This window comes from Oncorhynchus gorbuscha, linkage group LG01 (genome assembly GCF_021184085.1).
Source record: "Oncorhynchus gorbuscha isolate QuinsamMale2020 ecotype Even-year linkage group LG01, OgorEven_v1.0, whole genome shotgun sequence".
Classification (NCBI taxonomy): Eukaryota; Metazoa; Chordata; class Actinopteri; order Salmoniformes; family Salmonidae; genus Oncorhynchus; species Oncorhynchus gorbuscha.
The window spans coordinates 120052815-120124903 of NC_060173.1; the positions used below are offsets into that span (position 1 = coordinate 120052815).

A 72089-nucleotide genomic window follows, 5' to 3' on the forward strand; every position below is an offset into this window, starting at 1 on the left:
AGGAGATATTACATAGGGGATATTACATAGGATATATTATATAGGGGATATTACATAGGATATATTATATAGGAGATATTACATAGGGGATATTACATAGGATATATTATATAGGGGATATTACATAGGGGATATTACATAGGGGATATTACATAGGGGATATTACATAGGGGATATTACATAGGATATATTAAATAGGGGATATTACATAGGGGATATTACATAGGAGATATTACATAGGAGATATTACATAGGGGATATTACATAGGAGATATTATATAGGGGATATTACATAGGGGATATTACATAGGGGATATTACATAGGGGATATTACATAGGGGATATTACATAGGAGATATTACATAGGAGATATTACATAGGAGATATTACATAGGAGATATTACATAGGGGATATTACATAGGGATTATTACATAGGGGATATTACATAGGGATTATTACATAGGGGATATTACACATGATATATTACATAGGGATTGTTACATAGGGATTGTTACATAGGGGATATTACATAGGGGATATTACATAGGGGATATTACATAGGGGATATTACATAGGGATTGTTACATAGGGGATATTACATAGGGGATATTACATAGGGGATATTACATAGGGGATATTACATAGGGATTGATATTACATAGGGGATATTACATAGGGGGATATTACATAGGGGATATTACATAGGGGATATTACATAGGGATTATTACATAGGGGATATTACATAGGGATTATTACATAGGGGATATTACATAGGGGATATTACATAGGGGATATTACATAGGGGATATTACATAGGAGATATTACATAGGAGATATTACATAGGGGATATTACATAGGATATATTATATAGGGGATATTACATAGGATATATTATATAGGAGATATTACATAGGGGATATTACATAGGAGATATTATATAGGGGATATTACATAGGGGATATTACATAGGGGATATTACATAGGATATATTAAATAGGGGATATTACATAGGGGATATTACATAGGGGATATTACATAGGGGATATTACATAGGAGATATTACATAGGAGATATTACATAGGGGATATTACATAGGAGATATTACATAGGAGATATTACATAGGGGATATTACATAGGGATTATTACATAGGGGATATTACATAGGGATTATTACATAGGGGATATTACATAGGGGATATTACATAGGGATTATTACATAGGGATTATTACATAGGGGATATTACATAGGAGATATTACATAGGATATATTACATAGGAGATATTACATAGGAGATATTACATAGGGGATATTACATAGGAGATATTACATAGGGGATATTACATTTACATTTATATTTAGGTCATTTAGCAGACGCTCTTATCCAGAGCGATACATAGGGGATATTACATAGGAGATATTACATAGGGGATATTACATAGGAGATATTACATAGGAGATATTACATAGGGGATATTACATAGGATATATTATATAGGGGATATTACATAGGATATATTATATAGGAGATATTACATAGGGGATATTACATAGGGGATATTACATAGGGGATATTACATAGGATATATTACATAGGGGATATTATATAGGGGATATTACATAGGGGATATTACATAGGGGATATTACATAGGGATTATTACATAGGGGATATTACATAGGGATTATTACATAGGGGATATTACATAGGAGATATTACATAGGGGATATTACATAGGATATATTACATAGGGATTATTATATAGGGATTATTACATAGGGGATATTACATAGGGGATATTACATAAGGGATATTACATAGGGGATATTACATAAGGGATATTACATAGGGGATATTACATAGGGATTATTACATAGGAGATATTACATAGGGGATATTACATAGGAGATATTACATAGGGGATATTACATAGGAGATGTAATTCACACTGCTATGCTTTATTTTGGCCAGGTCGCAGTTGCAAATGAGAACTTGTTCTCAACTAGCCTACCTGGTTAAATAAAGGTGAAATAAAAAAAATAAAAAATAAAAATAAATAAAAAATAATGACACATATATTTAGACCTGTTGTGACCAATGATGTTGTGATATGTAACAGTTAAGCTTCCGTCCCTCTCCTCGCACCAACCCGGGCGCGAGCCAGGGACCCTCTGCACATATCAAAAACTGCCTCCCCACGAAGTGTCATTACCCATCGCTCCACAAAAGCCGCGGCCCTTGCAGAGCAAGGGGAACATCTACTTTAAGGTCTCAGAGCGAGTGACGTCACCGATTGAAACGCTATTAGCGCGCACCACCGCTAACTAGCTAGCCATTTCACATCGGTGACACATATTAACCCTAGATTACTGTTGCTAAGTGTTGGCCAGTGAGAGGCTTTAAGCCACTCCACAGTAGGAATGAATGGAATTCTACAGTCACGTCCTGACCTTAGTTCCTTTTCTATGTCTCTGTTTTAGTTTGGTCAGGGCGTGAGTTGTGGTGGGCATTCTATATTTTGTGTTCTGTTTTTTTTATTTCTATGTGTATGGCCTGGTATGGTTCCCAATCAGAGGCAGCTGTCTGTCATTGTCTCTGATTGAGAGCCATACTTAGGCAGCCTGTTTTCCCACTATGGGTTGTTGTGGGTAGTTATTTTCTGTATAGTGTTTTTGTTGCCCTGCCCATGAGTACAGCACAGACTTCAGCATCTCTATACTCCTAGCCCTGCCCATGAGTACAGTACAGACTTCAGTATCTCTCTGCTCCTAGCCCTGCCCATGAGTACAGTACAGACTTCAGTATCTCTCTGCTCCTAGCCCTGCCCATGAGTACAGTACAGACTTCAGCATCTCTATACTCCTAGCCCTGCCCATGAGTACAGTACAGACTTCAGCATCTCTATACTCCTAGCCCTGCCCATGAGTACAGTACAGACTTCAGCATCTCTATACTCCTAGCCCTGCCCATGAGTACAGTACAGACTTCAGCATCTCTATACTCCTAGCCCTGCCCATGAGTACATCACAGACTTCAGCATCTCTATGCTCCTAGCCCTGCCCATGAGTACATCACAGACTTCAGCATCTCTATGCTCCTAGCCCACAGACTTCAGCATCTCTATACTCCTAGCCCTGCCCATGAGTACAGCACAGACTTCAGCATCTCTCTGCTCCTAGCCCTGCCCATGAGTACAGCACAGACTTCAGCATCTCTATGCTCCTAGCCCTGCCCATGAGTACAGTACAGACTTCAGCATCTCTCTGCTCCTAGCCCTGCCCATGAGTACAGTACAGACTTCAGCATCTCTATGCTCCTAGCCCACAGACTTCAGCATCTCTATGCTCCTAGCCCTGCCCATGAGTACAGTACAGACTTCAGCATCTCTCTGCTCCTAGCCATGCCCATGAGTACATCACAGACTTCAGCACAGCCCAGTTCATGATCTCATCTCAGCTATTTTAATCTCATCCTCTGCCTCCTAGACTGTTGTCCACAGCCCAGACCCGTCAGAATACCCAGATGGAAGATATCTGACCCCAGATTGACACCCATATAAGCTGTGTGTGTTTGCAGATACAGTAGGATTCTTTGGTGCTAGGTTGTCCTCTGGTTCTTCTTAGGTGGAATTCGAGGTAAATCCACTTTTGGGTCTTTGACGATTATTTGGAGTGAGTACATTTGAACGTTTTTATGGATTTTCATGATCAAGTTTTGTGAATTGTGTCGAAGGCTCTTAATGTTTGTTACCGTTGCTGCTGTCACATTCAGAAAGTCCAATGTGGCTGTGTTTACGGAAAGTACTGTATGTTGATTTAAACTTAACATTGAGGCATGTATGCACGCATGGCTATGAGTCAGGTAGGGTAAAAGCATCTAGCATAAATAACATGTTGTGGACGATCACTTTGATGTAGAGCACATTCAATTAATTGAGTAACTACAGTCATACATTGGCATGCACTTAGAAGATGTAGGCTCACTTATTGGTCATACAACTTAAAGTTGATTTCCCAGGCATGCTGAATTAATTGATTAATCAACAATAATGTGACACTAGAGTGACTGAGTAACTAACCTAGTTCTCAGGGTAATGTACATCTCAGTTAGGGTGCTGTCTTTAAAACAGATGCTACTGCAGATTCTACAGTATTGAATGTTTGTTCTTAGGCTACACAACACGTCTCTAACTATGTCATAACAAGTGTACAGTTGTAAAGATGCCATGTTTAATGTACAGAATAGTTTGCTTTGACAGTGGTTATCTGTTTGGAGAAATGTCCTTTCCTCATAGCTGTGTCCCAAATGACACCCTACTTCCTATATAATGCACTACTTTTGATGAGATGGTATACTACTAGTGTACAGTGTACACTGAGTCTAAAACATGTACAGTATACAAATGCATCATTGGTCTAAACTGGAGGGATCTATTTATACATTCCAAATGGCACCCTGTTCCATAGAGCCCTGGTCTAAAGTAGTGCACTGTATAGGGAATGGGTTTGGGACAAAGCCATAGTGCTCTCCTGTTTAGACTCCGGGTGTTAGTTCTCTGGAGAGAACAGAGGGCTGATGTAAATAACATCCCGTCATCTCGGTAACACTTTATTTGGATAGTCCCAAATAGATGTTTTTTTCGATTTTTTTTATATATATATATATATATATATATATATATATATATATATATATATATATATACTGTATATATATTACCTTTACTTAACTAGGAAAGTTAGTTAAGAACAAATTCTTATTTACAATGACGGCCTACCCCAACCAAACCTGGGATGATACTGGGCCAATTGTGTGCCGCCCTATGGGACTCCCAATCCCGGCCGGTTGTGATACAGCCTGGATTCGAACCAGGGTGTCTATAGGGGAGTCCATAGATTCCAACATTTCAACTAATTATCCACTAACCCCAATCTTAACCTGTATCTTAACCCTAACCTTCCACCTAACCTTATTCCTAATCTTAACCCTTATCTAAACCCTACCCTAGCCCTAACCTTAACCCTTATCTAAACCCTACCCTAGCCCTAATCTTAACCCTTATCTAAACCCTACCCTAGCCCTAATCTTAACCCTTATCTAAACCCTACCCTAGCCCTAATCTTAACCCTTATCTAAACCCTACCCTAGCCCTAATCTTAACCCTTATCTAAACCCTACCCTAGCCCTAATCTTAACCCTTATCTAAACCCTACCCTAGCCCTAATCTTAACCCTTATCTAAACCCTACCCTAGCCCTAATCTTAACCCTTATCTAAACCCTACCCTAGCCCTAATCTTAACCCTTATCTAAACCCTACCCTAGCCCTAATCTTAACCCTTATCTAAACCCTACCCTAGCCCTAATCTTAACCCTTATCTAAACCCTACCCTAGCCCTAATCTTAACCCTTATCTAAACCCTACCCTAGCCCTAATCTTAACCCTTATCTAAACCCTACCCTAGCCCTAATCTTAACCCTTATCTAAACCCTACCCTAGCCCTAATCTTAACCCTTATCTAAACCCTACCCTAGCCCTAATCTTAACCCTTATCTAAACCCTACCCTAGCCCTAATCTTAACCCTTATCTAAACCCTACCCTAGCCCTAATCTTAACCCTTATCTAAACCCTACCCTAGCCCTAATCTTAACCCTTATCTAAACCCTACCCTAGCCCTAATCTTAACCCTTATCTAAACCCTACCCTAGCCCTAATCTTAACCCTTATCTAAACCCTACCCTAGCCCTAATCTTAACCCTTATCTAAACCCTACCCTAGCCCTAATCTTAACCCTTATCTAAACCCTACCCTAGCCCTAATCTTAACCCTTATCTAAACCCTACCCTAGCCCTAATCTTAACCCTTATCTAAACCCTACCCTAGCCTTAATCTTAACCCTTATCTAAACCCTACCCTAGCCCTAATCTTAACCCTTATCTAAACCCTACCCTAGCCCTAATCTTAACCCTTATCTAAACCCTACCCTAGCCCTAATCTTAACCCTTATCTAAACCCTACCCTAGCCCTAATCTTAACCCTTATCTAAACCCTACCCTAGCCCTAATCTTAACCCTTATCTAAACCCTACCCTAGCCCTAATCTTAACCCTTATCTAAACCCTACCCTAGCCCTAATCTTAACCCTTATCTAAACCCTACCCTAGCCCTAACTTTAATCCTTATTTTAACCCTACCCTATCCTAACCTTAAACCTTAACCCTACCCTAAACTCATTCATGAGTGTTATTGACAAATGTCAATAATAAAAACATGGTCCTTCAAGCAAAAACCTGATTATGAATTTATAAGAAAGTTGTAAGTACAGAGTTTGTGACAGGAACTATGTGATCTTATTACAGTATTATAGACACTATGACCTGGGATTTACTATGATCTATGTAGAAGAACCCCTTACAGTATTATAGACACTATGACCTGGGATTTACTATGATCTATGTAGAAGAACCCCTTACAGTATTATAGACACTATGACCTGGGATTTACTATGATCTACTATGTAGAAGAACCCCTTACAGTATTATAGACACTATGACCTGGGATTTACTATGGTCTATGTAGAAGAACCCCTTACAGTATTATAGACACTATGACCTGGGATTTACTATGATCTACTATGTAGAAGAACCCCTTACAGTATTATAGACACTATGACCTGGGATTTACTATGATCTACTATGTAGAAGAACCCCTTACAGTATTATAGACACTATGTCCTATGTTATACACTATGTTATATACACTGTGAAATAACACATATGGAATCATGTAGTAACCACAAAAGTGTTAACAGCTCTGTGTGCAACATCTGTGTCTTAATATCTGTGTCTTAACATTACTGTCAGATGAGAAACATCTGTGTCTTAACATTACAGTCAGATGAAAAACATCTGTGTCTTAACATTACAGTCAGATGAAAAACATCTGTGTCTTAACATTACAGTCAGATGAAAAACATCTGGGTCTTAACAGAAACATCTGGGTCTTAACAGAAACATCTGTGTCTTAACATTACTGTCAGATGAAAAACATCTGTCTTAACAGTACTGTCAGATGAGAAACATCTGTGTCTTAACAGAAACATCTGTGTCTTAACAGAAACATCTGTGTCTTAACATTACAGTCAGATGAGAAACATCTGTGTCTTAACATTACTGTCAGATGAGAAACATCTGTGTCTTAACAGAAACATCTGTGTCTTAACAGAAACATCTGTGTCTTAACAGAAACATCTGTGTCTTAACATTACAGTCAGATGAGAAACATCTGTGTCTTAACATTACTGTCAGATGAGAAACATCTGTATCTTAACAGAAACATCTGTGTCTTAACAGAAACATCTGTGTCTTAACAGAAACATCTGTGTCTTAACAGAAACATCTGCGTCTTAACATTACTGTCACATTAAAAACATCTGTGTCTTAACATTACTGTCAGATGAGAAACATCTGTGTCTTAACAGAAACATCTGTGTCTTAACACTACTGTCAGATGAGAAACATCTGTGTCTTAACATTACAGTCAGATGAAAAACATCTGTGTCTTAACATTACTGTCAGATGAGAAACATCTGTGTCTTAACATTACAGTCAGATGAAAAACATCTGTGTCTTAACATTACTGTCAGATGAGAAACATCTGTGTCTTAACAGAAACATCTGCGTCTTAACATTACAGTCAGATGAAAAACATCTGTGTCTTAACATTACAGTCAGATGAAAAACATCTGGGTCTTAACAGAAACATCTGGGTCTTAACATTACTGTCAGATGAAAAACATCTGTCTTAACATTACTGTCAGATGAGAAACATCTGTGTCTTAACAGAAACATCTGTGTCTTAACAGAAACATCTGTGTCTTAACATTACAGTCAGATGAGAAACATCTGTGTCTTAACAGAAACATCTGTGTCTTAACAGAAACATCTGTGTCTTAACAGAAACATCTGTGTCTTAACAGAAACATCTGTGTCTTAACATTACAGTCAGATGAGAAACATCTGTGTCTTAACAGAAACATCTGTGTCTTAACAGAAACATCTGTGTCTTAACACTACTGTCAGATGAGAAACATCTGTGTCTTAACATTACAGTCAGATGAAAAACATTGTGTCTTAACATTACTGTCAGATGAGAAACATCTGTGTCTTAACATTACAGTCAGATGAAAAACATCTGTGTCTTAACATTACTGTCAGATGAGAAACATCTGTGTCTTAACAGAAACATCTGTGTCTTAACATTACAGTCAGATGAAAAACATCTGTGTCTTAACATTACTGTCAGATGAGAAACATCTGTGTCTTAACATTACTGTCAGATGGGAAACATCTGTGTCTTAACAGAAACATCTGTGTCTTAACATTACAGTCAGATGAGAAACATCTGTGTCTTAACATAAACATCTGTGTCTTAACATTACTGTCAGATGAAAAACATCTGTGTCTTAACATTACAGTCAGATGAAAAACATCCGTGTCTTAACATCACTGTCACATGAAAAACATCTGTGTCTTAACTAACTTCCCTCTCTATTATCTCCTTCTCCAGGCCTGGAGGAACACGGCTATGAAATCAGTGGCTGTGTTAATGTGCTGCCTTGCAGCGACCCTTTCACAACAGCCTGGAAGACTAGACCCACATAATGATCCAAAAATTCACGAAGGACCAGGACCCCACACTCACACTCACACAGAAATCATCACCATCATACGCAATTGGACCCACGAAGATGTCCATCCTCCACCCCCTCCTCCATCCCCCTGTAATGGTATGTCTTTTAGAGCCCTGTCTGTGACCATCCCCATGTGATGGTAAGTATTTTAGAGCCCTGTCTGTGACCATCCCCCTGTGATGGTAAGTCTTTTAGAGCCCTGTCTGTGACCATCCCCCTGTGATGGTAAGTCTTTTAGAGCCCTGTCTGTGGCAATCCCCCTGTGATGGTAAGCCTTGAAAAGCCTTGTCTATGACCATCCCCCTGTGATGGTAAGTCTTTTAGAGCCCTGTCTGTGGCAATCCCCCTGTGATGGTAAGCCTTGAAAAGCCTTGTCTATGACCATCCCCCTGTGATGGTAAGTATTTTAGAGCCCTGTCTGTGACAATCCCCCTGTGATGGTAAGCCTTTAAAAGCCTTGTCTATGACCTATCCTATCTTAAATGTATAACATGGCTACATTGACACAAATAATAAAAACACATTGAATTTAAAAAAAAACAATTAGAGTAAAAATTACAACATGGCTATGTACAGGAAGAACCAAGTAATAACATGGCTATATACAGGAAGTACCAGGTAATAGCATGGCTATATACAGGAAGTACCTGGTAATAACATGGCTATATACAGGAAGTACCTGGTAATAGCATGGCTATACACAGGAAGTACCAAGTAATAACATGGCTATACACAGGAAGTACCAAGTAATAACATGGCTATATACAGGAAGTACCAGGTAATAGCATGGTTATATACAGGAAGTACCAGGTAATAACATGGCTATACACAGGAAGTACCAGGTAATAACATGGTTATATACAGGAAGTACCAGGTAATAGCATGGCTATATACAGGAAGTACCAGGTAATAGCATGGCTATATACAGGAAGTACGAAGTAATAACATGGCTATATACAGGAAGTACCAGGTAATAGCATGGTTATATACAGGAAGTACCAGGTAATAACATGGCTATACACAGGAAGTACCAGGTAATAACATGGTTATATACAGGAAGTACCAGGTAATAACATGGCTATATACAGGAAGTACCAGGTAATAGAATGGCTATATACAGGAAGTACCAGGTAATAACATGGCTATATACAGGAAGTAGATGTCCTCTGTCTTCCTGTAGAAGTGACTGAGTGCACTATGTATTGAATAGGGTGCCATTTGGGAAACAGATAATATGATGTCCTCTGTCTTCCTGCAGAAGTGACTGAGTGTCCCATTGACTTGTACTTCGTGATGGACTCCTCTGAGAGCATCGCCCTGCAGCAGCCCCCTCCAGGAAGTCTGGTGAAGAAGGTGGCAGATTGGACGAGGGAGTTTGCCCTGAGGCTCCGGGAGGAGGTGTACAACAGACAGGTGAAAATCAGCTGGTTTCTGGGGGGACTCCACTTCTCCCAGACACAGGAGCTCATCAGTGAGATCACCAGCAGAGAAAACTTTGTCAGGAAAATGGATGGTATTGACTGGTTAAAGTCTTACCTGGGTAAAGGTAAGATCGCCAAGACTCATTTGCATGCTTCTTCTTCATGGATCTAGCCTTCTGTTGTTTTCTTCCATTGAATATGTGACTCCGGGATGTTATTGATCTGTACTGTAATGTGTTGAGAGCCTGTCAGTCATCATGTCATTGATCTGTACTGTCAGTCATCATGTCATTTATCTGTACAGTCAGTCATCATGTCATTGATATGTACTGTCAGTCATCATGTCATTGATCTGTACTGTAATGTGTTGAGAGCCTGTCAGTCATCATGTCATTGATCTGTACTGTCAGTCATCATGTCATTTATCTGTACAGTCAGTCATCATGTCATTGATATGTACTGTCAGTCATCATGTCATTGATCTGTACTGTAATGTGTTGAGAGCCTGTCAGTCATCATGTCATTGATCTGTACTGTCAGTCATCATGTCATTGATCTGTACTGTCAGTCATCATGTCATTTATCTGTACAGTCAGTCATCATGTCATTGATATGTACTGTCAGTCATCATGTCATTGATCTGTACTGTCAGTCATCATGTCATTGATCTGTACTGTAATGTGTTGAGAGCCTGTCAGTCATGCCATTTAGCAGACGCTTTTATCCAAAGCGACTTACAGTCATGTGTGCATACATTCTACTTATGGGTGGTCCCGGGGATCGAACCCACTACCCTGGCGTTACAAGCGCCATGCTCTACCAACTGAGCTACAGAAGGACCACGTCATCATGTCATTGATCTGTACTGTCAGTCATCATGTCATTTATCTGTACAGTCAGTCATCATGTCATTTATCTGTACAGTCAGTCATCATGTCATTGATCTGTACTGTCAGTCATCATGTCATTGATCTGTACTGTAATGTGTTGAGAGCCTGTACAGTCAGTCATCATGTCATTGATATGTACTGTCAGTCATCATGTCATTGATCTGTACTGTCAGTCATCATGTCATTGATCTGTACTGTAATGTGTTGAGAGCCTGTCAGTCATCATGTCATTGATCTGTACTGTCAGTCATCGTGTCATTGATCTGTACTGTCAATCATCATGTCATTGATCTGTACTGTAATGTGTTGAGAGCCTGTCAGTCATCATGTCATTGATCTGTACTGTCAGTCATCATGTCATTGATCTGTACTGTAATGTGTTGAGAGCCTGTCAGTCATCATGTCATTGATCTGTACTGTCAGTCATCATGTCATTGATCTGTACTGTAATATGTTGAGAGCCTGTCAGTCATCATGTCATTGATCTGTACTGTCAGTCATCATGTCATTGATCTGTACTGTCAGTCATCATGTCATTGATCTGTACTGTCAGTCATCATGTCATTGATCTGTACTGTAATGTGTTGAGAGCCTGTCAGTCATCATGTCATTGATCTGTACTGTCAGTCATCGATCTGTACTGTCAGTCATCATGTCATTGATCTGTACTGTCAGTCATCATGTCATTGATCTGTACTGTCAGTCATCATGTCATTGATCTGTACTGTAATGTGTTGAGAGCCTGTCAGTCATCATGTCATTGATCTGTACTGTCAGTCATCATGTCATTGATCTGTGCTGTCAGTCATCATGTCATTGATCTGTACTGTCAGTCATCATGTCATTGATCTGTACTGTCAGTCATCATGTCATTGATCTGTACTGTCAGTCATCATGTCATTGATCTGTACTGTAATGTGTTGAGAGCCTGTCAGTCATCATGTCATTGATCTGTACTGTCAGTCATCATGTCATTGATCTGTACTGTAATATGTTGAGAGCCTGTCAGTCATCATGTCATTGATCTGTACTGTCAGTCATCATGTCATTGATCTGTACTGTCAGTCATCATGTCATTGATCTGTACTGTCAGTCATCATGTCATTGATCTGTACTGTAATGTGTTGAGAGCCTGTCAGTCATCATGTCATTGATCTGTACTGTCAGTCATCGATCTGTACTGTCAGTCATCATGTCATTGATCTGTACTGTCAGTCATCATGTCATTGATCTGTACTGTCAGTCATCATGTCATTGATCTGTACTGTAATGTGTTGAGAGCCTGTCAGTCATCATGTCATTGATCTGTACTGTCAGTCATCATGTCATTGATCTGTGCTGTCAGTCATCATGTCATTGATCTGTACTGTCAGTCATCATGTCATTGATCTGTACTGTCAGTCATCATGTCATTGATCTGTACTGTCAGTCATCATGTCATTGATCTGTACTGTCAGTAATCATGTCATTGATCTGTACTGTCAGTCATCATGTCATTGATCTGTACTGTCAGTCATCATGTCATTGATCTGTACTGTCAGTCATCATGTCATTGATCTGTACTGTCAGTCATCATGTCATTGATATGTACTGTCAGTCATCATGTCATTGATCTGTACTGTCAGTCATCATGTCATTGATCTGTATAGTACTGTGTACCCTGGGCATATGACAGATAAACATTGATTTGATTTGAGGTACCTACACTGACTGTGCCCTGGACAAGATGACCGAGGAGATGCAGCGCCACGACCTCCGGGGACACAACTCTGTCCGCTTCGCTGTGGTGGTCACTGACGGTCATGTGACTGGCTCCCCCTGTGGGGGGATCAAGGTGTCTGCAGAACGGGCTCGAGACCAGGTAAGAGGGACAGACACAGGAGAGGGTTTTGTTTTTAGCCTTTTAATCAGTGATGTTACTGTCATTCATCTCCTGAGATTGTTTATTTGATTTGACCAGCGCATCAGCCTGTTCTCAGTAGCTGCCTCCAAAGTGGTGGAGGAAGCAGGGATGGAGCTGATCGCTAGCTCGCCTGCGGGGGTCTACCGTTCCAACTACATGGCTGTCAATGTCACAGGTGTTTAACCTAACAAGTCATTTCATTGGTTACTTAATATATGCCATTTAGCAGACGCTTTTATCCAAAGCGACTTACAGTCATGTGTGCATACATTCTACGTATGGGTGGTCCCGGGGATCGAACCCACTACCCTGGCGTTACAAGCGCCATGCTCTACCAACTGAGCTACACAGGACAGTACATGTGATTCTAACTCTGTGTATTTATAGTCCAGAGGCATGGTGGAGCCCAGGGTTTTTAGCATGTGACTGCTTTGTGGATAATGGAATTGTTTGAGCTATGGAGATGTTGAGAAAATGGACGTCTACCTCTTGGGCTGCATCACTTCCTGTACACATTTACATGGTCTTGGTTTGTTTTGTTTGTTGGTCTGATTTAAACTAGCATAGTTGTTAGAGTTCAAAAGTCAGATCAATTATATTTATAGAAACTAAAACATTGAACAAAAAATGGGAACTGGAATGTGTTTGAAACTAAATCAATGTCGAAAAATGTCCTTTTGTTTTCTGCCTCTGTGCTGCTCAACCCAGACCTTAACACCTGTCACAGTCCACCATGTCACACCCCCACTGGGAGAATAGTCACATCATCCATCAACCAAATTATCAACACTATGGTGATTATATGTAGTGTTTTATCCAGCTTTGAATATTCATGTCTGAAGCATTTTCTATTACCATTTATCTAGGGCTGTCAAACGTTTTGCAATTAATTCTAAAATTCAGAATTTGCTCAAAATGAGTTATAATTGTAAGATTTTTCATTCAAAAAACATACAAAATATTGACAACTTGATTTTTGTCTATAAGTAGGAAAATTGGGATATCCCATTTTATTTCATCTAAGTCGTACGTACGTACGTAGCATTGTAGATTTGAGTTGTATAGATGTATTGTCAATGCTTTCAGACAGTGCGATTCATCTGAGCTGAAAAGACAAAGTTAACGAGTTAACTGAATAACCCTGACAGCCCTAGATGTTCCATGTATATTCTATTTTTGGTACCATTGTTCCTCCCCCAAAAATGTTTTATTGAAGTCTTTTTGTTTGTCCTTCTCTACAGAAATATCAAGCATATTTGCAGGTAACTAAGAGTTATTCTCAGGGATGCAGTCAGAATCTGTAACGTGACGTTTCTAGGCCTTTCTATCAAACTGATCTTCATTTTCCTGCTGTGAGATGTTGTTTGGTTCACAAAGTTTTTAATCCATCATTACTCCAGTGCTCCAAACTCCAGTGTCTGGAGCTTCCAGGCCCCCCTGGTCTGAAGGGAAACCCAGGACTAAAAGTGAGCTTCTTTGTTAATAATAAGTCAAACATCTGAGATATTTACAAGAATGAAATGTGTTTATTCATGTTTGTTTTATGAACAGTTTGTTGTTAATGTTTATTTTAAAGTATCTGTATATTTTAGGGAACGAAAGGAGGAGTTGGACTTGCTGGCGCTAAAGGGACCAAGGGCAAACAGGTGGACTGGGCGTTCTGACCACGGAAACACAGACAAGAGAACCTAGACATTTATAAATATATATATTTAGACATTTATAAATATATATATTTCCATGTTTGGTTGTTGTTGAATGACATATTTTCTTCCACAGAATGTAGATGATAGTGTTGTTATTATTTGTGCCACAGGGGGACTCTGGTATTGAAGGTGCAATCGGTGCCGCAGGTCACAAGGTTGGTGTCCTCTCTAACCAATACTGATATTCACCTCACAGTGAATATTCACCTGACTATTTTAACAACCCGTCTTCTATTTGCTTCTGTTTAGGGTGCGATTGGTCTGAAAGGTGAAAAGGTAAGAAGAACTAAACATTATTCTAGTAAATATCACGTGTAAATCTTACATGAGATATGCTTTTTTTGAATCGTTTTAAACGAGACATTATTTGATGAATGGATTTCATCTTTCCCCAGGGTGAATTTGGATCAGATGGAACCAAGGTAAACTACATGATTGACTCTGACAGTATACAGTACGTTCTGTGTGTGTACAGCTACACCGTTTAGTTATGGCTCGCTGGATATGCTTACTTTCATCTTTAACACACTCTGAATGACCTCTCAATCACCAGGGAGCGTCAGGAGGACATGGCAGGAATGGAACGGATGGGCAGAAGGTAAGAGACCATCACTAGGTGCTGCAACGCTTTCCCTTGAACAGTAACAGGGGACAAGGGGAGCCCTGAGACTGAAACAGGAGCCCTGAGACTGAAACAGGAGCCAAGGGGAGCCCTGAGATTAACAGGAGCCAAGGGGAGCCCCGAGACTGTAACAGGAGCCAAGGGGAGCCCTGAGACTGAAACAGGAGCCAAGGGGAGCCCTGAGACTGTAACAGGAGCCAAGGGGAGCCCTGGGACTGAAACAGGAGCCAAGGGAAGCCCTGAGACTGAAACAAGACCCAAGGGGAGCCCTGAGACTGAAACAGGAGCCAAGGGGAGCCCTGAGACTGTAACAGGAGCCAAGGGGAGCCCTGAGACTGTAACAGGAGCCAAGGGGAGCCCTGAGACTGTAACAGGAGCCAAGGGGAGCCCTGAGACTGTAACAGGAGACAAGGGGTGCCCTGAGACTGAAACAAGCCAGGGGAGCCTGAGACTAAAACAGGGAGGGGAGCCCTGAGACTGAAACAGGAGCCAAGGGGGGCCCTGAGACTAAAACAGGGGCAAAGGGGGGCCCTGAGACTGTAACAGGGGCCCTGAGACTGTAACAGGAGCCAAGGGGAGCCCTGAGACTGTAACAGGAGCCAAGGGGAGCCCTGAGACTGTAACAGGAGCCAAGGGGAGCCCTGAGACTGAAACAGGAGCCAAGGGGAGCCCTGAGACTAACAGGAGCCAAGGGGAGCCCTGAGACTGTAACAGGAGCCAAGGGGAGCCCTGAGACTGTAACAGGAGCCAAGGGGAGCCCTGAGACTGTAACAGGAGCCAAGGGGAGCCCTGAGACTGTAACAGGAGCCAAGGGGAGCCCTGAGACTGTAACAGGAGCCAAGGGGAGCCCTGAGACTGTAACAGGAGCCAAGGGGAGCCCTGAGACTGTAACAGGGGCCCCGAGACTGTAATAGGAGCCAAGAGGAGCCCTGAGACTGTAACAGGAGCCAAGGGGAGCCCTGAGACTGAAACAGGAGAGGGGAACAGGAGCCAAGAGGGGAGCCCTGAGACTAACAGGAGCCAGGGAGCCCTGAGGAGCCCTGAGACTGTAACAGGAGCCAAGGGAGCCCTGAGACTGGAGCCAAGGGGAGCCCTGAGACTGAAACAGGAGCCAAGGGGAGCCCTGAGACTGTAACAGGAGCCAAGGGGAGCCCTGAGACTGAAACAGGAGCCAAGGGGAGCCCTGAGCATGTAACAGGAGCCAAGGGGAGCCCTGGGACTGAAACAGGAGCCAAGGGGAGCCCTGAGACTGAAACAGGAGCCAAGGGGAGCCCTGAGACTGTAACAGGAGCCAAGGGGAGCCCTGAGACTGTAGCCCTGAGACTGTAACAGGAGCCAAGGGGAGCCCTGAGACTGAAACAGGAGCCAGGAGCCAGGAGGGAGCCCTGAGACTGTAACAGGAGCCAAGGGGAGCCCTGAGACTGTAACAGGAGCCAAGGGGAGCCCTGAGACTGTAACGGGAGCCAAGGGGAGCCCTGAGACTGTAACAGGAGCCAAGGGGAGCCCTGAGACTGTAACAGGAGCCAAGGGGAGCCCTGAGACTGTAACAGGAGCTGAGACTGTAACAGGAGGGGAGCCCTGAGACTGTAACACGAGCCAAGGGGGCCCTGAGACTAAAACAGGAGCCAAGGGGGCCCTGAGACTGTAACAGGAGCCAAGGGGAGCCCTGAGACTAACAGGAGCCAAACTGAGACTGAAACAGGAGCCAAGGGGAGCCCTGAGACTGAAACAGGAGCCAAGGGGAACAGGAGCCAAGGGGAGCCCTGAGACTGAAACAGGAGCCAAGGGGAGCCCTGAGACTGAAACAGGAGCCAAGGGGAGCCCTGTAACAGGAGCCAAGAGCCCTGTAACAGGAGCCAAGGGGAGCCCTGAGACTGTAACAGGAGCCAAGGGGAGCCCTGAGACTGTGAGACTGTAACAGGAGCCAAGGGGAGCCCTGAGACTGTAACAGGGGGGGCCCTGAGACTGTAACTGTAACAGGAGCCAAGGGGAGCCCTGAGACTGTAAGCCAAGGGGAGGAGCCGGAAGGGGAGCCCTGAGACTGTAACGGGAGCCAAGGGGAGCCCTGAGACTGTAACAGGAGCCAAGGGGAGCCCTGAGACTGTAACAGGAGCCAAGGGGGGCCCTGAGACTGTAACAGGAGCCAAGGAGAGCCCTGAGACTGAAACACGAGCCAAGGGGGGCCATGAGACTAAAACAGGGGCCAAGGGGGGCCCTGAGACTGTAACAGGAGCCAAGGGGGGCCCGGAGACTGAAACAGGAGCCAAGGGGAGCCCTGAGACTGAAACAGGAGCCAAGGGGAGCCCTGAGACTGAAACAGGAGCCAAGGGGAGCCCTGAGACTGTAACAGAAGCCAAGGGGAGCCCTGAGACTGTAACAGGAGCCAAGGGGAGCCCTGAGACTGTAACAGGAGCCAAGGGGAGCCCTGAGACTGTAACAGGAGCCAAGGGGAGCCCTGAGACTGTAACAGGAGAGGGGAGCTGAGAGGGGAGCACTGAGACTGTAACAGGAGCCAAGGGGAGCCCTGAGACTGTAACAGAGAGCCATGAGACTAAAAAGGGGCCAAGGGGGGCCCTGAGACTGTAACAGGAGCCAAGGGGAGCCCTGAGACTGAAACAGGAGCCAAGGGGAGCCCTGAGACTGAAACAGGAGCCAAGGGGAGCCCTGAGACTGAAACAGGAGCCAAGGGGAGCCCTGAGACTGTAACAGAAGCCAAGGGGAGCCCTGAGACTGTAACAGGAGCCTGAGACTGTAACAGGAGCCAAGGGGAGCCCTGAGACTGTAACAGGAGCCAAGGGGAGCCCTGAGACTGTAACAGGAGCCTGTAACAGAAGGGAGCCCTGAGACTGTAACAGGAGCCAAGGGGAGCCCTGAGACTGTAACAGGAGCCAAGGGGAGCCCTGAGACTGTAACAGGAGCCAAGGGGAGCCCTGAGACTGTAACAGGGGCCCGGAGACTGTAATAGGAGCCAAGGGGAGCCCTGAGACTGTAACAGGAGAAAAGGGGAGCCCTGAGACTGTAACAGGAGAAAAGGGGAGCCCTGAGACTGTAATAGGAGCCGAGGGGAACCCTGAGACTGTAACAGGAGCCAAGGGGGGCCCTGAGACTGAAACAGGGGCCAAGGGGGGCCCTGAGACTGTAACAGGAGCCAAGGGGAGCCCTGAGACTGTAACAGGAGCCGAGGGGAGCCCTGAGACTGAAACACGAGCCAAGGGGGGCCCTGAGACTGAAACAGGGGCAAAGGGGGGCCCTGAGACTGTAACAGGAGCCAAGAAGAGCCCTGAGAAAGTAACAGGAGCCAAGGGGAGCCCTGAGACTGAAACAGGAGCCAAGGGGAGCCCTGAGACTGTAACGGGAGCCAAGGGGAGCCCTGAGACTGTAACAGGAGCCAAGGGGGGCCCTGAGCTTTCAACTCAATGAAGATGACCACAGACCTGGCACACTGACCACAGACCTGGCACACTGACCACTGACCTGGCACACTGGTACAGGTCCATTGGGTCTATACAGGAGCGTTGAATCATGTTGAACCTAATAGTTTTCTTTTTTTTGTTCATTCTCAGGGTAAAATTGGTCGAATCGGAACTTATGGTTGTAAAGGAGATCCAGGAGAAAGGGTCAGTAAAACACACACACACACACACGCACACACGCACACACGCACACACGCACACACGCACACACGCACACACGCACACACACACAATAATGAATGCAGTAAAACGTTGTGATAAAAATGAATTGTCTCTGATGTTTTTTGAAAGGGCCCAGATGGTTATCCAGGAAGTGCTGGTGATATGGGACTGGCCGGTGTCAACGGAGAGAAGGTACCTGAGAGAACCTTCAGTTTGTCAAGGCTACTACAATACCTTCTGTACTACACAAACTACAGTGTTTTATAGACCACTGGGTTTACTAAACCTACTTTATCTAGTGTTTTATAGACCACTGGGTTTACTAAACCTAGTTTATCTACAGTGTTTTATAGACCACTGGGTTTACTAAAACTAGTTTATCTACAGTGTTTTATAGACCACTGGGTTTACTAAACCTAGTTTATCTACAGTGTTTTATAGACCAGTGGGTTTACTAAACCTAGTTTATCTACAGTGTTTTATAGACCACTGGGTTTACTAAACCTAGTTTATCTACAGTGTTTTATAGACCACTGGGTTTACTAAACCTAGTTTATCTACAGTGTTTTATAGACCACTGGGTTTACTAAACCTAGTTTATCTACAGTGTTTTATAGACCACTGGGTTTACTAAACTTAGTTTATCTACAGTGTTTTATAGACCAGTGGGTTTACTAAACCTAGTTTATCTACAGTGTTTTACAGACCAGTGGGTTTACTAAACCTAGTTTATGTACAGTGTTTTACAGACCAGTGTGTTTAATGTGTGATGCTGATATTCCTAGGGAGACCCTGGTCATAACGGAAAGCCAGGTTCCACTGGCCCTCTTGGAGAAGCTGGACCACCGGTACAGTAACGACATCATAACACACTCTTACCTGGACCGAACAGAAACTACATGCAGATTTCATGTGCACTAGCTAACGACATCATAACAAACTCTTACCTGGACCGAACAGAAACTACATGCAGATTTCATGTGCACTAGCTAACGACATCATAACAAACTCTTACCTGGACCGAACAGAAACTACATGCAGATTTCATGTGCACTAGCTAACGACATCATAACAAACTCTTACCTGGACCGAACAGAAACTACATGCAGATTTCATGTGCACTAGCTAATGACATCATAAACTCTTACCTGGACCGAACAGAAACTACATGCAGATTTCATGTGCACTAGCTAACGACATCACAGCTCAAGAAGGATTCTCTCTCTGAAGACGTCGTGAAGGGCCACTTGTTATCACATTGATAAATCATCTAATCTTTCTTCTTCCTTTCAGAGTTATCCAGGAAGTCCTGGGATTCCAGGCTCACCAGGAAGGAAGGGAATACCAGTGAGTGACCTGGCTATCATTGTCATTAACCGTTCTGTAGTGCTGTAGTTCAGTAGTGCTGTAGTTCAGTAGTTCAGTAGTGCTGTAGTTCAGTAGTTCAGTAGTTCAGTAGTGCTGTAGTTCAGTAGTGCTGTAGTGCTGTAGTTCAGTAGTGCTGTAGTTCAGTAGTGCTGTAGTTCAGTAGTTCAGTAGTGCTGTAGTTCAGTAGTTCAGTAGTTCAGTAGTGCTGTAGTTCAGTAGTGCTGTAGTTCTGTAGTTCAGTAGTGCTGTAGTTCAGTAGTGCTGTAGTTCAGTAGTTCAGTAGTTCAGTAGTGCTGTAGTTCAGTAGTGCTGTAGTTCAGTAGTGCTGTAGTGCTGTAGTTCAGTGGTGCTGTAGTTCAGTAGTGCTGTAGTTCAGTAGTGCTGTAGTTCAGTAGTGCTGTAGTTCAGTAGTGCTGTAGTTCAGTAGTTCAGTAGTTCAGTAGTGCTGTAGTTCAGTAGTTCAGTAGTTCTGTAGTGCTGTAGTTCAGTGGTGCTGTAGTTCAGTAGTGCTGTAGTTCAGTAGTGCTGTAGTTCAGTAGTGCTGTAGTTCAGTAGTGCTGTAGTTCAGTAGTTCAGTAGTGCTGTAGTTCAGTACTTCAGTAGTGCTGTAGTTCAGTAGTTCAGTAGTGCTGTAGTTCAGTACTTCAGTAGTGCTGTAGTTCTGTAGTGCTGTAGTTCAGTAGTGCTGTAGTTCAGTAGTGCTGTAGTTCAGTAGTGCTGTAGTTCAGTAGTTCAGTAGTGCTGTAGTTCAGTAGTTCCGTAGTGCTGTAGTTCAGTAGTGCTGTAGTTCAGTAGTGCTGTAGTTCAGGAGTTCAGTAGTTCAGTAGTGCTGTAGTTCAGTAGTTCAGTAGTGCTGCAGTTCAGTAGTGCTGTAGTTCAGTAGTTCCGTAGTGCTGTAGTTCAGTAGTGCTGTAGTTCAGTAGTGCTGTAGTTCAGGAGTTCAGTAGTGCTGTAGTTCAGTAGTTCCGTAGTGCTGTAGTTCAGTAGTTCAGTAGTTCAGTAGTGCTGTAGTTCAGTAGTGCTGTAGTTCAGGAGTTCAGTAGTGCTGTAGTTCAGTAGTTCAGTAGTGCTGTAGTTCAGTAGTGCTGTAGTTCAGTAGTGCTGTAGTTCAGTAGTTCCTTAGTGCTGTAGTTCAGTAGTTCCGTAGTGCTGTAGTTCAGTAGTTCAGTAGTTCAGTAGTGCTGTATTTCTTCATTCTAAACTAACTGATTCCTAATTCTTTCAGGGACTCAACGGTGAACCGGGACCAAAAAGCCAACCTGTACGCAAACTTGGCTAAGTGATACATTCTGAAATGATAGGTTAAATATTAAATGCAAAGGGATGACCTTTGTTAAACAATAATTATTGTTTATATGTCTGTCGTTAGGGGCGACCAGGAGACCCTGGACTTAAGGGACTTAACGGACCAGGCGGACCTAAAGGAGGCAAGGTCCGTCACCGTTCACACCTCTAAGCTTCTGCTATGCCTACAGAGGGTGGTTGTGTGATACAGTAGATACTACATAGGAATGTTATGCTACAGTCTTAGAAAGGCAAGGTCCGTCACCTCTAAGCTTCTGCTATGCCTACAGAGGGTGGTTGTGTGATACAGTAGATACTACATAGGAATGTTATGCTACAGTCTTAGAAAGGCAAGGTCCGTCACCTCTAAGCTTCTGCTATGCCTACAGAGGGTGGTTGTGTGATACAGTAGATACTACATAGGAATGTTATGCTACAGTCTTAGAAATGTTTCTTCCACCTACATCCTATAGCTTTTCATTGGCTGTTCCGGTGGGAGAACTCTTTGAAGAAGTAGAACCCTTTCCGCAGAGGCTTCTAAATGTCCAACATGGAACCCAACGGGGTTCTTAAAAAGGCTTCTAAATGTTCTACATGGAACCCAAAGGGGTTCTTAAAAAGGCTTCTAAATGTCCTACATGGAACCCAACGGGGTTCTTAAAAAGGCTTCTAAATGTCCTTACATGGAACCCAACGGGGTTCTTAAAAAGGCTTCTAAATGTCCTACATGGAACACAAAGGGGTTCTTAAAAAGGTTTCTAAATGTCCTACATGGAACCCAAATGGGTTCTTAAAAAGGCTTCTAAATGTCCTACATGGAACCCAAAGGGGTTCTTAAAAAGGCTTCTAAATGTCCTACATGGAACCCAAAGGGGTTCTTAAAAAGGCTTCTAAATGTCCTACATGGAACCCAAAGGGTTTCTTAAAAAGGCTTCTCCCATGGGAACCTTCATTTCCAAGAGTGTACATGCTGTAATACCAATAGATGAAATACCGTCTGCTTCAGTTCCTGCTGCATTCAGACACATTCCAGGCAAACTGCCCATAAGAAGAACAATGGCTGACTGAAAATATGATGTCTGTTTGTGTAAATATTTGACCATGAATATTGAGGTCAAACAAAGGCTAACATGTATTCTGTCATTCCCAGGGTGAACCTGGTCTACAGGGGAAGCCAGGTCTTCATGGGGATCTCGGCCCCAAAGGATCCAAGGTCAGAGAATTTTGAGAGAATTTTGAGAATTTTGCATTGCATTCTGGGTACATGATTCAGCAGTAACTCTCAGAGAAACAGACAACATGGGGAGTTTCTCCACTAAGATACAGTACACTCTTTCTTTCATAGAACATTGCGTGCGTGTGCGCGTGCACGTGCGTGTGCGTGTGTGTGTGTGTGTGTCCTCCCTCTGTTTGTTTAGGGAGGTCCAGGGCTGCCCGGTCCAAGAGGACATCAAGGAGATAATGGGCCAGATGGACAGATCGTATGTTGCTACTATTACTAATGCTTCTACTAGAAATACTATTCTACGACTCCTACTCTACTATTGTTAATATATTGTCACTGCTAATCTACTAATCTATTTATCTGCTAATCTAATAAACTACGAATCTGCTAATCTAATAAACTACGAATCTGCTAATCTAATAAACTACTAATCTACTAATCTGCTAATCTAATAAACTACTAATCTGCTAATCTAATAATCTACTGATCTACTAATCTACTAATCTACTAATCTGCGAATCTGCAAATCTGCTAATCTAATAAACTACTAATATGCTAATCTAATAAACTACTAATCTACTAATCTGCTAATCTACTAATCTGCTAATCTACTAATCTAATAAACTACTAATCTACTAATCTAATAAAGTAATCATGTGCTAATCTACTAATCTAATAAACTACTAATCTGCTAATCTAATAAACAACTAATCTGCTAATCTAATAAACTACTAATCTGCTAATCTACTAATCTGATAATCTAATAAACTACTAATCTGCTAATCTAATAAACTACTAATCTGCTACTGCTACTGCTTATGCTACTCTACTGCTATTACAATTGTTATTGTATTGTCACTACTAATCTACTAATCTGCTACTGCTTATACTATACAGCTACTACTAATGTTGTTGTATTGTCCATACTAAACTACTAATCTGCTACTGCTACTACTATTGCTACTCTACTATTGTATTGTCACTACTAAACTACTAATCTGCTACTGCTACTTCTATTGCTACTGCTATGAAACTACTACTCTACTACTACTGTTACTACTACTTGTACTACTACTACTACTCTACTACTACTACTGTAGCTACTGCTACAATACTACTTCTACGACGACTACTACAACTACTGTTACTACTACTACTCCACTACTACTACTACCACTAATCTACTGCTACTTGACTACTACTGCTACTAATACTGATACTGCTCTACCACAACTCCACTGCTACAACTACTTTACTAATACTCTACAACTACCACTACTATGATGCCTACTAAAATACTACTAATAACTACTACTACTACTACTACTACTAGTACTACTACTAATGTTGCTACTACTACCGTTACTACTACTAATGTTACTACTCCTACTACTAGTGAACTACTACTACTACTACTATACTACTAATGTACTCTAAGATGTCCTCCTGTTCTGATCGTATTGTTTACTACAAGTTTATTTCTACTACTTCTACTATTACTAGTCTACTACTACTACTACTACTACTACTACTACTGGTCTACTTCTACTTCTACTACTACTGGTCTACTACTAATACTACTACTCTACCACTATTACTACTACTATACTACTAAACTACTACTATTCCTACTACTACAACCTACTAATGTACTCTAGTATTACACTACTAATACAACTCTACTACTACTACTCGACTACTGTTAGTACTACTACTACTGCTGTTACTAATCTACTGGTGACTAATGCTACTCCTACCACTTTACTACTACTAATAATAATAATATACTACTAAATATACTCTACTACTACTACAACAACTACTATTACTTCTGAGACAACAACTCTACTACTGTTACTACCACTACCACTACAACTACTTCTCCACTAGTACTACTGCTATTTCTACTAATAATAATACTAATACTCTACTACTGCTACTGTACACTACTCTACTGCTACTGCTACTATACTACTATTACAACTACTATTACTATGACTACTACACTACAACTAGTATACTACCACCACTACTACTACTACCACTATGATACTACTACACTACTAATGAACTACTACTACTCTAGTACTACACTACTAATATTGGTACTATTGCTACTACTCTACTGCTCCTACGACTACTAACACTACTATTCTACTGCTAATACTGCTGCTACTGCTCTACTACAACTACACCTCTACAGCTGCTATTACTAACACTACCCAACTACTGTTACTACTGCTACTACTACTACTACTACTACTGTTACTACTACGACAACTACAACGCTACAGTTGCTATTACTACCACTACCCAACGACTATTACTTGTGCTACTACTCTACTAGTGCCACTACTACTACTACTAAAGTTACTAATGTTACTACTATACTACTACTACTACTGTTACTACTGTTACTACTGATACTACTATACTACTACTAAAGTTACTACTGTTACTACTATACTACTACTACTACTAATACTACTGTTACTGCTACTACTACTACTAATGTTGCTACTACTACTGTTACTACTACTAATGTTACTACTCCTACTACTAGTCAACTACTAGTCTACTACTACTACTACTACTATACTACTAATGTACTCTCAGATGTCCCCCTGTTCTGATCGTATTGTTTACTACAAGTTTATTTCGACAACTTCTACTATTACTAGTCTACTTCTACTACTACCATTCTACTACTACTGCTAGTCTACTACTACTACTACTACTACTACTGGTCTACTACTAATACTACTACTGCTACTACTGGTGTACTTTTACTACTACTACTACTACTACTACTACTGGTCTACTTCTACTTCTACTACTACTAGTCTACTACTACTACTACTACTACTACTACTACTACTACTGGTCTACTTCTCCTACTACTACTACTGGTCTGCTTCTACTTCTACTACTACTAGTCTACTACTACTACTATACCACTATTACTATGACTACTACAATACTACTAGTATACTACCACTACTACTACTACTACTACTACTACTAGTCTACTTCTACTAGTAGTACTACTACTACTGGTCTACTATTACTAGTAGTCTACTTCTACTACTACTACTACTTCTACTACTGCTACTACTACTACTACTACTACTACGTGGTCCTTCTGTAGCTCAGTTGGTAGAGCATGGCGCTTGTAACGCCAGGGTAGTGGGTTCGATCCCCGGGACCACCCATACGTAGAATGTATGCACACATGACTGTAAGTCGCTTTGGATAAAAGCGTCTGCTAAATGGCATATATTATTATTATATTATTATTATTATTATTATTATTACTACTACTATGTCTACTACTACTACTATTACCACCACTTCTACTACTACTAGTACTACTACTTCTAGTACTACTACGACTGGTCTACTACTACTACTGCTACTAGTCTACTTCTACTACTACCACTTCTACTACTACTACTTCTAGTACTACTACTACTACTACTACTATTAATGGTCTAGTTCTCCTACTTCTTCTACTACTAGTCTACTTCTACTACTTCTACTAGTAGTACAACTACTACTTCTACTACTACTGGTCTACTACTACTACTACTACTACTACTAGTCTACTACTACTACTATCACTTCTACTACTACTACTACTTCTACTACTACTAGTCTACTTCTACTACTACTACTACTACTACTACTTGACTACTTCTACTACTACTATTACTACTTCTACTACTACTACTAGTCTACTACTACTTCTGGTCTACTATTACTACTACTACTACTACTACTACTACTACTACCACTACCACTACTTCTACTACTACCACTACCACTACTTCTACTACTACTACTACTACTATCCTACTTCTACTACTACTATCCTACTTCTGCTACTACTATCCTACTTCTGCTACTACTGGTCTACTTCTACCACTCTACTCTATTCTATGATATCCTCCTGTTTTGTACCTTTTGTTTAGTCAGTGTACATGTTGCCGTGTCTACATTTTGAGCATACTGCGACAGTCTTCTCGTCTAAGTAAAGGTTAAATAAATACATCTACATTTCGGGAATTGTTTATTTATTGACGGTAGTCTATACCTATGTATTTCAGGGACTATGACTGCCATGTGGGTATATAATATTTTTCTTTATTCAAATTCTTTATGCATATAGTATTCCGTAAGGCATCTCTGTGTTACAGGGAACTGCTGGAGAGCCTGGTGATCCTGGACAGACTGGACCCCATGGAGATCGTGGACCAAAGGTAGGGTTGAGTTATATAGATCCTGGACCAAAGGTGGGGTTGAGTTATATAGATCATGGACCAAAGGTGGGATTGGGTTATATTATAGATCATGGACCAAAGGTAGGGTTGAGTTATATTATAGATCCTGGACCAAAGGTGGGGTTGAGTTATATTATAGATCCTGGACCAAAGGTGGGGTTGAGTTATATTATAGATCCTGGACCAAAGGTGGGGTTGAGTTATATTATAGATCCTGGACCAAAGGTGGGGTTGAGTTATATTATAGATCCTGGACCAAAGGTGGGGTTGAGTTATATTATAGATCCTGGACCAAAGGTGGGGTTGAGTTATATTATAGATCCTAGACCAAAGGTGGGGTTGAGTTATATTATAGATCCTGGACCAAAGGTGGGGTTGAGTTATATTATAGATCCTGGACCAAAGGTAGGGTTGAGTTATATAGATCCTGGACCAAAGGTGGGGTTGAGTTATATAGATCCTGGACCAAAGGTGGGGTTGAGTTATATAGATCATGGACCAAAGGTAGTGTTGGCTTATATTATAGATCATGGACTAAAGGTGGGGTTGAGTTATATTATAGATCCTGGGTTGAGTTATTTCTTATATAAATCTTGAAAGAGTGAAAGACTATTGGTCAGTAAAGTGGACACACTTCCCACAGTGTAATGTAGTTCATGGACACTTCCCACAGTGTACTGTAGTTCATGGACACTTCCCACAGTGTACTGTAGTTAGTGGACACTTCCCACAGTGTACTGTAGTTAGTGGACACTTCCCACAGTGTACTGTAGTTAGTGGACACTTCCCACAGTGTACTGTAGTTAGTGGACACTTCCCACAGTGTACTGTAGTTCATGGACACTTCCCAGTGTACAGTGTACTGTAGTTAGTGGACACTTCCCACAGTGTACTGTAGTTAGTGGACACTTCCCACAGTGTACTGTAGTTAGTGGACACTTCCCACAGTGTACTGTAGTTAGTGGACACTTCCCACAGTGTACTGTAGTTAGTGGACACTTCCCACAGTGTACTGTAGTTAGTGGACACTTCCCACAGTGTACTGTAGTTAGTGGACACTTCCCACAGTGTACTGTAGTTAGTGGACACTTCCCACAGTGTACTGTAGTTAGTGGACACTTCCCACAGTGTACTGTAGTTAGTGGACACTTCCCACAGTGTACTGTAGTTAGTGGACACTTCCCACAGTGTAATGTAGTTAGTGGACACTTCCCACAGTGTACTGTAGTTAGTGGACACTTCCCACAGTGTACTGTAGTTAGTGGACACTTCCCACAGTGTACAGTGTAATGTAGTTCATGGACACTTCCCACAGTGTACTGTAGTTAGTGGACACTTCCCACAGTGTACTGTAGTTAGTGGACACTTCCCACAGTGTACAGTGTAATGTAGTTCATGGACACTTCCCACAGTGTACTGTAGTTAGTGGACACTTCCCACAGTGTACTGTAGTTAGTGGACACTTCACACAGTGTACAGTGTACTGTAGTTCATGGACACTTCCCACAGTGTACTGTAGTTAGTGGACACTTCCCACAGTGTACAGTGTAATGTAGTTCATGGTCACTTCCCACAGTGTACTGTAGTTAGTGGACACTTCCCACAGTGTACTGTAGTTAGTGGACACTTCCCACAGTGTACTGTAGTTAGTGGACACTTCCCACAGTGTACTGTAGTTCATGGACACTTCCCACAGTGTACTGTAGTTAGTGGACACTTCCCACAGTGTACAGTGTAATGTAGTTCATGGACACTTCCCACAGTGTACTGTAGTTCATGGACACTTCCCACAGTGTAATGTAGTTAGTGGACACTTCCCACAGTGTAATGTAGTTAGTGGACACTTCCCACAGTGTACTGTAGTTAGTGAACACTTCCCACAGAGTAATGTAGTTAGTGGACACTTCCCACAGTGTACTGTAGTTAGTGGACACTTCCCACAGTGTACTGTAGTTAGTGGACACTTCCCACAGTGTACTGTAGTTAGTGGACACTTCCCACAGTGTACTGTTGTTAGTGGACACTTCCCAAAGAGTAATGTAGTTAGTGGACACTTCCCACAGTGTAATGTAGTTAGTGGACACTTCCCACAGTGTACTGTAGTTAGTGGACACTTCCCACAGTGTACTGTTGTTAGTGGACACTTCCCACAGTGTACTGTAGTTAGTGGACACTTCCCACAGTGTAATGTAGTTAGTGGACACTTCCCACAGTGTACTGTAGTTAGTGGACACTTCCCACAGTGTACTGTAGTTAGTGGACACTTCCCACAGTGTACTGTAGTTAGTGGACACTTCCCACAGTGTACTGTAGTTAGTGGACACTTCCCACAGTGTACTGTTGTTAGTGGACACTTCCCAAAGAGTAATGTAGTTAGTGGACACTTCCCACAGTGTACAGTGTACTGTAGTTAGTGGACACTTCCCACAGTGTACTGTAGTTAGTGGACACTTCCCACAGTGTACTGTAGTTAGTGGACACTTCCCACAGTGTACTGTAGTTAGTGGACACTTCCCACAGTGTACTGTAGTTAGTGGACACTTCCCACAGTGTACTGTAGTTAGTGGACACTTCCCACAGTGTACAGTGTAATGTAGTTCATGGACACTTCCCACAGTGTACTGTAGTTAGTGGACACTTCCCACAGTGTACTGTAGTTCATGGACACTTCCCACAGTGTACTGTAGTTAGTGGACACTTCCCACAGTGTACTGTAGTTAGTGGACACTTCCCACAGTGTACTGTAGTTAGTGGACACTTCCCACAGTGTACAGTGTAATGTAGTTCATGGACACTTCCCACAGTGTACTGTAGTTAGTGGACACTTCCCACAGTGTAATGTAGTTCATGGACACTTCCCACAGTGTACTGTAGTTAGTGGACACTTCCCACAGTGTACTGTAGTTAGTGGACACTTCCCACAGTGTACAGTGTAATGTAGTTCATGGACACTTCCCACAGTGTACTGTAGTTAGTGGACACTTCCCACAGTGTACTGGAGTTAATGGACACTTCCCACAGTGTACAGTGTAATGTAGTTCATGGACACTTCCCACAGTGTACTGTAGTTAGTGGACACTTCCCACAGTGTACAGTGTACTGTAGTTCATGGACACTTCCCACAGTGTACTGTAGTTAGTGGACACTTCCCACAGTGTACAGTGTAATGTAGTTCATGGTCACTTCCCACAGTGTACTGTAGTTAGTGGACACTTCCCACAGTGTACTGTAGTTAGTGGACACTTCCCACAGTGTACAGTGTAATGTAGTTCATGGACACTTCCCACAGTGTACTGTAGTTAGTGGACACTTCCCACAGTGTACTGTAGTTAGTGGACACTTCCCACAGTGTACTGTAGTTAGTGGACACTTCCCACAGTGTACTGTAGTTAGTGGACACTTCCCACAGTGTACTGTAGTTCATGGACACTTCCCACAGTGTACTGTAGTTAGTGGACACTTCCCACGGTGTACTGTAGTTAGTGGACACTTCCCACAGTGTACTGTAGTTCATGGACACTTCCCACAGTGTACTGTAGTTCATGGACACTTCCCACAATGTAATGTAGTTAGTGGACACACTTCCCAAAGAGTAATGTAGTTAGTGGACACTTCCCCAGTGTAATGTAGTTAGTGGACACTTCCCACAGTGTACTGTAGTTAGTGGACACTTCCCACAATGTAATGTAGTTAGTGGACACTTCCCACAGTGTACAGTGTAATGTAGTTAGTGTACACTTCCCACAGTGTAATGTAGTTAGTGGACACATCCCACAGTGTAATGTAGTTAGTGGACACTTCCCACAGTGTAATGTAGTTAGTGGACACTTCCCACAGAGTAATGTAGTTAGTGGACACTTCCCACAGTGTACTGTAGTTAGTGGACACTTCCCACAGTGTACTGTAGTTAGTGGACACTTCCCACAGTGTAATGTAGTTAGTGGACACTTCCCACAGTGTACTGTAGTTAGTGGACACTTCCCACAGTGTACTGTAGTTAGAGGACACTTCCCAAAGAGTAATGTAGTTAGTGGACACTTCCCACAGTGTACTGTAGTTAGTGGACACTTCCCACAGTGTACTGTAGTTAGTGGACACTTCCCACAGTGTAATGTAGTTAGTGGACACTTCCCACAGTGTAATGTAGTTAGTGGACACTTCCCACAGTGTAATGTAGTTAGTGGACACTTCCCACAGTGTAATGTAGTTAGTGGACACATCCCACAGTGTAATGTAGTTAGTGGACACTTCCCACAGTGTAATGTAGTTAGTGGACACTTCCCACAGAGTAATGTAGTTAGTGGACACTTCCCACAGTGTACTGTAGTTAGTGGACACTTCCCACAGTGTACTGTAGTTAGTGGACACTTCCCACAGTGTAATGTAGTTAGTGGACACTTCCCACAGTGTACTGTAGTTAGTGGACACTTCCCACAGTGTACTGTAGTTAGAGGACACTTCCCAAAGAGTAATGTAGTTAGTGGACACTTCCCACAGTGTACTGTAGTTAGTGGACACTTCCCACAGTGTACTGTAGTTAGTGGACACTTCCCACAGTGTAATGTAGTTAGTGGACACTTCCCACAGTGTAATGTAGTTAGTGGACACTTCCCACAGTGTAATGTAGTTAGTGGACACTTCCCACAGTGTAATGTAGTTAGTGGACACATCCCACAGTGTAATGTAGTTAGTGGACACTTCCCACAGTGTAATGTAGTTAGTGGACACTTCCCACAGAGTAATGTAGTTAGTGGACACTTCCCACAGTGTACTGTAGTTAGTGGACACTTCCCACAGTGTACTGTAGTTAGTGGACACTTCCCACAGTGTACTGTAGTTAGTGGACACTTCCCACAGTGTACTGTAGTTAGTGGACACTTCCCACAGTGTACTGTAGTTAGTGGACACACTTCCCAAAGAGTAATGTAGTTAGTGGACACTTCCCACAGTGTAATGTAGTTAGTGGACACTTCCCACAGTGTACTGTAGTTAGTGGACACTTCCCACAGTGTACTGTAGTTAGTGGACACTTCCCACAGTGTACTGTAGTTAGAGGACACTTCCCAAAGAGTAATGTAGTTAGTGGACACTTCCCACAGTGTACTGTAGTTAGTGGACACTTCCCACAGTGTACTGTAGTTAGTGGACACTTCCCACAGTGTAATGTAGTTAGTGGACACTTCCCACAGTGTAATGTAGTTAGTGGACACTTCCCACAGTGTAATGTAGTTAGTGGACACTTCCCACAGTGTAATGTAGTTAGTGGACACTTCCCACAGTGTAATGTAGTTAGTGGACACATCCCACAGTGTAATGTAGTTAGTGGACACTTCCCACAGTGTAATGTAGTTAGTGGACACTTCCCACAGTGTACTGTAGTTAGTGGACACTTCCCACAGTGTACTGTAGTTAGTGGACACTTCCCACAGTGTACTGTAGTTAGTGGACACTTCCCACAGTGTACTGTAGTTAGTGGACACACTTCCCAAAGAGTAATGTAGTTAGTGGACACTTCCCACAGTGTAATGTAGTTAGTGGACACTTCCCACAGTGTACTGTAGTTAGTGGACACTTCCCACAGTGTACTGTAGTTAGTGGACACTTCCCACAGTGTACTGTAGTTAGTGGACACTTCCCACAGTGTACTGTAGTTAGTGGACACTTCCCACAGTGTACTGTAGTTAGTGGACACTTCCCACAGTGTACTGTAGTTAGTGGACACTTCCCACAGTGTACTGTAGTTAGTGGACACTTCCCACAGTGTACTGTAGTTAGTGGACACTTCCCACAGTGTACTGTAGTTAGTGGACACTTCCCACAGTGTACTGTAGTTAGTGGACACTTCCCACAGTGTAATGTTGTTAGTGGACACTTCCCAAAGAGTAATGTAGTTAATCTTCTTCTGTGTTTTAGGGTGACAAAGGAAGAGATGGGTTCAACTATCCGGGACTAAGAGGAGAAACGGTACCGTTTGACCTTTGACAAGATGAATGTCGTCAGCTCAAGAGTTCACAATACTGTTGTACTATGATGCTGTTCTGTCTGTTTGTCTGTCTGTCAGGGAGCTATAGGGGACAATGGACGTCCAGGCCCTTGGGGAAGCAGAGGGAATTGTGGTAACAAAGGAGAAGCTGGGATGAAAGGTCCAAACGGTGAACCGGTAAGCTCCAGCTGCTGTCATGAACAGCTGAATATACACGTGGATTAGTTTATATCCAGTAATGTGGATGGTTAGCCTAGGATTTGCTTTGGTAGTTGCCAAGCCTGAGATAAATATTCTTGAGAACTGAGTCAGTGTTCTGAAGATGTCTATGTATGCTGTGGACTCAACACTACACGTCAGCTACCACAGCAAGTGAAATGACTGCAACACTTAACAAAGATCTGCAGTCAGTTTCAGAATGGGTGCCAAGAAATAAGTTAGTCCGAATTTAGTGAAATCATTCACTAAACCCCAAACCTCAACTCTCAACTAAATCTTGTAATAAATAATTTAGAAATTGAGCAAGTTGAGACTAAACTGCTTGGAGTAACCCTGGATTGTAAACTGTCATGGTCAAAACATATTAACGGTCTATAATAAAGCACTGCTCTGTCTTCTTAACAACATTATCAACAAGGCAGGCCCTAGTTTCTACCTTCTTAACAACATTATCAACAAGGCAGGTCCTACAGGCCCTAGTTTCGACCTTCTTAACAACATTATCAACAAGACAGGTCCTACAGGCCCTAGTTTCTTCCTTCTTAACAACATTATCAACAAGGCAGGTCCTACAGGTCCTAGTTTCTACCTTCTTAACAACATTATCAACAAGGCAGGTCCTACAGGTCCTAGTTTCTACCTTCTTAACAACATTATCAACAAGGCAGGTCCTACAGGTCCTAGTTTCTACCTTCTTAACAACACTATCAACAAGGCAGGTCCTACAGGCCCTAGTTTCTACCTTCTTAACAACATTATCAACAAGGCAGGTCCTACAGGCCCTAGTTTCTACCTTCTTAACAACATTATCAACAAGGCAGGTCCTACGGGCCCTAGTTTCTACCTTCTTAACAACATTATCAACAAGGCAGGTCCTACAGGTCCTAGTTTCTACCTTCTTAACAACATTATCAACAAGGCAGGTCCTACAGGCCCTAGTTTCTACCTTCTTAACAACATTATCAACAAGGCAGGTCCTACAGGCCCTAGTTTCTACCTTCTTAACAACATTATCAACAAGGCAGGTCCTACAGGCCCGAGTTTCTACCTTCTTAACAACATTATCAACAAGGCAGGTCCTACAGGTCCTAGTTTCTTCATTCTTAACAACATAAATCAACAAGGCAGGTCCTACAGGCCCTAGTTTCTACCTTCTTAACAACATTATCAACAAAGCAGGTCCTACAGGCCCTAGTTTCTACCTTCTTTAACAACATTATCAACAAGGCAGGTCCTACAGGCCCTAGTTTCTACCTTCTTAACAACATTATCAACAAGGCAGGTCCTACAGGCCCTAGTTTCTACCTTCTTAACAACATTATCAACAAGGCAGGTCCTACAGGCCCGAGTTTCTACCTTCTTAACTACATTATCAACAAGGCAGGTCCTACAGGTCCTAGTTTCTTCCTTCTTAACAACATAAATCAACAAGGCAGGTCCTACAGGCCCTAGTTTCTACCTTCTTAACAACATTATCAACAAGGCAGGTCCTACAGGTCCTAGTTTCTACCGTATTAACAACATTATCAACAAGGCAGGTCCTACAGGTCCTAGTTTCTACCTTCTTAACAACATTATCAACAAGGCAGGTCCTACAGGCCCTAGTTTCTACCTTCTTAACAACATTATCAACAAGGCAGGTCCTACAGGTCCTAGTTTCTAACTTCTTAACAACACTATCAACAAGGCAGGTCCTACAGGCCCTAGTTTCTACCTTCTTAACAACATTATCAACAAGGCAGGTCCTACAGGCCCTAGTTTCTACATTCTTAACAACATTATCAACAAGGCAGGTCCTACAGGTCCTAGTTTCTACCTTCTTAACAACATTATCAACAAGGCAGGTCCTACAGGTCCTAGTTTCTACCTTCTTAACAACATTATCAACAAGGCAGGTCCTACAGGCCCTAGTTTCTACCTTATTAACAACATTATCAACAAGGCAGGTCCTACAGGCCCTAGTTTCTACCTTCTTAACAACATAAATCAACAAGGCAGGTCCTACAGGCCCTAGTTTCTACCTTCTTAACAACATTATCAACAAGGCAGGTCCTACAGGTCCTAGTTTCTACCTTATTAACAACATTATCAACAAGGCAGGTCCTACAGGTCCTAGTTTCTACCTTCTTAACAACATTATCAACAAGGCAGGTCCTACAGGCCCTAGTTTCTTCCTTCTTAACAACATTATCAACAAGGCAGGTCCTACAGGCCCTAGTTTCTACTTTCCTAACAGCACTATCAACAAGGCAGGTCCTACAGGTCCTAGTTTCTACCTTCTTAACAACACTATCAACAAGGCAGGTCATAAGGGCCCTAGTTTCAACCTTCTTAATAACATTATCAACAAGCCAGGTCCTACAGGTCCTAGTTTCTACCTGCTTAACAACATTATTAACAAGGCAGGTCCTAGTTTCTACCTTCTTAACAACATTATCAACAAGGCAGGTCCTACAGGCCCTAGTTTCTACCTTCTTAACAACACTATCAACAAGGCAGGTCCTACAGGTCCTAGTTTCTACCTTCTTAACAACACTATCAACAAGGCAGGTCATAAGGGCCCTAGTTTCAACCTTCTTAATAACATTATCAACAAGGCAGGTCCTACAGGTCCTAGTTTCTACATTCTTAACAACATTATCAACAAGGCAGGTCCTACAGGTCCTAGTTTCTACCTTCTTAACAACATTATCAACAAGGCAGGTCCTACAGGTCCTAGTTTCTACCTTCTTAACAACATTATCAACAAGGCAGGTCCTACAGGTCCTAGTTTCTACATTCTTAACAACATTATCAACAAGGCAGGTCCTACAGGTCCTAGTTTCTACCTTCTTAACAACAATATCAACAAGGCAGGTCCTACAGGTCCTAGTTTCTACCTTCTTAACAACATTATCAACAAGGCAGGTCCTACAGGCCCTCGTTTCTACCTTCTTAACAACATTATCAACAAGGCAGGTCCTACAGGTCCTAGTTTCTACCTTCTTAACAACATTATCAACAAGGCAGGTCCTACAGGTCCTAGTTTCTACCTTCTTAACAACATTATCAACAAGGCAGGTCCTACAGGCCCTAGTTTCTACCTTCTTAACAACATTATCAACAAGGCAGGTCCTACAGGTCCTAGTTTCTACCTGCTTAACAACATTATTAACAAGGCAGGTCCTACAGGCCCTAGTTTCTACCTTCTTAACAACATTATCAACAAGGCAGGTCCTACAGGTCCTAGTTTCTACCTGCTTAACAACATTATTAACAAGGCAGGTCCTACAGGCCCTAGTTTCTACCTTCTTAACAACATTATCAACAAGGCTAATATTAATACTATTCATGTCAATCTCTCCTGGCTCAAAGTGGAGGACAGATTAACTTCATAACTACTTGTATTTATGAGAGGTATTGACATGTTGAATGCACCGAGCTGTCTGTCTAAATTACTAGCACACAGTTCAGACACCCATGCATACCCCACAAGACATGCCACCAGAGGTCTCTTCACAGTCCCCAAGTCCAGAACAGACTCTGGGAGGCACACAGTACTACATAGAACCATGACTACATGGAACTCTATTCCACATCAGGTAACTGATGCAGCAGTAGAATCAGATTTGAAAAACAGGTAAACATACACCTGATGGAACCTGATGGAACAGCGGGGACTGTGAAGAGACACAAACAGGCACAGACACACACTCTAGCACACAAACTCTACACAGACAGAATGGTGGTATTATAAATGTTGTATTTAAAGATATGTACTAATGTAATAATGTTACATGTACTGTTTGACTTGATTCAATTAATTTGTTTGGAGGAAGAGCTAATGAGGATCCTTAATAAATACTACGTCATGCAATTTTTGCAATATGTTAGGAATGTTGTGCTTAAGATCCCAGAGTGTGTCTTTAAGAGGTGAAGTCCAGGGTTACCTTGGCAGCTGCTAACCTTAGAGCATTCTGGAAGGAAGGAATCAGTGCTCTAAAGAACATGTTTGTGTTCTATTCTTGAGAAGTGGTGAGCTAACCCAGCTGAGTAACATTTGTTTGGGCTCACTGAAGAATCTGTCTTTGTGTTATTGTTGTCCAGGGACATCCAGGTCAACAGGGAGTGAATGGGAGGAGAGGATCCAGAGGAGGCCCTGGAGCTCCTGTGAGTATACTACCACAGGACACCGCCTGCCTGCGTTACTCTGACTCTGATCAGACAGCAGAAGAACATTTGACTTACTGTTCAAGCTCCACTTCATTTTGATTTAACCTTTATTTAACTGGGCAAGTCAGTTAAAGAACTAATTATTATTTTCAATGACGGCCTAGAACAGTGGGTTAACTGCCTTGTTCAGGGGCAGAACGACAGATTTTTACCTTGTCAGTTCAGGGATTCGATCGAGCAACCTTTAGGTTACTGGCCCAACACTAAGCTACCTGCCGCCCCAATGTCTGTTTACCGATCGGTACATTTTTCTTACAGGGTAATCCTGGACCAGAGGGAGACCCTGGCCTTTCTGTAAGTCAACTGTAAACTGTAAACTTTAAATTAAAAACATCATGATATGAAGAGATTCAATGTGTTCCTATCGTGTCATATCTGATGAATAATACTACTGATCAATAATACTACTGATCTGATCCTATAGTGTCATACCTGTTTAACACTACTGATCAATAATACTACTGATCAATAATACTATTGATCAGATCCTATAGTGTCATATCTGATGAATAATACCACTGATCAATAATACTACTGATCAATAATACTACTGATCTGATCATATAGTGGCATATCTGATCAATAATACTACTTATCTGCTCCTATAGTGTCGTATCTGATGAATAATGCTCCTGATCAATAATACTACTGATCAATAATACTACTGATCTGAGCATATGGTATCATATCTGATCAATAATACTGCTGATCAATAATACTACTGATCTGGTCCTATAGTGTCATATCTGATCAATAATACTACTGATCTGATCCTATAGTGTCATATCTGATTAATAATACTAGTGATCAATAATACTAGTGATCAATAATACTACTGATCAATAATACTACTGATCTGATCCTATGGTGTCATATCTGATGAATAATACTACTAACTGATCCTATAGTGTCATATCTGATTAATAATACTACTGATCAATAATACTACTGATCAATAATACATGATCTGATCAATAATGTCATATCTGATCAATAATACTACTGATCAATAATACTACTGATCAACAATACTGCTGATCAATAATACTACTGATCTGATCCTATGGTGTCATATCTGATGAATAATACTACTAATCAATAATACTACTAATCAATAATACTTCTGATCTGATCCTATGGTGTCATATCTGATGAATAATACTACTAATCAATAATACTACTGATCAATAATACTACTGATCTGATCCTATAGTGGCATATCTGATCAATAATACTACTGATCAATAATACTACTGATCTGATCCTATACATATATCAATAATGCTCCTGATCAATAATACTACTGATCTGATCATATGGTGTCATATCTGATCAATAATACTACTGATCTGATCTGATCCTATAGTGTCATATCTGATCAATAATACTACTGATCAATAACACTACTGATCTGATCCTATAGTGGCATATCTGATAAATAATACTACTGATCAATAATACTACTGATCAATAATACTACTGATCAATAATACTACTGATCTGATCCTATGGTGTCATATCTGATCAATAATACTACTGATCAATAATACTACTGATCAACAATACTGCTGATCAATAATACTACTGATCTGATCCTATAGTGTCATATCTGATCAATAATACTACTGATCAATAATACTACTGATCTCTTCCTATAGTGTCATATCTGATCAATAATACTACTGATCAATAAAACTACTGATCAATAATACTACTGATCTGATCCTATGGTGTCATATCAGATCAATAATACTAGTGATCAATAACACTAATGATCTGATCATATAGTGTCATATCTGATCAATAATACTACTGATCTCGATCTGATCCTATGGTGTCATATCTGATCAATAATACTACTGATCAATAATACTACTGATCATCCTAAGTACATATCTGATCAATAATACTACTGATCAATAATACTACTGATCAATAATACTACTGATCTGATCCTATAGTGTCATATCTGATCAATAATACTAGTGATCAATAATACTACTGATCAATAATACTACTGATCAATAATACTACTGATCTGATCCTATGGTGTCATATCTGATCAATAATACTACTGATCAATAATACTACTGATCTGATCCTATGGTGTCATATCTGATGAATAATACTACTGATCAATAATACTACTGATCAATAACACTAATGATCTGATCCAATGGCATATCTGATCAATAATATGTGATCAACGATATGGTGATCAATAATACTACTGATCAATAATACTACTGATCTGTTCCTATAGTGTCATATCTGATCAATAATACTACTGATCAATAATACTACTGATCTGATCCTATAGTGGCATATCTGATAAATAATACTACTGACCAATGATACTACTGATCTGATCCTATGGTGTCATATCTGATCAATAATACTACTGATCTGATCCTATAGTGTCATATCTGATAAATAATACTACTGATCAATAATACTACTGATCAATAATACTACTGATCTGATCATATGGTGTCATATCTGATCAATAATACTACTGATCAATAATATTATCGATCTGATCCTATGGTGACATATCTGATCAATAATACTACTGATCAATAACACTACTGATCTGATCCTATAGTGGCATATCTGATAAATAATATCTGATCAATAATACTACTGATCAATAATACTACTGATCTGATCCTATGGTGTCATATCAGATCAATAATACTACTGATCAATAATACTACTGATCTGATCCTATGGTGTCATATCTGATGAATAATACTACTGATCAATAATACTACTGATCAATAATACTACTGATCTGATCCTATAGTGTCATATCTGATCAATAATACTACTGATCAATAATACTACTGATCAATAATACTACTGATCTGATCATATGGTGTCATATCTGATCAATAATACTACTGATCAATAATACTATCTGATCTGATCCTATGGTGTCATATCTGATCAATAAAACTACTGATCAATAATACTACTGATCTGATCCTATAGTGTCATATCTGATCAATAATACTCTGATCAATAATACTACTGATCAATAATACTACTGATCAATAATACTACTGATCAATAATACTACTGACCAATGATACTACTGATCTGATCATATGGTGTCATATCTGATCAATAAATCTACTGATCAATAATACTACAGATCTGATCCTATGGTGTCATATCTGATCAATAATACTACTGATCAATAATACTACTGACCAATGATACTACTGATCTGATCATATGGTGTCATATCTGATCAATAAATCTACTGATCAATAATACTACTGATCTGTTCCTATAGTGTCATATCTGATTAATCAAATCAAAGTTTATTTGTCACATGCGCCGATTACAACAGGTGTAGAACTTACAGTGAAATGCTGAATACAACAGGTGTAGAACTTACAGTGAAATGCTGATTACAACAGGTGTAGTAGACCTTACAGTGAAATGCTTATTACAACAGGTGTAGTAGACCTTACAGTGAAATGCTGATTACAACAGGTGTAGAACTTACAGTGAAATGCTGATTACAACAGGTGTAGTAGACCTTACAGTGAAATGCTGATTACAACAGGTGTAGTAGACCTTACAGTGAAATGCTGATTACAACAGGTGTAGTAGACCTTACAGTGAAATGCTGATTACAACAGGTGTAGTAGACCTTACAGTGAAATGCTGATTACAACAGGTGTAGTAGACCTTACAGTGAAATGCTGAATACAACAGGTGTAGAACTTACAGTGAAATGCTGATTACAACAGGTGTAGAACTTACAGTGAAATGCTGATTACAACAGGTGTAGAACTTACAGTGAAATGCTGATTACAACAGGTGTAGTAGACCTTACAGTGAAATGCTGATTACAACAGGTGTAGTAGACCTTACAGTGAAATGCTGATTACAACAGGTGTAGAACTTACAGTGAAATGCTGATTACAACAGGTGTAGAACTTACAGTGAAATGCTCATTTACAAGCCCTCACCAACAATGCAGTTTTAAGAACCCCCCCCCCAAAAAAGTAAGAGATAAAAATAACAAATCATTAAAGAGCAGCAGTAAATAACATATCAGTGAAGACACTTGCCAGTTGGTCAGTGAATGCTCGGAGCACACATCCTGGTAATCCGTCTGGCCCTGCGGCCTTGTGAATGTTGACCTGTTTAAAGGTCTTACTCACATCGGCTGCGGAGAGCGTGATCACACAGTCATCCGGAACAGCTGGTGCTCTCATGCATAATAATACTACTGACCTGTTCCTGTTGTGTCTGTTTGTGTCTGTTTATAATACTGATCTGCTTTGATTTAGGACTGTGATGTTATGAGCTACATCAGAGAGACATGTGGTTGTTGTGGTAAGTGATGATGACTTAGGACTGTGATGACATGTGGTAAGTGATGATGACTTAGGACTGTGATGTCATGTGGTAAGTGATGATGACTTAGGACTGTGATGTCATGTGGTAAGGGATGATGATCTTGGACTGTGATGTCATGCGGTAAGTGATGATGACTTCGGACTGTGATGTCATGTGGTAAGTGATGATGACTTAGGACTGTGATGTCATGTGGTTGTTGTGGTAAGTGATGATGACTTAGGACTGTGATGTCATGTGGTAAGTGGTGATGATTTAGGACTGTGATGTCATGTGGTAAGTGATGATGACTTAGGACTGTGATGTCATGTGGTAAGTGATGATGACTTAGGACTGTGATGTCATATGGTAAGTGATGATGATTTAGGACTGTGATGTCATGTGGTAAGTGATGATGATTTAGGACTGTGATGTCATATGGTTGTTTTGGTAAGTGATGATGACTTAGGACTGTGATGTTATGTGGTAAGTGATGATGATTTAGGACTGTGATGTCATGTGGTAAGTGGTGATGACTTAGGACTGTGATGTCATGTGATGATGATTTAGGACTGTGATGTCATGTGGTAAGTGATGATGATTTAGGACTGTGATGTCATGTGGTAAGTGATGATGATTTAGGACTGTGATGTCATGTGGTAAGTGATGATGACTTAGGACTGTGATGTCATGTGGTTGTTGTGGTAAGTGATGATGATATCCAGGTATGTAGTCTTCTATGTGTAGATACGCCAAATGAAATTTCTCCTCGAGGGACAATGACATTGTATTGAATTGACAGACATTTTGGTGGCTATGATATGTATGAAGATTTAAAACCGTGAAAGTTTCCAATGCTGCTCCTAATCCATCCTGGTTCTGTGTTTCCCCTGCAGACTGTGAGAAGAGATGCGGGGCGCTGGACATTGTGTTTGTGATTGACAGCTCAGAGTCAGTGGGTCTGACCAACTTCACCCTGGAGAAGAACTTTGTCATCAACACCATCAACAGGCTGGGATCCATGGCAACACACCCACATTCAGAGACAGGTAAAAGATGACCTCTTTAGGTACAGCCCTTTCTAACTACCTGTGTGACAGACTGGTTTAAAACCTGTATGGGTCTGCTGAGCTAAAGCCTGAGCAATAAAGTCTCATGGTTGATGACTCATCACATCAGCATGGTTCACCATACCACTTCTGGTTCCCATGTACAGACATTCTCATAGATCCCTCTTCTCTCCTCAGGAACCAGGGTTGGTGTTGTGCAGTACAGTCACAACGGGACATTCGAGGCCATCCGACTTAATGACTCCAACATAGACTCCATCTCTGCCTTCAAGGTCCGTGTAGCTGGTTCAGTGACTGGCATTACTCCGCAAGCTAATGCTTTAAGCTCAGCAGGCTTAACAGTCTCCATCTCTGACTTGCAGGTGGCTGTGAAGAACCTCCAGTGGATAGCCGGGGGCACCTGGACTCCCTCCGCTCTGAAGTTTGCCTATGACCACCTGATCAGGGACAGCCGGCGGACCAGAGCCAAGGTGTGCTGTGAACCACTTAGCTAGCCTATGATTATGTCTGTTCTTGCTATATAGTATCTATGGGTCTGAGGCCTGGCTAAATAATCTGTAACATGGTCGCTGCTGCCCCCATGTGGATGGGAAAGTGAACTCTGTCTTGCTGTGGCCTAACACTCCATTCTTAACAGGTGTCAGTCGTGGTCATCACGGACGGACGCTTCGACCCGCGGGATGATGACTCTCTGCTGACCTACCTCTGCGACGACCCCAGCGTGGACGTGAACGCCATCGGGGTCGGGGATATGTTCGGCCGGGAGGGACAGCACGAGAGCCTCGAGTCCATCGCATGCCAGAGGCATGATCGCGTGACGGGGATGACACGTTTCGCTGACCTGGTGGCAGATAACTTTATAGACAGGATGGAGTCGGTGCTCTGCCCTGGTGAGACTATTATTGATATAAATGTATCTCCTAAAGCAAGAGATGGTGTCTTAAGACATGTCAATATTGGCCTCCCGAGTGGCGCAGCGGTCTACGACACTGCATCGCAATGCTTGAGGCGTCACTACAGACTCAGGTTCAACCTCGGGCTGTGTCGCAGCCGGCCGCGATCGGGAGACCCATGAAGCAGTGCACAATTGGCCCAGTGTCGTCCGGGTTAGGGGAGGGTTTGGACGCATGTTCTTGTCCCATCGCGCTCTAGTGACTCCTGTGGCAGTCCGGACACATGCACGGAACGGTCGCCAGTTCTACGGTGTATTAGACTGTCTTCTGGACTAAGTGAGCAATGTGTCAAGAAGCAGTGTGACTTGGCAGGGTCGTGTTTCGGAGGATGTATGGCTCTCGACCTTCGCCTCTCCCGATTCCATACGGGAGTAGCAGCGTTTTCACAGACTAACTACATGTTGGATATCATGTTGGACTGGTGTTGTACCGACCTCAGACTGGTGTTGTACCGAACTCAGACTGGTGTTGTACAGACCTCAGACTGGTGTTGTACCGACCTCAGACTGGTGTTGTACCGACCTCAGACTGGTGTTGTACCGACCTCAGACTGGTGTTGTACAGACCTCAGACTGGTGTTGTACAGACCTCAGACTGGTGTTGTACCGACCTCAGACTGGTGTTGTACCGACCTCAGACTGGTGTTGTACAGACCTCAGACTGGTGTTGTACAGACCTCAGAATGGTGTTGTACCGACCTCAGAATGGTGTTGTACCGACCTCAGACTGGTGTTGTACAGACCTCAGACTGGTGTTGTACAGACCTCAGACTGGTGTTGTACAGAGATGGTGTTGCACCGACCTCAGACTGGTGTTGTACCGACCTCAGACTGGTGTTGTACAGACCTCAGACTGGTGTTGCACAGACCTCAGACTGGTGTTGACACCGACCTCAGACTGGTGTTGTACAGACTGGTGTTGTACCTCAGACTGGTGTTGTACCGACCTCAGACTGGTGTTGTACAGACCTCAGACTGGTGTTGCACCGACCTCAGACTGGTGTTGCACCGACCTCAGACTGGTGTTGTACCGACCTCAGACTGGTGTTGTACTGACCATTGGTGGTGAGCCTCAGACTGGTGTTGTACTGACTGGTGTTGTACTGACCATTGGTGGTGAGCCTCAGACTGGTGTTGTACTGACTTCAGACTGGTGTTGACTGACCATTGGTGGTGAGCCTCAGACTGTTGTACTGACCATTGGTGGTGAGCTTCAGACTGGGGCTACTAGACTAGAGTAGACATGATGGTGTCTCATCCTCGTGTTGTACTGAGGAACCAGTTCCCGCTCAGCCCAGTCTGGTGCTCTGGCCCCCAATGGTGGAACAAACTCCCTCACGACGCCAGGACACTGGTCAATCACCACCTTCCGGAGACACCTGAAACCCCACCTCTTTAAGGAATACCTAGGATGAGCCTCACCCCACCCCCTAAGTTTTAGATGCACTATTGTTAAGTGACTGTCCCACTGGATGTCATAAGGTGAATGCACCAATTTTGTCGCTCTGGATAAGAGCCTCTAAATGACTTAAATGTAATGTAAATGTAATTGGTGGTGAGCCTCAGACTGGTGCTACTAGACTAGAGCAGGACACGATGGATGTCTCAGACAGGACATGATGGATGTCTCAGACAGGACATGATGGGTGTCTCTCAGGTAATGACAGACAGGACATGATGGGTGTCTCAGACAGGACATGATGGGTGTCCAGACAGGACATGATGTGTCTCAGACAGGACATGATGGGTGTCTCAGACAGGACATGATGGGTGGCTCAGACTAGGACTGGGTGTCTCAGACAGGACATGATGGGGTGTCTCAGACAGGACATGATGGGTGTCTCAGACAGGACATGATGGGTGTTGTGATGGGTGTCTCAGGCAGGACAGATGGGTGTCTGGTGAGGACAAGATGGGTGTCAGGCCAAGAGACTGGTGCTACTAGACTAGAGCAGAACATGATGGGTGTCTCAGACAGGACATGATGACATGATGTCTCAGACAGGACATGATGACAGGACATGATGTCTCTGACAGGACATGTTGGGTGTTTCAGACAGGACAAGATGGGTGTTGACTGGTGTTACTAGACTAGAGCAGGACATGATGGGTGTCTCAGACAGGACATGTTGGGTGTTTCAGACAGGACATGATGGGTGTCTCAGACAGGACATGTTGGGTGTCTCAGACAGGACATGTTGGGTGTCTCTGACAGGATGTCTCAGACAGGACATGATGGGTGTCTCAGACAGGACATGTTGGGTGTCTATGACAGGACATGTTGGATGTCTCTGACAGGACATGATGGGTGTCTCAGACAGGACATGTTGGGTGTCTCTGACAGGACATGTTGGGTGTCTCTGACAGGACATGTTGGGTGTCTCTGAGGCAGAACATGATGGGTGTCTCAGACAGGACATGATGGGTGTCTATGACAGGACATGTTGGGTGTCTCTGACAGGACATGATGGGTGTCTCTGACAGGACATGATGGGTGTCTCTGACAGGACATGATGGGTGTCTCTGACAGGACATGATGGGTGTCTCTGACAGGACATGATGGGTGTCTCTGACAGGACATGATGGGTGTCTCTGACATGACATGTTGGGTGTCTGACAGGATGTCTCTGACAGGACAGGACATGTTGGGTGTCTCAGACAGGACATGATGGGTGTCTCTGACAGGACATGTTGGGTGTCTGACAGGACAGTGTCTCTGACAGGACATGTTGGGTGTCTCTGACAGGACATGTTGGGTGTCTCTGACAGGACATGTTGGGTGTCTGACAGGACATGTCTCTGACAGGACATGTCTCTGACAGGACATGTTGGGTGTCTCTGACAGGATGTCTCAGACTCAGTCTGTAATGCCACCACCAATTGTAGGTAGAACCTAACCTTTTTTAATTTCTCTTCTAGAGCCCGTTATTGTTTGCCCTGACTTGCCCTGCGTAACAGGTCAGTATTTACTTGTTACTGTATACTCTATTGTCATTGTACAAGATTAGTCTTTCATCCGAGTTATACTGTCTGGAAAAATACACAATTGGTCAATTTGTACTACATTATACAGTAATGATAAGGTTTCAAACTAAAATATATGACTGAGCGTTCACTGACTTTGCCTTCATCAGAACCAGAGGTGGCACAGTGTATTGACAGACCTGTTGACCTGGTGTTTCTTCTGGACGGTTCTGAACGTCTTGGTTATGAGAACTTCAACCAAGTCCGTGACTTCGTCCAGCACTTGGCGAACCACTTGACGCTGGCGCAGGACAAGAACGATCGCCAGGGAGCCCGCATGGCCCTGCTACAGTACGGAGGAGAAGCTGAGCATCACCTGGCCTTTCACATGACCCACGACCTTCCGTCCATCCTAGAGGGTCTGGCCAGCATGGACTATCATGACATGTCTTCTTCTATGGTGGGGGCGGCCATCTCACACACCGTAGACCACGTTCTGACGCGGCTCAACGTCCGCCAGACCAGACGCCACGCCGAGCTCAACTTCGTCTTCATCACTGACGGCGTCACCGGGAGGAAGGGGCTGGACGAGGGGGTCGACGCCATGCGAAACAACCAGGCAGTCTCCACGGTGATCGCCATGGGGACCGACGTGGAACAGGAAGTGTTGGAGAAGCTGGCCTTAAAGGACCAGTACGCCATCTTTAAAGGAACAGACTTCTATGAGCTCAACAAGCACAGCTTCCTAGATCGGTTCCATCAGTGGGTCTGTTAAAGGGGATATTTTGATTTGGACTTTTCACGTTTATGGATATCACGGTATTAAAATGATTGAGGTCAAGTTAATGTTGATAATTAATGGATTAGGGTTAGTTTGAGGGTCAGGGTGTAAAGGTCAGGGTGTGAAGGTTGTTTAAGGGTTAGTGTAAGGGTGTACATTTCCCTCATTGAGATCATACATTTACATTTACATTTAAGTCATTTAGCAGACGCTCTTATCCAGAGCTACTTACAAATTGGTGCATTCACCTTATGACATCCAGTGGAACAGTCACTTTACAATAGTGCATCTAAATCTTAAAGGGGGGGGTGAGAAGGATTACTTATCCTATCCTAGGTATTCCTTAAAGAGGTGGGGTTTCAGGTGTCTCCGGAAGGTGACTGCATTGATTTACCATCAAGTGAAACCTCAAGCAAGAGTCAATACAAGATCAGTCACAGGGCTGTTTGTTTGTGTTTCAATGGATTTTGCTGAATATTTTATTAATTACGTACAAACTGGATATGTTTTATAAGAATTCATTAAAGATATGTAAGTAGTGTTCAGCAAACATACCCATATAGAGTGATGGACGGCTGAATCTGTACTGTTCACATTCTTCTCCTTCCTCCTCCTCCTCCTCCCCCTCCTTGTCTTCTACCTCACATCCAAGAAGAACCATGTTTGAACTCCAACATCACACCACACACAAGTCAGGTAGAGCGTCCATACAATACTATATCCAGTATCGTACAACACAGGAGCTGCTGCTACTTCTCTTTTCCTCAGCAGTCAGGAACTGAGGACATAATCAAGCTCCAGCCAGGGTTGATCAGTCACATGAGGACATAATCAAGCTTCAGCCAGGGTTGATCAGTCACATGAGGACATAATCAAGCTTCAGCCAGGGTTGATCAGTCACATGAGGACATAATCAAGCTTCAGCCAGGGTTGATCAGTCACATGAGGACATAATCAAGCTCCAGCCAGGGTTGATCAGTCACATGAGGACATAATCAAGCTCAAAGCAGGGTTGATCAGTCACATGAGGACATAATCAAGCTCCAGCCAGGGTTGATCAGTCACATGAGGACATAATCAAGCTCAAAGCAGGGTTGATCAGTCACATGAGGACATAATCAAACTCAAAGTCTGGATGATCAGTCAAATGAGACTAACTGCTAGGATGAAGATAAAGGAACAGCCAGGCTGAATATAAAGGAACAGCCAGGCTGAAGATAAAGGAACAGCCAGGCTGAAGGTAAAGGAACAGCCAGGCTGAAGATAAAGGAACAGCCAGGCTGAAGATAAAGGAACAGCCAGGCTGAAGATAAAAGAACAGCCAGGCTGAAAATAAAAGAACAGCCAGGCTGAAGATAAAGGAACAGCTAGGCTGAAGATAAAAGAACAGCCAGGCTGAAGATAAAGGAACAGCCAGGCATGAAGTTTAAAGAACAGCCAGGCTGAAGATAAAGGAACAGCCAGGCTGAAGATAAAGGAACAGCCAGGCTGAAGATAAAAGAACAGCCAGGCTGAAGATTAAGGAACAGCCAGGCTGAAGATAAAGGAACAGACAGGCTGAAGATAAAGGAACAGCCAGGCTGAAGATAAAAGAACAGCCAGGCTGAAGATTAAGGAACAGCCAGGCTGAAGATAAAGGAACAGCCAGGCTGAAGATAAAGGAACAGCCAGGCTGAAGATAAAGGAACAGCCAGGCTGAAGATTAAGGAACAGCCAGGCTGAAGATAAAGGAACAGCCAGGCTGAAGATAAAGGAACAGCCAGGCTGAAGATTAAGGAACAGCCAGGCTGAAGATAAAGATACAGAAAGGCTGAAGATAACGGAACAGCCAGGCTGAGGGTTGGGGATGTGGTAACCAGGCTGAACAGTCTCTGGTACTGAGGTTGGGATGTGGTAACCACCTGAGGAACAGTCTCTGGTACTGAGGGTTGGGGATGTGGTAACCACCTGAACAGTCTCTGGTACTGAGGTTGGGGAAGGTAACTACCTGGAACAGTCTCTGGTACTGAGGGTTGGGGATGTGGTAAGACCTGGAACAGTCTCTGGTACTGGGGATGTGGTAACCACCTGGAACAGTCTCTGGTACTGAGGGTTGGGGATGTGGTAACCACCTGGAACAGTCTCTGGTACTGAGGGTTGGGGATGTGGTAACCACCTGGAACAGTCTCTGGTACTGAGGGTTGGGGATGTGGTAACCACCTGGAACAGTCTCTGGTACTGAGGGTTGGGGATGTGGTAACTACCTGGAACAGTCTCTGGTACTGGGGATGTGGTAACTACCTGGAACAGTCTCTGGAACTGAGGATGTGGTAGCTACATGGAACAGTCTCTGGTACTGAGGGTTGGGGATGTGGTAACTACCTGGAACAGTCTCTGGTACTGGGGATGTGGTAACCACCTGGAACAGTCTCTGGTACTGAGGGTTGGGGATCTGGTAACTACCTGGAACAGTCTCTGGTACTGAGGATGTAGTAACTACCTGGAACAGTCTCTGGAACTGAGGGTTGGGGATGTGGTAGCTACCTGGAACAGTCTCTGGTACTGAGGGTTGGGGATGTGGTAACTACCTGGAACAGTCTCTGGTACTGAGGGTTGGGGATGTGGTATCTACCTGGAACAGTCTCTGGTACTGGGGGTTGGGGATCTGGTAACTACCTGGAACAGTCTCTGGTACTGAGGGTTGGGGATGTGGTAACTACCTGGAACAGTCTCTGGTACTGAGGGTTGGGGATGTGGTAACTACCTGGAACAGTCTCTGGTACTGAGGGTTGGGGATGTGGTAACTACCTGGAACAGTCTCTGGTACTGAGGGTTGGGGATGTGGTAACTACCTGGAACAGTCTCTGGTACTGAGGGTTGGGGATGTGGTAACAACCTGGAACAGTCTCTGGTACTGAGGGTTGGGGATGTGGTAACTACCTGGAACAGTCTCTGGTTCTGGGGGTTGGGGATGTGGTAACTACCTGGAACAGTCTCTGGTACTGGGGATGTGGTAACCACCTGGAACAGTCTCTGGTACTGGGGGTTGGGGATGTGGTTGACCTTGAAGAGATCATTAGTCTCATCCCCATCTACCAACATCATGGGGAGTTGTGGTACCCTTCTTTAACCTGGAAAACAAGTCTCTGGAAGGCCTTTGCATGGGTGATAACAGGAACAGAATCTCTGGATTGTGCAACAGGGTTGAGGGGAGTTGGTACACTAAAGTCAGAAATAGAGATTTTAAAAAGTCTTTGATGATCTGGGGATGTTGGCAACCACCTGGAACAGTTACATCAAAATGGTCCTTTTGTTGGGGATAATGGCCTTCTTTATATCCATAAAAACTCAGTTTAGCTGCGGATCAGTCAGTAATCCATCCAGTTTCCCTCCATCAAAATGCATACAAAAGGATCCCAAATGTTACTAATGAACTTTTCCAAACAAGTCAAACAACGTTTATAAGGATGTAGGTACCCTAATGGCAAATAAACAATCAAATTTAAGACAGAGAATAGTATATTAACTGGAAATAAATAAGAAAGAACAGTCTCTGGTACAGCCAAAATGGGAGCCACCTAGAAAAAACAATTTCTGGTTATGAAAAAGAAATAAACTCATTCTAAGCCTTAAACATTCTAAACTCATTCTAAAAACTGTTGGCATCTAGTGGAACAGGAACTGCAATCTGGGGGTTGGGGATGATTAAAGTTCTAGCCTGAAAACAGTCTCTGAATACTTTGGGGATGGTTTGTAACGGGGTTTACCTGCCATATCAGTTCTGTTATACTCACAGACATCATTTTAACAGTTTTAGAAACTTTTGAGTGTTTTCTATCTAATCTACCAATTCATGGTACTAGCGTCTGGGGATGTGGTAGTTTACTTTGGAACAGTCTCTGGTACTGAAAATACTGGGGATCCCTGGTTTTAACTGACCTGGAACAGTCTCTGGATTCACCTGGTCGGTGTGTCACCTGGAACAGGTGTTCTTAATGTTTTGTAAACTGAGGTATGTCATGGAAAGACAGGTGTTCTGTTTTGAACAGTCTCTGGTAAATCTAGAGTGGATAATGGCAGCCATCTTGGACAGGGATAACTATTTCACTGGGACAGTCTCTGTGTCATCCTCCTGTCCAGGGGGTCATCGTTGAGACATCACACAACATCTCCTCCAGTTCTGAACTGTCTGGTAGAGCATGGCGCTTGTAACGCCAGGGTAGTGGGTTCGAACCCCTGGACCACCCATACATCTGAATGTATGCACACATGACTGTAAGTACCTGGAACAGTCTCTGGTAAATGGCATATATTATATTATTTGTCATCTTTCTGGCGTGTCTGTGCATCTACCACAACTTCCTGGAACATCTCTCACATACCTGCAGGGTTGGGGACAGTCAGTAAGTTCCCAACCTGGAGTCAGTCACATTACTGGGGAAATGGTAATTCACCTCTCAGTCTCTGGCCTCTTCAGACAATCACATGGTAAGTAGCCTGGATCAAATAAAATGTTATTTGTCAGGCTTGTGGTAGACTAACAGTGAAAGTCTCTGGCCCTTCCCAACAATGCAGGAGAAAAATAATAACAAGGGGAATAAATCCATAATGAGTAACAATATCTTGGCTATAACAGTCTCTGAGTCAATGTGCATGGGATGAGGTAATAACCTGGAACAGGGTACCAGTACTGAGTCACTGTCCATGGGTATGAGGTAATAACCTGGAACAGTCAGTACTGAGTACTGATGGGATGAGGTAATAACCTGGAACAGGGTCCAGTACTGAGGTTGGGGATGTGGTAACTAACCTGGAACAGTCAGTACTGAGTCAATGTGCATGGGTATGGGGATGTGGTTATATACCTGGACCAGTCTCTGGTACTGAGGGTCCATGGGGTTTGAGGTAATAACCTGGAACAGTCTCTGAGTACTGCATGGGTATGGGGATGTGGTTATATACACTGGTACCAACTGAGTCTCTGGTACTGAGGTAATAACTTGGTTAGCTACATGGAACAGTCTCTGGTCAATGTGCATGGGGATGAGGTAATAACTTGGTTATATGGAACAGTACCAGTACTGGTCACTGCATGGGTATGAGGTAATAACTTGGTTATATACAGGGTACCTCTGAGTCAATGTGCATGGGGATCTGGTAATAACCTGGAACAGTCTCTGGTCAATGTGCATGGGATGAGGTAATAACTTGGTTATATACCTGGACCAGTACTGAGTCTGGTGCATGGGGATGAGGTAACTACCTGGAACAGTCAGTCTGGTACTGGGGAGGTAATGTGGTTATACTACCTGGAACAGTCTGAGTCTGGTACTGGGGATGAGGTAATACCTGGAACAGTCTCTGGTATGCGCATGGGGATGAGGTAAATAACCTGGAACAGTCAGTCTGAGTCAATGTGATGGGTATGGTAATGTGGTTAATACCTGGAACAGTCTGAGTCAATGTGCATGGGTATGGGGATGTGGTAATACCAGGGTAACAGTACTGAGTCAATGTGCATGGGTATGAGGTAATGGTAACTACCCAGTACAGTCTCTGGTACTGAGGTAATAACTTGGTTATATACACTGTAACAGTCTGAGTCTGTGCATGGGGATGAGGTAATACCTGGAACAGTCTCTGGTACTGATGGGTATGAGGGACTTGGTTATATACACAGGGTACCAGTACTGAGTCTGCATGGGTATGAGGATGTGGTAACTACCTGGAACAGTCTCTGGTCAATGTGCAGGGTTGGGGATGTGGTAACTACCTGGAACAGTCTCTGGTCACTGTGCATGGGTTGGGGTAATAACTTGGTATATACCTGGAACAGTCTCTGGTACTGAGGGTTGGGGATAACTTGGTAATACCTGGAACCAGTCTCTGAGTCAACTGATGGGTATGAGGTAATAACTTGGTTATATACACTGGAACAGTACTGAGTCAATGTCCATGGGTTTGGGGATGTGGTAACTACCTGGACCAGTCTCTGAGTCTGTCCATGGGTTGGGGATGTGGTATATACCTGGAACAGTCTCTGGTACTGCAGGGGTATGAGGGATAACTTGGTTATATACACAGGGACCAGTACTGAGTCAATGCGCATGGGGATGAGGTAATAACTTGGTTATATTCTCTCCATCCCCATCTAGTCAACATCATGGGTCAGAGAGTTAACTTGGTTATATGCCCTTCTTTACCAGTACATTGAGTCAATGTGCATGGGTACCCTGTGTAATAACTTGGTTATATACCAGGGTACCAGTACTGAGTCAATGTCCATGGTTTGAGGTAATAACTTGGTTATTACCTACCAGTACCCCTACAGGGGTATGAGGTAATAACTTGGTTATATACACAGGGTACCAGTACTGAGTCAATGTCCATGGGTTTGAGGTAACTTTCTCTCTCTCTAACTTGGTTATATACACAGGGTACCAGTACTGAGTAGCTGTAGCTTCTGAGGTTTAACTTGGTTATTCTCTGAACCTTTGATTGTGTGGACAACATGTAAGTTGATTATATAAAGAGCTCTGAGTCAAGGCTGGAGGATGTACAAGGGACCAGTTGTCATAATTACTGTTTGTAAGTCTATGGAAGGGGGTGAGAAGTCATGCCTCCTGGGTTTTAATAATTGGTCAATGTACACAGAGGTACCAGGATGAGTCAACTGTCCTGGGTTTTAAACCTTGGTGCTACCCACAGAGTACCAGTACTGAGTCTACTGCAGGGGTATGAGGTAATAACTTGGTTATATACACAGGGAACCAGTACTGAGTCAATGTGCATGGGTATGTGTAATAACTTGGCCATATACACAGGGTACCAGTACTGAGTCAATGTGCATGGGTATGAGGTAAATTTACCCCTGCACATTGACTTTTAATTTGTTATAAGTTTATTAAATTTCTCTATTTTTTGAGTCAATTCACCACATTTTATGCAGTGCAGTGCTAGCTCCCCTTCCTGCTCTCAGTACTAGATTCATTCTCTGAACCTTTGATTGGGTGGACAACATGTCAGTTGATGCTGAAAGAGCTCTGATCTGGAGGATGTACAATGGAAGTTGTCATTCCTCCTCTGAAATGGAAGGGGGTGAGAATCATGAGCCTCCTCCTATTGAGTCAATGTACACAGAGGAGGATCCTCCCCTTCCTCTGGTTAAACCAGGTGCTACCCTACAGAGTGCTGTTGAGGCTACTCCCAGACCTCCTCAGTGAAAAACAGTGTTTTAATCAATTATTTCCTCGTGAATATATGTTGATGTAAATTTATCTCAAATTGATAACTTTTTATTATTTATAATATTAATATTTCACTATTTTTATGAAATTCAAGGAGCATGGTCCTCCCCTTCCTCCTCTGAAAGAAGGCCTCCCCTTCCTGCCTCTGAAATGAGGCAGGTCCTCCCCTTCCTCCTCTGAAAGAGGCGGGTCCTCCCCTTCCTCCTCTGAAATGAGGCATGGTCCTCCCCTTCCTCCTCTGAAATGAGGATGGTCCTCCCCTTCCTCCTCTGAAATGAAGGTCCTCCCCTTCCTCCTCCTCTGAAATGAGGATGGTCCTCCCCTTCCTCCTCTGAAATGAGGATGGTCCTCCCCTTCCTCCTCTGAAATGAGGCAGGTCCTCCCCTTCCTCCTCTGAAATGAGGCAGGTCCTCCCCTTCCTCCTCTGAAATGAGGATGGTCCTCCCCTTCCTCCTCTGAAATGAGGCAGGTCCTCCCCTTCCTCCTCTGAAATGAAGCAGGTCCTCCCCTTCCTCCTTTGAAATGAGGCGGGTCCTCCCCTTCCTCCTTTGAAATGAGGCAGGTCCTCCCTTTCCTCCGAGGATGTAGATGCATGACGCATTGTGAATTCCATGATCAGAACTTTACTAATACTAAAGCTGCATGAACTGTCAAGTTTAGAAAAGATCTGATGTCTGTGGCGCATTTGAAGATCAGTAATGTGTGTGGCCATCTTGCTACATGGAGTTCTTGGGAAGTCATGCACAGTTTGAGCTATTGTAGGAAGTGAAGTTGCAGGCTAGCTCAGTGCTGCCCCCTCTCATCTCAAGTGGAAGGCCAACCAGGGTACTGCAGGCTGCCATTAGCTACTAAATTATTCTCAGAACTTCGTCTGTGTGTGATTTTAAAGTCATCGGTTCAAAGAGATACATCTGGTGAAATAGAAGCAAGGTGCCATGATTATGTTGGGAAAAAATGATATATCCACAAATATTGACCACGAAGAGGGTCAATATTTTGTCTATAACGGGGTATCAAAATATTGTAAAATGTAATGTTAACAAAAATGAGCTTTTTGATTGTAATTTAAGGTTAGGGTAAGACATAACGTTAGGAGAGTGGTTAAGGTTAGGGTAAGACATAACGTTAGCAGAGTGGTTAAGGTTAGGGTAAGACATAACGTTAGCAGAGTGGTTAAGGTTAGGTTTAAAATCAGATTTTAAAAAGAGACATTTTAGAAATTGGCAGGGTTTAGCCATAATTATGACTGACCTACCACTGATAGCACACCTGATCACCGACAACAATGAGGCCTATAGGGAGGGGGTCAGAGACCTGGCAGTGTGGTGAGCAAGACAAACGTGAGCAAGACAAAGGAGCTGAGCGTGGCCTACAGGAAATGGAGGGCGGCAAAAGGTACCGGAGCGCCAAGTCGAAGAGGCTCTTACACCCCCAAGCCATGAGACTGCTGAACAATTAATCAAACGCCCACCCGGACTATTGGCATTGATACCCCGCCCCCCGCTTTTACAATGCTGCTACTCACTGTTTGTTATTTATGCATAGTCACTTTACCCCTACAAATGACCTCGACTCAGCATTGGTACCACCTGTATATAGCCTCGTTAGTGGGTTAACTGCCTTGTTCAGGGGCAGAACGACAGTTGTTTACCTTGTCAGCTCGGGGATTCGATCCAGCAACCTTTTGGTTACTAGTCCAACACTCTAACCACTAGGCTACCTGCCACCCCTGCATAGACCAGGGTCTTTCACTGTGCATATACTGTACATAAGACATAACCTAAATCCAATATAAAACCAGTCAAATAACAACACAACTATTCAAGAAAAACTATTACATTCCTCAATAAGAAGGTCCTCAATCAATATTTAAATTGCCCAAGCGGCACCAGAACATCCAATTGTAATGTGTTTTGTAGTTGGTTCTAGCAATGAGTTGCTTTACAACTAAAAGCGGATTTACCTAGTTCGGTGGAGACCCGAGGAAGCTCAAGAGTTAACCAAATGGGTTTCCATGGTCAAGCAGCCGCACACAACCCTAAGATCACCATTCGCAATGCCAAGCGTCGGCTGGAGTGGCGTAAAGCTCATCGGACTCTGGAGCAGTAGAAACGCTTTATCCTTAGTGATGAATCACCATCTGGCAGTCCGACGGACGAATCGGGGATTGGCAGATGCGAGAGAACGCTACCTGACCCAATGCATAATGCCAACTGTAAAGTTTGGTGGAGGAGGGAAAATGGTCTGGGGCTGTTTTTCATGGTTCGGGCCCCATAGTTCCAGTGAAGGGAAATCTTAACGTGACTTTCTAGATGATTCTGTGCTTCCAACTTTGTGGCAACAGTTTGTGGGAGGTTTCAGCATGACAATGCCCCAGTGCACAAGGCAAGGTCCATACAGAGCGCAGACTGCGAGCCGGGCCTAATCTCCCAACATCAGTGCCCGACCTCACTAATGCTCTTGGCAGAACGGAAGCAAGTCCCTGCAGTAATGTTCCAACATCTAGTGGAAAGCCTTCCCAGAAGAGTGGAGGCTGTTATAGCAGCAATGTTCCAACATCTAGTGGAAAGCCTTCCCAGAAGAGTGGAGGCTGTTATAGCAGCAATGTTCCAACATCTAGTGGAAAGCCTTCCCAGAAGAGTGGAGGCTGTTATAGCAGCAATGTTCCTACATCGAGTGGAAAGCCTTCCCAGAAGAGTGGAGGCTATTATAGCAGCAATGTTCCAACATCTAGTGGAAAGCCTTCCCAGAAGAGTGGAGGCTGTTATAGCAGCAATGTTCCAACATCTAGTGGAAAGCCTTCCCAGAAGAGTGGAGGCTGTTATAGCAGCAATGTTCCAACATCTAGTGGAAAGCCTTCCCAGAAGAGTGGAGGCAGTTATAGCAGCAATGGACCAACATCAGTGGAAAGCCTTCCCAGAATTTTGGAATGAGATTTTATAGCAGCAGGTGTTCCACATCTTTTAGAAAACCTTGTAATATACTTATAGTGTATAGGGACTTTTAGTATTAATAATTTTTGGAATGAGATGTTAAACGAACAGGTGTCCACATACTTTTAGCCTTGTAATATACTTTTAGTGTATATACTTTTAGCATTGTAATTTATATGGAATGATAGGTTAAACAAGCAGGGGTCCATGGGCTGTTAAACGAGCAGGGGTCCATGCGATGGTAAACGAGCAGGGATCCATGGGCTGTTAAATGAGCAGGGGTCCATGGGCTGTTAAACGAGCAGGGGTCCATGGGATGTTAAATGAGCAGGGGTCCATGGGCTGTTAAATGAGCAGGGGTCCATGGGCTGTTAAATGAGCAGGGGTCCATGGGATGGTAAACGAGCAGGGGTCGATGAGATGTTAAATGAGCAGGGGTCGATGGGATGTTAAACGAGCAGGGGTCGATGGGATGTTAAACGAGCAGGGGTCGATGGGATGTTAAATGAGCAGGGGTCGATGAGATGTTAAATGAGCAGGGGTCGATGGGATGTTAAATGAGCAGGGGTCCATGGGATGTTAAATGAGCAGGGGTCCATGGGCTGTTAAATGAGCAGGGGTCCATGGGATGTTAAACGAGCAGGGGTCCATGGGATGTTAAATGAGCAGGGGTCGATGGGATGTTAAATGAGCAGGGGTCGATGGGATGTTAAATGAGCAGGGGTCGATGGATGTTAAATGAGCAGGGGTCCATGGGATGTTAAATGAGCAGGGGTCGATGAGATGTTAAACGAGCCGGAGTCCACAAACTTTTGGTCATGTAGTGGTACCTAATCATCATAAAGATAGAACGATAAAACGTGACAAAATGACCCCACTGTTGAACTGTGAAAATGATTCAGGTTTTATTTCCATACATTTTATCTCATGGTGAGCAACAAACATGATGTGAAGAGTGAGTGACCACCACACACAGGTGAACCTTTATATAGAGAACAGAGGTACAGACCAAAATCCTTTTTAGATCCTTCAAAACTTAATTCTACATTCTTGTCTGCTGAATGAACACCCCAGAGTTCCTTCCACCCTGCCACAGTAGGTCAAGTATTACTTCATGCGGGTACAGTACATTAGATATAAAAGGTCACTTCCTGCCTGTCCTATCGAGGATTTCAGTGCAACAGTTTTTCAACAGAAATCTATCAATATGTTTGATAGATAGGTCTTGTGTTTGATCCTCCCTACAGTAAACTTTAGGCAGTATTGTAGCGACCCTCATGTTGCAGTATATTTAATTTAAACATATTTGAATAGCCCGTCCTATGATACAAAACATCCATTGACAACACTTACAACTAAACTAGCTAGTGGTTGAAATATTCAAATAAATAAGACCATTTTAAACATAACAACATGGTGATTGGCCCAGTAAACACGGAGTTCACTTCAATAACAACCAGTAAGAATGCGAGGTTAGATAAATTAGTAAGAAGTGTAAGTTAAAAACAATAACCGGCTTTTTTGATGGTATCGAAAAATGTGAAAGTATGACAACTATGCCAGTTTGTGTGTTTGTGTCCATGATGCCAGTCCAGGGTTATATTCATTAGTGGTACACCGTTGCAAAAAGTGTTTCTTATTAACGGATAAGTTCAGGTCGTTCTAAGCCGTTTTCGACCCGTTTGCTTCCTAATGAATACAACCCAGTCTCACACAGAGGATGTCTGAGCATCCTCGCCGGGGGCCTTGTTATTCCCTTGCATGCTTCCTGAGAAGTTGTCAGAGTCCAGCAGCTCCACGATACTATATGGAGAACAGTCCTCCAGCCCCAGCTTCCCACAGGCCCAGCCACAAAACCCCTTCTCCAGGTCGCGGACAGACAGCCACCACTCACTAAAGACCCAGGAGACCTGCGCCAGGGTGGAGTACAGAGCCAGGGACAGGGCCATGGGCATGATCAGCATGGGGTAGAAGATGATGAGGAAGGGGCAGATGGTAATCTTGTGCCAGAATGTTCTCTCCTCGTTGTAGACCAGGAACACGTTGTACCAGGTGAGCGTTCCATAGTAAAATGACGTGATGAAGGCAATAAGGAACACCAGGGGAGCACACAATAGGCTCCAGAGGATCACATGGGGGCCCTGAAAGAACCCCAAGCCACAGGAACACTTGGATCCCTGCCCCCTCTCACACTCGGCATCCAGACGTTCTTTAGAGAGGGCCATGTCCCGGAGTTCTCTCTCTGTTAGAGTAACGTGGATGTCTACCACCTGACCCTTCTTCTTCCCCCTGGTGATAGTGCCGGTCAAGGTCACATAACGGCTGTCCGGGGGCATGCTCCTGTCGCTCCAGCCTCCTGGAGACAAACAACAACAACATTATGTCACTAGTAAGCTCCAGCCTCCTGGAGATAAACAACAACAACATTATGTCACTAGTAAGCTCCAGCCTCCTGGAGATAAACAACAACAACACACAAGCTCCAACCTCCTGATGACACATAATGACACTAGTAAGCTCCAACCTAGACAAACAACAACAACATGAGCTCCAGCCTCCTGGAGACAAACAACAACAACATGACACTAGTAAGCTCCAGCCTCCTGGAGACAAACAACAACAACATGACACTAGTAAGCTCCAACCTCCTGGAGACAAAAACAACAACAACATGATGACACTAGTAAGCTCCAGCCTCCTGGAGACAAACAACAACAACAACATGATGACACTAGTAAGCTCCAGCCTCCTGGAGACAAACAACAACAACAACAACATGATGACACTAGTAAGCTCCAACCTCCTGGAGACAAACAACAACAACAACATGACACTAGTAAGCTCCAGCCTCCTGGAGACAAACAACAACAACAACATGATGACACTAAGCTAAGCTCCAGCCTCCTGGAGATAAACAAACAACATGACACAAGCTCCAGCCTCCTGATGACACTAGTAAGCTCCAGCCTCCTGGAGATAAACAACAACAACAACATGACACTAGTAAGCTCCAGCCTCCTGGAGACAAACAACAACAACATGATGAACAACAGCCTCCTGATGACACTAGTAAGCTCCAGCCTCCTGGAGACAACAAACAACAACAACATGATGACACTAGTAAGCTCCAGCCTCCTGGAGACAAACAACAACAACATGATGACACTAGTAGCTCCAGCTCCAGCCTCCTGGAGATAAACAACAACAAACATGATGACACTAGTAGCTCCAGCCTCCTGGAGATAAACAACAACCATGCCTCCTGGAGATAAAAACAACAACAACAACATGATGACACTAGTAAGCTCCAGCCTCCTGGAGATAAACAACAACAACATTATGACACTAGTAAGCTCCAGCCTCCTGGAGATAAACAACAACAACATGATGACACTAGTAAGCTCCAGCCTCCTGGAGATAAACAACAACATGATGACACTAGTAAGCTCCAGCCTCCTGAAGACAAACAACAACAACATGATGACACTAGTAAGCTCCAGCCTCCTGGAGGTAAACAACAACAACAACATGATGACACTAGTAAGATCCAGCCTCCTGGAGACAAACAACAACAACATGATGACACTAGTAAGCTCCAGCCTCCTGGAGGTAAACAACAACAACAACATGATGACACTAAGCGCCAGCCTCCTGGAGACAAACAACAACAACAACAACATGATGACACTAGTAAGCTCCAACTTCCTGGAGACAAACAACAACAACATTATGACACTAGTAAGCTCCAGCCTCCTGGAGGTAAACAACAACAACAACCAGCGCCAGCCTCCTCCTGACACTAGAGACTTCCTGGAGACAAACAACAACAACATGACACTAGTAAGCTCCAGCCTCCTGGAGATAAACAACAACAACATGACACTAGTAAGCTCCAACCTCCTGGAGATAAACAACAACAACAACATGATGACACTAGTAAGCTCCAGCCTCCTGGAGATAAACAACAACAACATGATGACACTAGTAAGCTCCAGCCTCCTGGAGATAAACAACAACAACAACATGATGACACTAGTAAGCTCCAGCCTCCTGGAGATAAACAACAACAACATGATGACACTAGTAAGCTCCAGCCTCCTGGAGATAAACAACAACAACAACATGATGACACTAGTAAGCTCCAGCCTCCTGGAGACAAAAACAACAACAACAACAACATGATGACACTAGTAAGACAGAATACAAAAACATACACAGCACAGTTCACCAAATACATTTCAGAATGGCTGGCTATCAGAGGGACGAGGCAGCTAAACATATTGTAGTGAGAACGACATGTCAGATATCTGCTATGTTATGGAAACAACCCAACGATACAGCTGTCCTACCATACCACTGTTGTCTCACCTTCGCCGGTGGGTGTGTTGAGGAACTTGGCCCCCTCCTCGGTGCTCCTCTCAGCACCTCCCTCCTCTCCCACCTGCTCCTCCCCGGGCCCCCTCTCATTGTCTGAGCGATACACAATGATGGACTCGGGTCTGGGCTCCTTCCTCCTCCTCTTCCTCCGGTTGGCGGAGCCCACCTCTGCGTGGTTCCCTGATGCCTCTGACCTCTCCGACTGGAGGGAGATGAGCTGGGGGCTGTTATCCCCACTGGGCTGGGCCTCCGCCTGGGCCATACTGACTGGCTAAGGGGAAAGACACCTCTTTGGGCCTTACCTCCTGACTGGGGCACCTCTCTGGGCCTTACCTCCTGACTGGGACACCTCTCTGGGCCTTACCTCCTGACTGGGACACCTCTCTGGGCCTTACCTCCTGACTGGGGCACCTCTCTGGGCCTTACCTCCTGACTGGGGCACCTCTCTGGGCCTTACCTCCTGACTGGGGCACCTCTCTGGGCCTTACCTCCTGACTGGGGCACCTCTCTGGGCCTTACCTCCTGACTGGGGCACCTCTCTGGGCCTTACCTCCTGACTGGGGCACCTCTCTGGGCCTTACCTCCTGACTGGGGCACCTCTCTGGGCCTTACCTCCTGACTGGGGCACCTCTCTGGGCCTTACCTCCTGACTGGGGCACCTCTCTGGGCCTTACCTCCTGACTGGGGCACCTCTCTGGGCCTTACCTCCTGACTGGGGCACCTCTCTGGGCCTTACCTCCTGACTGGGGCACCTCTCTGGGCCTTACCTCCTGACTGGCATGGGACTAATGATCACTTGGGAAACAATGCTGCCTACATGTGTCCATTCTGTGTGAGAGCAGGTATTCCCAGGAGGAAAGCACTGACAGAATTGTACAAAGGAAAGAAACAGTCAGAATTGTAGAAATGCTTGGAATATATTTCTGCCACTGTAATGCATCCAGTAATAACACTGGGGTTAGGTTACACTTCATGTTACTGCATTATTTAAATGAATACATTTATTTTTCGTATCGATTTATATGCACATTGACAATACCATTGCAAATGTATATAGGCATAGAAAACTACATTTCATATAATTTAATGAATGAAAGGGTTGTCCGCGTCGACACCATTTTCTGCAGTGGTTCACGTTTACCCTACCAATGTACTAATGTAACCTCACCACGGCTTTGACAACGATGGAGCCGTGAAAACCCACCATTACAACATAAGTACATTTTCAACATGGAGGCCACATTATGCATCAATGCATCAGACAAAAGGTTTACAGTAGATTGTATCAGCATTAAATGGTTGCGGAGAAACTAACGTAAGGGGCAATGTTTTCCATTTAAATCACATCACACCCAGATATCTGTTCTTTTGTCTAAACAAATACCCGCGGCGTGGAAAACGTTTGCATTTACACTCAAAGACAATATGCCTTACCTTAAAATGGTTTACCACCGAAACTGAGGTATAGTAGTTGTGTTATTTTCGTGTGTAGTTATTTTATCCGACACCCCTTCGATTGACGTTGGTTCCACACCACTACGCTGTTCACCGATGTAGGCAGGGTTGCCAGGACCACAACATTTGTATCCCATTGACCGTACAAAACCAGCACAAAAGGACTAAAAATAAACATATTTTTTTTCACGGGAAGAGAGGAGTTGCCACATTTATACAATAAACAATTATCCCATAATTTTACCGAGCCAATAAAGAAGGAATATCGTAACTTGTAATTACCGACGTAACTTGTAACGCAAAATTTGGTTTACATCAAAATAATAATTATTGCGAACTAAGACATGACTTAATAAACTACTTTGATTATGTCGCAAGAGAAAATATCATTTGCCCTTATTAAACTGCCCAGATAATTTTCTATCAGTGGATGATTTAACTAATTTTACTGCTCTGAATAAGCAATAAGACATGATGGGGTACGGTGCTTAGGGCTGTTCTTGACATGACCCAACGTGGAGTGATTAAACAAAAAGGCACGAGGACAGCACCATCGCGGAAAGAGATGGGTTGCCTTCTGAGGATCCACTGACAAGTGGCTAATCTGCCGTTGCCATCCGTTCCATTGGCCAGCATGCAATCACTGGATAATAAATTGGACGAACGAAAAGCACATATATCCTACCAACGGGACATTAAAAACTGTCACAACTGAGTTGTGGCTGGATGACAACATGAATAACATACAACTGGTGGGTTATACACTCTATCGGCATGACAGAACAGCAGCATCTGGTTAGACAAGGGGTGGCTTTCTATGTATATTTGTAAACAACAGCTGGTGAACGATATCTAAGGAAGTGGAGGTTCTGCTCGCCTGAGGTAAAGTATCTCATGATAAGCTGTAGACCAAGCTATCTACCTAGAGAGTTTTCATCTGTAGTTTTCGTAGCTGTCTACATAACACCACAGACTGATGCTGGCACTAAGACCGCACTCAATGAGCTGCATACCGCCATAAGCAAACAGGAAGACACTCATCCAGAGGTGACACACCTAGTGGCCAAGGAATTTAATGCAGGGAAACTTAAAATCAGTTTTACCAAATGTGCAACCACAGAGAAAAAAAATCTAGACCACCTTTACTCCACACACACAGAGACGTGTACAAAGTTCTCCCTCACCCTCCATTTGGCAAATCTGAACATAATACCATCCTCCTGATTCCGGCTTACAAGCAAAAACCAAAGCAGGAAGCACCAGTGACTTGGTCAATAAAAAAGCAGTCAAATGAAGCAAATGCTAAGCTACAGGACTGTTTTACACAGACTGGAATATGTTCTGCAATTCTTCCGATGGCATTGAGGAGTACACCACATCAGTCACTGGCTTCATCAATAAGTGCATCGATGATGTCGTCCCTACAGTGACTGTAAGTACATACCCCAACCAGAAGCCATGGATTACAGGCAACATCCTCACTGAGCTAAAGGCAAGAGCTGCCGCTTTCAAGGAGCGGGACTCTAACCCGGAAGCTTCTTAGAAATCCCGCTATGTCCTCCTCCATCAAACAGGCATAGCGTGGACTAAGATTGAATCACACTACACCGCTCCGACAAGCGTCGGCTTGCAAACTACTATAGACTACAAAGGGAAGCATGGTTGAGAGCTGCCCAGTGACACAAGCCTGCCAGACGAGCTAAATTTCTTCTATGCTCACTTCAAGGCAAGTAACACTGAAACATGCATGAGAGCATCAGCTGTTCTGGATAACTGTGTGATCAAGCTCTCCGCAACCAATGACCTTTAAACAAGTCAACAATCACAAGGCCGCAGGGCCATACAGATTATCAGGATGTGAACTCCTAGCATTCGCTGACCAAATGGCAAGTGTCTTAACTGACATTTTTAACCTCTCCCTCTCTGAGTCTGTAATACCAACTAGTTTCATGCCGACCACCATTAGTGCCTGTGCCCAAGAACACTAAGGTAACCTACCTAAATGACAACCGACACGTAGCACTCACATCTGTAGCCATGAAGTGCTTTGAAAGGCTGGCCATGGCTCACATCAACACCATTATCCCAGAAACCCTAGACCCACTCCAATTTGCATAAAGCCCAACAGATCCACAGATGATGCAATCTCTATTGCACTGCACACTGCCCTTTCCCACCTGGACAAAAGGAACACTTATGTGAGAATGCTATTCATTGACTACAGCTCAACGTTCAACACCATAGTGAACTCAAAGCTCATCACTAAGCTAAGGACCCTGGGACTTAACACCTCCCTCTGCAACTGGATCCTGGACTTCATGACGGGCCGCCCCCTGGTGGTAAGGGTAGGTAACAACATCAGCCACGGGGGCCCCTCAGGGGTGTGTGCTCAGTCCCCTCCTGTACTCCATGTTCACTCATGACTACTCCAACACCATCATTAAGTTTGCCGATGACACAACAGTGGTAGGCCTGATCACCGACAACGACAAGACAGTATTAAGGAAGAAGGTCAGAGACCTGGCTGTGTGGTGCCAGGACAACAACCTCTCCCTCAATGTGATCAAGACTTGTGATTGTGGACTACAGGAAAAGGAGGACAGTGCATGCTCCCAATCTCATCGAATGGGCTGTAATGGAGCAGGTTAAGAGCTTCAAGTTCCTTAGTGTCCACATCACCAACAAACTAACATGGTCAAAGCACACCAAGACAGTCGTGAACAGGGCATGACAAAACTTATTCCCCCTCAGGAGACTGAAAAGATTTGGCATGGATACTCAAATCCTATGAAGGTTCTACAGCTGCACCATCGGGAGCATCCTGACTGGTTACATTACTGCCTGGTACGGCAACTGCTTGGCCTCCGACCGCAAGGCGCTACAGAGGGTAGTGTGAACAGCCCAGTACATCACTGGGGCTAAGCTTCCTGCAATCCAGGACCTCTATACCAGGCGGTGTCAGAGGAAGGCCCTAAAAATGGTCAAAGACTCCAGCCACCCTAGTCATATACTCTTCTCTCTGCTACCGTATGGCAAGCGGTACCGGAGCACCAAGTCTAGTTCCAAGAGGTTTCTAAACAGATTCTACCCCAAAGCCATAAGACGACTGAACATCTTGTCAAATAGCTACCCAGACATTTGCATTGCCACCCCACACTGCTGCTACTCTCTGTTATTATCTGTGCATAGTCATTTTAATAACGCTACCCACATGTATATATTTTACCTTAATTACCTCCACTAACCGGTGCCCAGCACATTGACTCTGTATCGGTACCCCCTGTATATAGCCTCCACATTGACTCTGTACCGGTACACCCTTTATACAGCCTCCACATTGTACCAGTACCCCCTGTATATAGCCTCCACATTGACTATGTACCGGTACCACCTGTATATAGCCTCCACATGGACTCTGTGCCGGTACCCCCTGTATATAGCCTCCACATGGACTCTGTACCGGTACCCCCTGTATATAGCCTCCACATTGACTCTGTACCGGTACTCCCTGTATATAGTCTCCACATAGACTCTGTACTGGTACACCCTGTATATAGCCTCCACATTGTACCAGTACCCCCTGTATATAGCCTCCACATTGACTCTGTACCGGTACCCCCTGTATATAGCCTCCACATTGACTCTGTACCGGTACCCCCTGTATATAGCCTCCACATTGACTCTGTACCGGTACCCCCTGTATATAGCCTCCACATTGACTCTGTACCGGTATCCCCTGTATATTGACTCTGTACCGGTACCCCCTGTATATAGCCTCCACATTGACTCTGTACCGGTACCCCCTGTATATAGCCTCCACATTGATTCTGTACCGGTACCCCCTGTATACAGCCTCCACATTGTACCAGTACCCCCTGTATATAGCCTCCACATTGACTATGTACCAGTACCCCCTGTATATAGCCTCCACATTGACTCTGTACTGGTACCCCCTGTATATAGCCTCCACATTGACTCTGTACTGGTACCCCCTGTATATAGCCTCCACATTGACTCTGTACCAGTACCCCCTGTATATAGCCTCCACATTGACTCTGTACTGGTACCCCCTGTATATAGCCTCCACATTGACTCTGTACTGGTACCCCCTGTATATAGCCTCCACATTGACTCTGTACTGGTACCCCCTGTATATAGCCTCCACATTGACTCTGTACTGGTACCCCCTGTATATAGCCTCCACATTGACTCTGTACCGTAATACCCTGTATATAGCCTCCACATTGACTCTGTACCGGTACCCCCTGTATATAGCCTCCACATTGACTCTGTACCGTAATACCCTGTATATAGCCTCCACATTGACTCTGTACCCCCTGTATATAGCCTCCCCTCTGTATATAGTATATAGCCTCCACATTGACTCTGTACTGGTACCCCCTGTATATAGTCTCCACATTGACTCTGTACTGGTACCCCCTGTATATAGCCTCCACATTGACTCTGTACCGGTACCCCCTGTATATAGTCTCACTATTTGTATTTTACTGCTGCTCTTTAATTATTTGTTACTATAATTTTTTTAGGCATTTTTCTTAAAACTGCATTGTTGGTTAAGGGCTTGTAAGTCGGCATTTCACTGTAGGTCTACACCTGTTGTATTCGGCCCATGTGACAAATAAAATTTGTTCTTAACATGACACAACGTAGAGTGCCTGGATACAGCCATATATTGGCCATGTACCACAACCCCCCAGGGTGCCTTATTGCTATTATACTGGTTACCAATGTAAAACTCGTTTTTTGTCATACCCATTGTATACGGTCTGATATACCACAGGTTTTGTCCAATCAGCATTCATGGCTCAAACCAAGTTTATAATTGTAAAGTTGGGCATCTCCGGCGCGGCCCACGCTTGGATTGCGTCCTACCTGACAGGTCGCTCCTACCAGGAGGCGTGGCGAGAATCTGTCTCCTCACCACACACTCTCACCACTAGTGTCCCCCAGGGCTCTGTTCTAGGCCCTCTCCTATTCTCGCTATACACCAAGTCACTTGGCTCTGTCATAACCTCACATGGTCTCTCCTATCATTGCTATGCTGACGACACACAATTAATCTTCTCCTTTCCCCCTTCTGATGACCAGGTGGCGAATCACATCTCTGCATGTCTGGCAAACATATCAGTGTGGATGACGGATCACCACCTCAAGCTGAACCTCGGCAAGACGGAGCTGCTCTTCCTCCCGGGGAAGGACTGCCCGTTCCATGATCTCGCCATCACGGTTGACAACTCCATTGTGTCCTCCTCCCAGAGCGCTAAGAACCTTGGCGTGATCCTGGACAACACCCTGTCGTTCTCAACCAACATCAAGGCGGTGGCCCGTTCCTGTAGGTTCATGCTCTACAACATCCGCAGAGTACGACCCTGCCTCACACAGGAAGCGGCGCAGGTCCTAATCCAGGCACCTGTCATCTCCCATCTGGATTACTGCAACTCGCTGTTGGCTGGGCTCCCTGCCTGTGCCATTAAACCCCTTCAACTCATCCAGAACGCCGCAGCCCGTCTGGTGTTCAACCTTCCCAAGTTCTCTCACGTCACCCCGCTCCTCCGTTCTCTCCACTGGCTTCCAGTTGAAGCTCGCATCCGCTACAAGACCATGGTGCTTGCCTACGGAGCTGTGAGGGGAACGGCACCTCAGTACCTCCAGGCTCTGATCAGGCCCTACACCCAAACAAGGGCACTGCGTTCATCCACCTCTGGCCTGCTCGCCTCCCTACCACTGAGGAAGTACAGCTCCCGCTCAGCCCAGTCAAAACTGTTCGCTGCTCTGGCCCCCCAATGGTGGAACAAACTCCCTCACGATGCCAGGACAGCGGAGTCAATCACCACCTTCCGGAGACACCTGAAACCCCACCTCTTTAAGGAATACCTAGGATAGGATAAGTAATCCCTCTCACCCCCCTTTAAGATTTAGATGCACTATTGTAAAGTGACTGTTCCACTGGATGTCATAAGGTGAATGCACCAATTTGTAAGTCGCTCTGGATAAGAGCGTCTGCTAAATGACTTAAATGTAATGTAAATGTCAAATGTAAATGTAAATAAATCAATTTTACACATGTGCATAACTATAGATACATCTGACAAGAGAGTTTGAATGAGGAAAGTTGGACAAAGGAAATCTCTGAGAAAGAAACATTTTGACGAATAAAAAAACCAGAATGTTAGGCTATTTTCTGGCAATTGTGCCGTTAATATGTGCCAGATGTTAAGACTACAAACAGTTAGAAATGACCCATTTAATTTCAATAGGCATAGGCTACATTCTAAAATCTGGGTTTATGATTGGAATTCAACTTTGCCATGGTTTGCTTAGTTAGATGTATTTAGCCTGTAGCCCCTGATAGGTCTACATCTCATATCAGATAGTCTACAGTAGCCTTGACAAGATGATTTCAGCAGCTTGCTTAGCTCAAATTAACAGTCATTCATTCAACATGAATAGTTTGGCGATTTCGAGGTAAGAAGTACTTGTGTTTCCCAATAGCCAGCTGGAACAGACTACTGAGGATGTGGTCATCATTTCAATCACCGAATTAAATAAGAATATGCAAATGAACCAAATGTGCTTGTCAACAACAGCCAGAGCTTATTTTTTTTAAACCTTTAGCCTAATCTGACCGACTGTTACTGTCAATCTGTGATAGAGCTTTAATAACTGCCAATTTAATGAATTAAACAAGGTTACAACAACAATAACACAAGGTTACAACAACAATACACTGAAGTTACAGGCTATTTCTTAAATGTGTTTGACAGCTCCAGGTAGGCTACACAAGTGGCACAAATAGATTTGCAAGGACTCCAGTTATATAGTCATTTCAACATCAACCCATGAATCAAGTGGTTGCCTACTATGGAATATAAATAGGCTACTTGATGGCTAACAGATGCAAATGTATCATTCTCCACATTTAATGTCAATTTCATTGAGTACTTTTCCTCATCACAGAAGCACGAGAGGGAGTAACAAAACCTCCATTTCAAAATGTCCACTTCCGCATTATGACAAGTTAAATAGCAATCAATTTAGCCAATAGTGGACTAAACTACATGCTGCTGTGCAATAACAAGACACACACACCCATCCGGCCCTCCCCACCACCCACTCACTCAGCAACAGCCTGCTCCTGCCTGAGAAACGCCATGGCGGCCGCGTTGCAATTTAGTAGCCCAAAAACCGGCAACCCGTTAACAATACATTTTCAACCGCAACATCGTTTTCAAAATAGCCCGATTTAACTAAAAACTGCGGATATGGCAACCCTGGGTGTGGGATTCCAGATGGGCGTCGTAAACTGTATTCCAGAATACCATTAACCCCGCCCCTCCACCGCTGTCCTGGCCAATCCCGTGTAGATATGGAACTACGATGAAAACGCTAATCCACAGCCTGGGAGAGGGGAGGATTGCGTTGAAGGACTGCGGATGCCGTGAAGATGGCGGACAAGGGGAAAAGGAAGAAACTGGAACATAGTATGAATAAATATGAAGCGGGCAGTGGCGATTTTAGCATATCAATCTTGGTGGGATAAAAAATAAAATAATAATAAGTGGGATAAATGCCAGCAAAACCACTGCACAACACCAAAAAAGACATGAATTTCACTATAACGGCGACCACAAACTGTTAGGGCCTGTATAAAGCTGTCCCAACATCTTACCACTGCTACACCTGGCTATCAGCGGACTAATTTACTGCCTTTAAAAAAAACATCGCTGAGATGTACAAACTATGGCATAAGCGGATAAGAGGCCATCCGTAATTTTGATAAAGACATAATAATAATAATATATGCCATTTAGCAGACGCTTTTATCCAAAGCGACTTACAGTCATGTGTGCATACATTCTACGTATGGGTGGTCCGGGGAATCGAACCCACTACCCTGGCGTTACAAGCGCCATGCTCTACCAACTGAGCTACAGAAGGACATGACGTGCGGACATAACTATTTGTTCAGCACTTTTGAAAACGTACAGCGACAGAATTCAGAAAATGGGCCGTTCTTACAGTGTTCTCTCTGTACACCAAGTCAGAACCGTAGGATAAATAAAGGTGTCATATAAGCAGACAATGAAAGCTCTTACAATATTCAATGATTTTACTTCTCTAAAACAGGTTATAGGCTACATGTGCACCACCAAGTCAGAACAGTAGGTGAAATTAACAGGTGAAAATAGACCAAATTATTAGGGTGGGGCATATGGGCTACTAACAGCTTACTACGCAACATACACTTAGTATTGCTTTCTTAGCTACAGTATACATATCTCCCTGGCATATTACACCATTTATACAGCAGCATACAATACATTTTTGGACTCACCTTGTTGTGCTGTGCTCACTTGAACAGGAAGGTGGCATGGTGGTCCTTCGTGGGAAAATGTCATTAAAGTCTGGTATTCTCTGGATTTATTTCAAAACAACTGGGAACTCGGGGGAAAAAACAAGGTCGAATCATGATGGCGTCATTGATCTTCAGGTCGTAGCTCTAGAAAGAAGCCA

General features: G+C 43.5%; 2 protein-coding genes across 4 annotated transcripts; one reads left to right on the plus strand and one right to left on the minus strand.

Annotated features, from left to right (window-relative positions):
- Positions 1–3466: 3466 nt before the first annotated feature.
- LOC124036130 (collagen alpha-2(VI) chain-like) lies at positions 3467–48123 on the plus strand. Of its 2 annotated transcripts, none has more exons than XM_046350338.1 (33): positions 3467–3672; positions 8569–8788; positions 9951–10238; positions 12701–12864; positions 12964–13081; positions 13615–13700; positions 14148–14168; positions 14307–14372; positions 14499–14552; positions 14723–14767; positions 14862–14888; positions 15008–15034; positions 15166–15210; positions 18798–18851; positions 18999–19061; positions 19655–19717; positions 20163–20216; positions 21463–21498; positions 21607–21669; positions 22672–22734; positions 22940–23002; positions 26943–27005; positions 32940–32990; positions 33088–33186; positions 37315–37377; positions 37699–37734; positions 41751–41796; positions 42693–42845; positions 43044–43138; positions 43229–43336; positions 43504–43756; positions 46738–46776; positions 46953–48123. In XM_046350338.1, exons 2-33 carry the CDS (start codon positions 8587–8589, stop codon positions 47555–47557), a joined length of 3213 nt encoding a protein of 1070 aa, XP_046206294.1. In that variant the 5' UTR covers positions 3467–3672; positions 8569–8586; the 3' UTR covers positions 47558–48123. The 2 variants fall into 2 exon arrangements, with proteins under 2 accessions (XP_046206294.1, XP_046206371.1); XM_046350415.1 differs by having other exon boundaries at positions 3467–3636.
- A 10482-nt stretch (positions 48124–58605) lies between these two features.
- tmem169b (transmembrane protein 169b) lies at positions 58606–64475 on the minus strand. Of its 2 annotated transcripts, XM_046350631.1 has the most exons (4): positions 63534–64475; positions 62867–62961; positions 62091–62835; positions 58606–60078 (listed from the first exon to the last, which is right to left on the minus strand). In XM_046350631.1, exons 3-4 carry the CDS (start codon positions 62359–62361, stop codon positions 59432–59434), a joined length of 918 nt encoding a protein of 305 aa, XP_046206587.1. In that variant the 5' UTR covers positions 62362–62835; positions 62867–62961; positions 63534–64475; the 3' UTR covers positions 58606–59431. The 2 variants fall into 2 exon arrangements, with proteins under 2 accessions (XP_046206587.1, XP_046206500.1); XM_046350544.1 differs by having other exon boundaries at positions 62091–62961; positions 63534–64468.
- Positions 64476–72089: the final 7614 nt, after the last annotated feature.

Excerpts from the sequence above, each read along its gene's own strand:
- LOC124036130 (XM_046350338.1), top strand. The coding sequence starts at position 8,587 with ATGAAATCAGTGGCTGTGTTAATGTGCTGCCTTGCAGCGACCCTTTCA. Across the intron at positions 12,865-12,963 it reads CAGAACGGGCTCGAGACCAG|CGCATCAGCCTGTTCTCAGT; the intron begins GTAAGAGGGACA and ends TGATTTGACCAG. Across the intron at positions 27,006-32,939 it reads ATGGAGATCGTGGACCAAAG|GGTGACAAAGGAAGAGATGG; the intron begins GTAGGGTTGAGT and ends TCTGTGTTTTAG.
- tmem169b (XM_046350631.1), bottom strand. The coding sequence starts at position 62,361 with ATGGCCCAGGCGGAGGCCCAGCCCAGTGGGGATAACAGCCCCCAGCTC. Across the intron at positions 60,079-62,090 it reads CAACACACCCACCGGCGAAG|GAGGCTGGAGCGACAGGAGC; the intron begins GTGAGACAACAG and ends GTTTGTCTCCAG.